Genomic DNA, 72089 nt, shown 5'->3' on the forward strand with positions numbered 1-72089 from the left:
ATTTTTCTCCCAAACGAAGGACACTAGAATGAAAATTTTAAAGCCTCCTGTTAGTGCTATATCTACACGGTATAGCCCTGACTTTTCCAATGCGTAGCTCTTTGCAAAAGAGAGATATTGGCAAGGAAAAGCTGTCTTGTACCTTTGCATTTTTCTCGCAAACGAAGGACACTAGAAAGAAAATTTTAAAGCCTCCTGTTAGGCCATCATCTACACGGCATAGCCCTGAAATTTCCAATGCGCAGCTCTTTGCAAAAGAGAGATATTGGCAAGGAAAACCTGTCTTGTACCTTTGCATTTTTCTCCCAAACGAAGGACACTAGAAAGAAAATTTTAAAGCCTCCTGTTAGGCCATCATCTACACGGCATAGCCCTGAATTTTCCAATGCGCAGCTCTTTGCAAAAGAGAGATATTGGCAAGGAAAAGCTGTCTTGTACCTTTGCATTTTTCTCCCAAACGAAGGACACTAGAAAGAAAATTTTAAAGCCTCCTGTTAGACCATCATCTACACGGCATAGCCCTGAATTTTCCAATGCGCAGCTCTTTGCAAAAGAGAGATATTGGCAAGGAAAAGCTGTCTTGTACCTTTGCATTTTTCTCCCAAACGAAGGACACTAGAAAGAAAATTTTAAAGCCTCCTGTTAGGCCATCATCTACACGGCATAGCCCTGAATTTTCCAATGCGCAGCTCTTTGCAAAAGAGAGATATTGGCAAGGAAAAGCTGTCTTGTACCATTGGATTTTTCTCCCAAACGAAGGACACTAGAATGAAAATTTTAAAGCCTCCTGTTAGTGCTATATCTACACGGTATAGCCCTGAATTTTCCAAAGCGTAGCTCTTTGCAAAAGAGAGATATTGGCAAGTAAAAGCTGTCTTGTACCTTTGCATTTTTCTCGCAAACGAAGGACACTAGAAAGAAAATTTTAAAGCCTCCTGTTAGGCCATCATCTACACGGCATAGCCCTGAATTTTCCAATGCGCAGCTCTTTGCAAAAGAGAGATATTGGCAAGGAAAAGCTGTCTTGTACCTTTGCATTTTTCTCCCAAACGAAGGACACTAGAAAGAAAATTTTAAAGCCTCCTGTTAGGCCATCATCTACACGGCATAGCCCTGAATTTTCCAATGCGCAGCTCTTTGCAAAAGAGAGATATTGGCAAGGAAAAGCTGTCTTGTACCTTTGCATTTTTCTCCCAAACGAAGGACACTAGAAAGAAAATTTTAAAGCCTCCTGTTAGGCCATCATCTACACGGCATAGCCCTGAATTTTCCAATGCGCAGCTCTTTGCAAAAGAGAGATATTGGCAAGGAAAAGCTGTCTTGTACCATTGGATTTTTCTCCCAAACGAAGGACACTAGAATGAAAATTTTAAAGCCTCCTGTTAGTGCTATATCTACACGGTATAGCCCAGAATTTTCCAATGCGTAGCTCTTTGCAAAAGAGAGATATTGGCAAGGAAAAGCTGTCTTGTACCTTTGCATTTTTCTCGCAAACGAAGGACACTAGAAAGAAAATTTTAAAGCCTCCTGTTAGGCCATCATCTACACGGCATAGCCCTGAATTTTCCAATGCGCAGCTCTTTGCAAAAGAGAGATATTGGCAAGGAAAAGCTGTCTTGTACCTTTGCATTTTTCTCCCAAACGAAGGACACTAGAAAGAAAATTTTAAAGCCTCCTGTTAGGCCATCATCTACACGGCATAGCCCTGAATTTTCCAATGCGCAGCTCTTTGCAAAAGAGAGATATTGGCAAGGAAAAGCTGTCTTGTACCTTTGCATTTTTCTCCCAAACGAAGGACACTAGAAAGAAAATGTTAAAGCCTCCTGTTAGGCCATCATCTACACGGCATAGCCCTGAATTTTCCAATGCGCAGCTCTTTGCAAAAGAGAGATATTGGCAAGGAAAAGCTGTCTTGTACCTTTGCATTTTTCTCCCAAACGAAGGACACTAGAAAGAAAATTTTAAAGCCTCCTGTTAGGCCATCATCTACACGGCATAGCCCTGAATTTTCCAATGCGCAGCTCTTTGCAAAAGAGAGATATTGGCAAGGAAAAGCTGTCTTGTACCTTTGCATTTTTCTCGCAAACGAAGGACACTAGAAAGAAAATTTTAAAGCCTCCTGTTAGGCCATCATCTACACGGCATAGCCCTGAATTTTCCAATGCGCAGCTCTTTGCAAAAGAGAGATATTGGCAAGGAAAAGCTGTCTTGTACCTTTGCATTTTTCTCCCAAACGAAGGACACTAGAAAGAAAATTTTAAAGCCTCCTGTTAGGCCATCATCTACACGGCATAGCCCTGAATTTTCCAATGCGCAGCTCTTTGCAAAAGAGAGATATTGGCAAGGAAAAGCTGTCTTGTACCATTGGATTTTTCTCCCAAACGAAGGACACTAGAATGAAAATTTTAAAGCCTCCTGTTAGTGCTATATATACTAGAGATGAGCGCCTGAAATTTTTCGTGTTTTGTGTTTTGGTTTTGGGTTCGGTTCCGCGGCCGTGTTTTGGGTTCGACCGCGTTTTGGCAAAACCTCACCGAATTTTTTTTGTCGGATTCGGGTGTGTTTTGGATTCGGGTGTTTTTTTCAAAAAACCCTAAAAAACAGCTTAAATCATAGAATTTGGGGGTCATTTTGATCCCATATTATTATTAACCTCAAAAACCATAATTTCCACTCATTTTCAGTCTATTCTGAATACCTCACACCTCACAATATTATTTTTAGTCCTAAAATTTGCACCGAGGTCGCTGGATGACTAAGCTAAGCGACCCTAGTGGCCGACACAAACACCTGGCCCTTCTAGGAGTGGCACTGCAGTGTCACGCAGGATGGCCCTTCCAAAAAACACTCCCCAAACAGCACATGACGCAAAGAAAAAAAGAGGTGCAATGAGGTAGCTGTGTGACTAAGCTCAGCGACCCAAGTGCCCGACACAAACACCTGGCCCATCTAGGAGTGGCACTGCAGTGTCACGCAGGATGTCCCTTCCAAAAAACCCTCCCCAAACAGCACATGACGCAAAGAAAAAAAGAGGCGCAATGAGGTAGCTGTGTGAGTAAGATTAGCGACCCTAGTGGCCGACACAAACACCGGGCCCATCTAGGAGTGGCACTGCAGTGTCACGCAGGATGTCCCTTCCAAAAAACCCTCCCCAAACAGCACATGACGCAAAGAAAAATAAAAGAAAAAAGAGGTGCAAGATGGAATTGTCCTTGGGCCCTCCCACCCACCCTTATGTTGTATAAACAGGACATGCACACTTTAACCAACCCATCATTTCAGTGACAGGGTCTGCCACACGACTGTGACTGATATGACGGGTTGGTTTGGACCCCCACCAAAAAAGAAGCAATTAATCTCTCCTTGCACAAACTGGCTCTACAGAGGCAAGATGTCCACCTCATCATCATCCTCCGATATATCACCGTGTACATCCCCCTCCTCACAGATTATCAATTCGTCCCCACTGGAATCCACCATCTCAGCTCCCTGTGTACTTTGTGGAGGCAATTGCTGCTGGTCAATGTCTCCGCGGAGGAATTGATTATAATTCATTTTAATGAACATCATCTTCTCCACATTTTCTGGATGTAACCTCGTACGCCGATTGCTGACAAGGTGAGCGGCGGCACTAAACACTCTTTCGGAGTACACACTTGTGGGAGGGCAACTTAGGTAGAATAAAGCCAGTTTGTGCAAGGGCCTCCAAATTGCCTCTTTTTCCTGCCAGTATAAGTACGGACTGTGTGACGTGCCTACTTGGATGCGGTCACTCATATAATCCTCCACCATTCTTTCAATGTTGAGAGAATCATATGCAGTGACAGTAGACGACATGTCCGTAATCGTTGTCAGGTCCTTCAGTCCGGACCAGATGTCAGCATCAGCAGTCGCTCCAGACTGCCCTGCATCACCGCCAGCGGGTGGGCTCGGAATTCTGAGCCTTTTCCTCGCACCCCCAGTTGCGGGAGAATGTGAAGGAGGAGATGTTGACAGGTCGCGTTCCGCTTGACTTGACAATTTTGTCACCAGCAGGTCTTTGCACCCCAGCAGACTTGTGTCTGCCGGAAAGAGAGATCCAAGGTAGGTTTTAAATCTAGGATCGAGCACGGTGGCCAAAATGTAGTGCTCTGATTTCAACAGATTGACCACCCGTGAATCCTTGTTAAGCGAATTAAGGGCTGCATCCACAAGTCCCACATGCCTAGCGGAATCGCTCCCTTTTAGCTCCTTCTTCAATGCCTCCAGCTTCTTCTGCAAAAGCCTGATGAGGGGAATGACCTGACTCAGGCTGGCAGTGTCTGAACTGACTTCACGTGTGGCAAGTTCAAAGGGCATCAGAACCTTGCACAACGTTGAAATCATTCTCCACTGCACTTGAGACAGGTGCATTCCACCTCCTATATCGTGCTCAATTGTATAGGCTTGAATGGCCTTTTGCTGCTCCTCCAACCTCTGAAGCATATAGAGGGTTGAATTCCACCTCGTTACCACTTCTTGCTTCAGATGATGGCAGGGCAGGTTCAGTAGTTTTTGGTGGTGCTCCAGTCTTCTGTACGTGGTGCCTGTACGCCGAAAGTGTCCCGCAATTCTTCTGGCCACCGACAGCATCTCTTGCACGCCCCTGTCGTTTTTTAAAAAATTCTGCACCACCAAATTCAAGGTATGTGCAAAACATGGGACGTGCTGGAATTTGCCCATATTTAATGCACACACAATATTGCTGGCGTTGTCCGATGCCACAAATCCACAGGAGAGTCCAATTGGGGTAAGCCATTCTGCGATGATCTTCCTCAGTTGCCGTAAGAGGTTTTCAGCTGTGTGCGTATTCTGGAAAGCGGTGATACAAAGCGTAGCCTGCCTAGGAAAGAGTTGGCATTTGCGAGATGCTGCTACTGGTGCCGCCGCTGCTGTTCTTGCGGCGGGAGTCCATACACCTACCCAGTGGGCTGTCACAGTCATATAGTCCTGACCCTGCCCTGCTCCACTTGTCCACATGTCCGTGGTTAAGTGGACATTGGGTACAACTGCATTTTTTAGGACACTGGTGAGTCTTTTTCTGACGTCCGTGTACATTCTCGGTATCGCCTGCCTACAGAAGTGGAACCTAGATGGTATTTGGTAACGGGGGCACACTGCCTCAATAAATTGTCTAGTTCCCTGTGAACTAACGGCGGATACCGGACGCACGTCTAACACCAACATAGTTGTCAAGGACTCAGTTATCCGCTTTGCAACAGGATGACTGCTGTGATATTTCATCTTCCTCGCAAAGGACTGTTGGACAGTCAATTGCTTACTGGAAGTAGTACAAGTGGGCTTACGACTTCCCCTCTGGGATGACCATCGACTCCCAGCAGCAACAACAGCAGCGCCAGCAGCAGTAGGCGTTACACGCAAGGATGCATCGGAGGAATCCCAGGCAGGAGAGGACTCGTCAGAATTGCCAGTGACATGGCCTGCAGGACTATTGGCATTCCTGGGGAAGGAGGAAATTGACACTGAGGGAGTTGGTGGGGTGGTTTGTGTGAGCTTGGTTACAAGAGGAAGGGATTTACTGGTCAGTGGACTGCTTCCGCTGTCGGCCCAAGTTTTTGAACTTGTCACTGACTTATTATGAATGCGCTGCAGGTGACGTATAAGGGAGGATGTTCCGAGGTGGTTAACGTCCTTACCCCTACTTATTACAGCTTGACAAAGGGAACACACGGCTTGACACCTGTTGTCCGCATTTCTGGTGAAATACTTCCACATCGAAGAGCTGATTTTTTTGGTATTTTCACCAGGCATGTCAACGGCCCTATTCCTCCCACGGACAACAGGTGTCTCCCCGGGTGCCTGACTTAAACAAACCACCTCACCATCAGAATCCTCCTGGTCAATTTCCTCCCCAGCGCCAGCAACACCCATATCCTCCTCATCCTGGTGTACTTCAACACTGACATCTTCAATCTGACTATCAGGAACTGGACTGCGGGTGCTCCTTCCAGCACTTGCAGGGGGCGTGCAAATGGTGGAAGGCGCATGCTCTTCACGTCCAGTGTTGGGAAGGTCAGGCATCGCAACCGACACAATTGGACTCTCCTTGTGGATTTGGGATTTCGAAGAACGCACAGTTCTTTGCGGTGTTACTGCTTTTGCCAGCTTGAGTCTTTTCATTTTTCTAGCGAGAGGCTGAGTGCCTCCATCCTCATGTGAAGCTGAACCACTAGCCATGAACATAGGCCAGGGCCTCAGCCGTTCCTTGCCACTCCGTGTGGTAAATGGCATATTGGCAAGTTTACGCTTCTCCTCCGACAATTTTATTTTAGGTTTTGGAGTCCTTTTTTTACTGATATTTGGTGTTTTGGATTTGACATGCTCTGTACTATGACATTGGGCATCGGCCTTGGCAGACGACGTTGCTGGCATTTCATCGTCTCGGCCATGACTAGTGGCAGCAGCTTCAGCACGAGGTGGAAGTGGATCTTGATCTTTCCCTAATTTTGGAACCTCAACATTTTTGTTCTCCATATTTTAATAGGCACAACTAAAAGGCACCTCAGGTAAACAATGGAGATGGATGGATACTAGTATACAATTATGGATGGACTGCCGAGTGCCGACACAGAGGTAGCTACAGCCGTGGACTACCGTACTGTACTGTGTCTGCTGCTAATATAGACTGGTTGATAAAGAGATGTAGTAGTAGTATGTATGTATAAAGAAGAAAGAAAAAAAAACCACGGGTAGGTGGTATACAATTATGGACGGACTGCCGAGTGCGAACACAGAGGTAGCTACAGCCGTGGACTACCGTACTGTACTGTGTCTGCTGCTAATATAGACTGGTTGATAAAGAGATGTAGTAGTAGTATGTATGTATAAAGAAGAAAGAAAAAAAAACCACGGGTAGGTGGTATACAATTATGGACGGACTGCCCAGTGCCGACACAGAGGTAGCTACAGCCGTGGACTACCGTACTGTACTGTGTCTGCTGCTAATATAGACTGGTTGATAAAGAGATGTAGTAGTAGTATGTATGTATAAAGAAGAAAGAAATTTAAACCACGGGTAGGTGGTATACAATTATGGACGGACTGCCGAGTGCCGACACAGAGGTAGCTACAGCCGTGGACTACCGTACTGTACTGTGTCTGCTGCTAATATAGACTGGTTGATAAAGAGATGTAGTAGTAGTATGTATGTATAAAGAAGAAAGAAAAAAAAACCACGGGTAGGTGGTATACAATTATGGACGGACTGCCCAGTGCTGACACAGAGGTAGCTACAGCCGTGGACTACCGTACTGTACTGTGTCTGCTGCTAATATAGACTGGTTGATAAAGAGATGTAGTAGTAGTATGTATGTATAAAGAAGAAAGAAAAAAAAACCACGGGTAGGTGGTATACAATTATGGACGGACTGCCGAATGCCGACACAGAGGTAGCTACAGCCGTGGACTACCGTACTGTACTGTGTCTGCTGCTAATATAGACTGGTTGATAAAGAGATGTAGTAGTAGTATGTATGTATAAAGAAGAAAGAAAAAAAAAACCACGGGTAGGTGGTATACAATTATGGACGGACTGCCCAGTGCCGACACAGAGGTAGCTACAGCCGTGGACTACCGTACTGTACTGTGTCTGCTGCTAATATAGACTGGTTGATAAAGAGATGTAGTAGTAGTATGTATGTATAAAGAAGAAAGAAAAAAAAACCACGGGTAGGTGGTATACAATTATGGACGGACTGCCCAGTGCCGACACAGAGGTAGCTACAGCCGTGGACTACCGTACTGTACTGTGTCTGCTGCTAATATAGACTGGTTGATAAAGAGATGTAGTAGTAGTAGTATGTATGTTTAATATAAAGAAGAAAGAAAAAAAAAACCACGGGTAGGTGGTATACAATTATGGACGGACTGCCCAGTGCCGACACTGAGGTAGCTACAGCCGTGGACTACCGTACTGTACTGTGTCTGCTGCTAATATAAACTGGTTGATAAAGAGATGTAGTAGTAGTATGTATGTATAAAGAAGAAAGAAAAAAAAACCACGGGTAGGTGGTATACAATTATGGACGGAATGCCCAGTGCCGACACAGAGGTAGCTACAGCCGTGGACTACCGTACTGTACTGTGTCTGCTGCTAATATAGACTGGTTGATAAAGAGATGTAGTAGTAGTATGTATGTATAAAGAAGAAAGAAAAAAAAACCACGGGTAGGTGGTATACAATTATGGACGGACTGCCGAGTGCCGACACAGAGGTAGCTACAGCCGTGAACTACCGTACTGTGTCTGCTGCGACTGGATGATAAATAATTATATAAAAAATATATATATATCACTACTGCAGCCGGACAGGTATATATTATATAATGACGGACCTGCTGGACACTGTCTGTCAGCAGAATGAGTTTTTTATAGAATAAAAAAAAAAAACACCACACAAGTGAAGTCACACGACGAGTGTTTAACTTTTTCAGGCAATCACAATATAGTATACTATACTACTAACTATACTGGTGGTCAGTGTGGTCAGGTGGTCACTGGTCAGTCACACTGGCAGTGGCACTCCTGCAGCAAAAGTGTGCACTGTTTAATTTTAATAATAATATGTACTCCTGGCTCCTGCTATAACCTATAACTGGCACTGCAGTGCTCCCCAGTCTCCCCCACAATTATAAGATGTGTGAGCTGAGCACAGTCAGATACGAGTGTTTAACTTTTTCAGGCAATCACAATATAGTATACTATACTACTAACTATACTGGTGGTCAGTGTGGTCAGGTCACTGGTCAGTCACACTGGCAGTGGCACTCCTGCAGCAAAAGTGTGCACTGTTTAATTTTAATAATAATATGTACTCCTGGCTCCTGCTATAACCTATAACTGGCACTGCAGTGCTCCCCAGTCTCCCCCACAATTATAAGATGTGTGAGCTGAGCACAGTCAGATATATACATAGATGATGCAGCACACTGGGCTGAGCAGTGCACACAGATATGGTATGTGACTGAGTCACTGTGTATCGTTTTTTTCAGGCAGAGAACGGATATATTAAATAAAACTGCACTGTCTGGTGGTCACTGTGGTCAGTCACTAGTAAACTCTGCACTCTCTACAGTTCTACAGTACTCCTAAGCTCCAGTAAATCAGGTCAATCTCTCTCTCTCTTCTAATCTAAATGGAGAGGACGCCAGCCACGTCCTCTCCCTATCAATCTCAATGCACGTGTGAAAATGGCGGCGACGCGCGGCTCCTTATATAGAATCCGAGTCTCGCGAGAATCCGACAGCGTCATGATGACGTTCGGGCGCGCTCGGGTTAACCGAGCAAGGCGGGAAGATCCGAGTCGTTCGGACCCGTGAAAAAAAACATGAAGTTCGTGCGGGTTCGGATTCAGAGAAACCGAACCCGCTCATCTCTAATATCTACACGGTATAGCCCTGAATTTTCCAATGCGTAGCTCTTTGCAAAAGAGAGATATTGGCAAGGAAAAGCTGTCTTGTACCTTTGCATTTTTCTCGCAAACGAAGGACACTAGAAAGAAAATTTTAAAGCCTCCTGTTAGGCCATCATTTACACGGCATAGCCCTGAATTTTCCAATGCGCAGCTCTTTGCAAAAGAGAGATATTGGCAAGGAAAAGCTGTCTTGTACCTTTGCATTTTTCTCCCAAACGAAGGACACTAGAAAGAAAATTTTAAAGCCTCCTGTTAGGCCATCATCTACATTGCTGTACTCTGCTGCACATGTAAGTGCAAGAGATCCTGAAGCACTCACTCATCATGGGAAAGTACCAATGTGTTTCTTCGTTGGTTGATGGAAGAAACATTTTACAAAAACTCTCCAGATTATTGACTTTTTAAAGTTTTTCTAGGAAACGTTTTAGATGAATGCTTATTAGCCTTTGTCAGTATGGACTTTTGCAAAGTGTCTCTGTGGCGCAATCAGTTAGTGTGCACGGCTATTAACCAAAAGGTTGGTGGTTCAATCCCACCCAGGGACGTAATTGACCTTGTTATCAGATTTTGGTGATCTTTAAGTAGACAAGTCAAAATTTCAAACGCCCTGTTCTGGTGTAGGGTACCTGGCCTTCTCTGATGTAATCAGAGTTAGATTTGATTCAGTGATTTTATAAAAACAGCTAGGAAGCACAATTTAGCAGTGGGTTGCAGAGAAAAAGAAATATGCTGGCAAAAAAAATCCAATTGAGTGATTAAACAGCTCTTAATTTTCTGGCTTTATTTTTATGCTAACAAATTTGTTCTCTGAAAAGTGTCCACAAAGCCAAGTCTCTGATTAACACCTTTGTAAGGATGGTTTTTCACCTATTATAAAATTAAACTTGCTTCATTGGAAAGGCAGCAAGATGCATCCTCATTTCAATGTCTACTGAAATAATACAGGTTGACACCAGGAAACATTAACGCCACTGCATCCTTGCTGCTTTCTCATGTGGAAGTCTGTTTAATGTGAAAACAAGGTGATATCTAATTAGCACACAGGTAAGGAATTAAGAAAATCTTTATTTAAGGGTGAAAATGTTTCTCACAAAATCGTTGCCCCAATGCATCATTGAAATTCAAGCTGGAAAGATGATTTTAATATATCACTTGTACATTTTGTATTGCTCTTCTGGTGACAATGTAGTTTGTTTTTGTCAATTACCATTTTAATAATAGGGTAAAGAAAATTAAGTGGATTTTTAAAAGAAAACAATACTTTCAATATACTATTAAAACAAATTAAAATGGTAAAAGTTATTGTACTTTAATGAAAAATAAAAGAGCAAAAATATCAATCCCAGTTTTGGATTACTTTAATTAACAAAAAAAATGCATATAGCAGAGGATAGTTTTAATCTGCCTACCTCTGGGTTATGGGCCCAGCATGCTTCCATTGCAGTACTCTGCTGCACATGTAAGTGCAAGAGATCCTGAAGCACTCACTCATCATGGGAAAGTACCAATGTGTTTCTTCGTTGGTGGATGGAAGAAACATCTTACAAAAACTCTCCAGATTATTGACTTTTTAAAGTTTTTCTAGGAAACGTTTTAGATGAATGCTTATTAGCCTTTGTCAGTATGTACTTTTGCAAAGTGTCTCTGAGGCGCAATCAGTTAGTGTGTACGGCTATAAACCAAAAGGTTGGTGGTTCAATCCCACCCAGGGACGTAATTGACCTTGTTATCAGATTTTGGTGATCTTTAAGTAGACAAGTCAAAATTTCAAACCCCCTCTTATGGTGTAGGGTACCTGGCCTTCTCTGATGTAATCAGAGTTAGATTTGATTCAGTGATTTTATAAAAACAGCTAGGAAGCACAATTTAGCAGTGAGTTGCAGAGAAAAAGAAATATGCTGGCAAAAAAATCCAATTGAGTGATTAAACAGCTCTTAATTTTCTGGCTTTATTTTTATGCTAACAAATTTGTTCTCTGAAAAGTGTCGACAAAGCCAAGTCTCTGATTAACACCTTTGTAGGGATGGTTTTTCACCTATTACTAAATTAAACTTGCTTCATTGGAAAGGCAGCAAGATGCATCCTCATTTCAATGTCTACTGAAATAATACGGGTTGATACCAGGAAACATTAATGCCACTGCATCCTTGCTGATTTCTCATGTGGAAGTCTGTTTAATGTGAAAACAAGGTGATATCTAATTAGCACACAGGTAAGGAATTAAGAAAATCTTTATTTAAGGGTGAAGATGTTTCTCACAAAATCGTTGCCCCAATGCATCATTGAAATTCAAGCTGGAAAGATGATTTTAATATATCACTTGTACATTTTGTATTGCTCTTCTGGTGACAATGTAGTTTGTTTTTGTCAATTACCATTTTAATAATAGGGTAAAGAAAATTAAGTGGCTTTTTAAAAGAAAACAATACTTTCAATATACTATTAAAACAAATTAAAATGGTAAAAGTTATTGTACTTTAATGAAAAATAAAAGAGCAAAAATATCAATCCCAGTTTTGGATTACTTTAATTAACAAAAAAAAATGCATATAGCAGAGGATAGTTTTAATCTGCCTACCTCTGGGTTATGGGCCCAGCATGCTTCCATTGCAGTACTCTGCTGCACATGTAAGTGCAAGAGATCCTGAAGCACTCACTCATCATGGGAAAGTACCAATGTGTTTCTTCGTTGGTGGATGGAAGAAACATCTTACAAAAACTCTCCAGATTACTGACTTTTTAAAGTTTTTCTAGGAAACGTTTTAGATGAATGCTTATTAGCCTTTGTCAGTATCCACTTTTGCAAAGTGTCTCTGTGGTGCAATCAGTTAGTGTGTTTGGCTACTAACCAAAAGGTTGGTGGTTCAATCCCACCCAGGGATGTAAGTGACCTTGTGATCAGGTTTTGGTGATCTTTAAGTGGACAAGTCAAAATTTCAAACCCCCTGTTATGATGTAAGGTACCTGGCCTTCTCTGATGTAATCAGAGTTAGATTTGATTAAGTGATTTTATAAAAAACAGCTAGGAAGCACAATTTAGCAGTGGGTTGCAGAGAAAAAAAATATGCTGGCAGAAAAATCCAATTGAGTGATTAAACAGCTCTTCATTTTCTGGCTTTATTTTTATGCTAACAAATTTGTTCTCTGAAAAGTGTCCACAAAGCCAAGTCTCTGATGAACACCTATGTAAGGATGGTTTTTCACCTATTACTAAATTAAACTTGCTTCATTGGAAAGGCAGCAAGATGCATCCTCATTTCAATGTCTACTGAAATAATACAGGTTGACACCAGGAAACATTAACGCCACTGCATCCTTGCTGCTTTCTCATGTAGAAGTCTGTTTAATGTGAAAACAAGGTGATATCTAATTAGCACACAGGTAAGGAATTAAGAAAATCTTTATTTAAGGGTGAAGATGTTTCTCACAAAATCGTTGCCCCAATGCATCATTGAAATTCAAGCTGGAAAGATGATTTTAATATATCACTTGTACATTTTGTATTGCTCTTCTGGTGACAATGTAGTTTGTTTTTGTCAATTACCATTTTAATAATAGGGTAAAGAAAATTAAGTGGATTTTTGAAAGAAAACAATACTGTCAATATACTATTAAAACAAATTAAAATGGTAAAAGTTATTGTACTTTAAGTAAACATAAAATAGCTAACATATCAATCCCAGTTTTGGATTACTTTAATTAACAAAAAAAATGCATATAGCAGAGGATAGTTTCAATCTGCCTACCTCTGGGTAATGGGCCCAGCATGCTTCCATTGCAGTACTCTGCTGCACATGTAAGTGCAAGAGATCCTGAAGCACTCACTCATCATGGGAAAGTACCAATGTGTTTCTTCGTTGGTTGATTTAAGAAAATTCTTACAAAAACTCTCCAGATTATTGACTTTTTAAAGTTTTTCTAGGAAACGTTCTAGATGAATGCTTATGAGCCTTTGTCAGGATGTACTTTTTGCAAAGTGTCTCTGTGGCGCAATCGGTTAGTGTGTCTGGCTACTAACCAAAAGGTTGGTGGTTCAATCCCACCCAGGGACATAATTGACCTTGTGATCAGGTTTTGGTGATCTTTAAGTAGACAAGTCAAAATTTCAAACCCCATTTTATGGTGTAGGGTACCTGGCCTTCTCTGATGTAATCAGAGTTAGATTTGATTCAGTGATTTTATAAAAAACAGCTAGGAAGCACAATTTAGCAATGGGTTGCAGAGAAAAAAAATATGCTGGCAGAAAAATCCAATTGAGTGATTAAACAGCTCTTCATTTTCTGCCTTTATTTTTATGCTAACACATTTGTTCTCTAAAAGTGTCCACAAAGCCAAGTCTCTGATTAACACCTTTGTAGGGATGGTTTTTCACCTATAACTAAATTAAACTTGCTTCATTGGAAAGGCAGCAAGATGCATCCTCATTTCAATGTCTACTGAAATAATACAGGTTGACACCAGGAAACATAAAACGCCACTGCATCCTTGCTGCTTTCTCATGTAGAAGTCTGTTTAATGTGAAAACAAGGTGATATCTAATTAGCACACAGGTAAGGAATTAAGAAAATCTTTATTTAAGGGTGAAGATGTTTCTCACAAAATCGTTGTTCCAATGCATCATTGAAATTCAAGCTGGAAAGATGATTTTAATATATCACTTGTACATTTTGTATTGCTCTTCTGGTGACAATGTAGTTTGTTTTTGTCAATTACCCTTTTAATAATAGGGTAAAGAAAATTAAGTGGATTTTTTAAAGAAAACTATACTGTCAATACACTATTAAAACAAATTAAAATGGTAAAAGTTATTGTACTTTAAGTAAAAATAAAAGAGCTAAAATATCAATCCCAGTGTTGGATTACTTTAATAAAAAAAATGCATATAGCAGAGGATAGTTTTAATCTGCCTACCTCTGGGTTATGGGCCCAGCATGCTTCCATTGCAGTACTCTGCTGCACATGTAAGTGCAAGAGATCCTGAAGCACTCACTCATCATGGGAAAGTACCAATGTGTTTCTTCATTGGTTGATGGAAGAAACATCTTACAAAAACTCTCCAGATTATTGACTTTTTAAAGTTTTTCTAGGAAACGTTCTAGATGAATGCTTATTAGCCTTTGTCAGTACCCACTTTTGCAAAGTGTCTCTGTGGTGCAATCAGTTAGTGTGTTTGGCTACTAACCAAAAGGTAGGTGGTTCAATCCCACCCAGGGACATAATTGACCTTGTTGTCAGATTTTGGTGATCTTTAAGTAGACAAGTCAAAATTTCAAACCCCCTCTTATGGTGTAGAGTACCTGGCCTTCTCTGATGTAATCAGAGTTAGATTTGATTCAGTGATTTTATAAAAACAGCTAGGAAGCACAATTTAGCAGTGAGTTGCAGAGAAAAAGAAATATGCTGGCAAAAAAATCCAATTGAGTGATTAAACAGCTCTTAATTTTCTGGCTTTATTTTTATGCTAACAAATTTGTTCTCTGAAAAGTGTCGACAAAGCCAAGTCTCTGATTAACACCTTTGTAGGGATGGTTTTTCACCTATTACTAAATTAAACTTGCTTCATTGGAAAGGCAGCAAGATGCATCCTCATTTCAATGTCTACTGAAATAATACGGGTTGATACCAGGAAACATTAATGCCACTGCATCCTTGCTGATTTCTCATGTGGAAGTCTGTTTAATGTGAAAACAAGGTGATATCTAATTAGCACACAGGTAAGGAATTAAGAAAATCTTTATTTAAGGGTGAAGATGTTTCTCACAAAATCGTTGCCCCAATGCATCATTGAAATTCAAGCTGGAAAGATGATTTTAATATATCACTTGTACATTTTGTACTGCTCTTCTGGTGACAATGTAGTTTGTTTTTGTCAATTACCATTTTAATAATAGGGTAAAGAAAATTAAGTGGCTTTTTAAAAGAAAACAATACTTTCAATATACTATTAAAACAAATTAAAATGGTAAAAGTTATTGTACTTTAATGAAAAATAAAAGAGCAAAAATATCAATCCCAGTTTTGGATTACTTTAATTAACAAAAAAAATGCATATAGCAGAGGATAGTTTTAATCTGCCTACCTCTGGGTTATGGGCCCAGCATGCTTCCATTGCAGTACTCTGCTGCACATGTAAGTGCAAGAGATCCTGAAGCACTCACTCATCATGGGAAAGTACCAATGTGTTTCTTCATTGGTGGATGGAAGAAACATCTTACAAAAACTCTCCAGATTACTGACTTTTTAAAGTTTTTCTAGGAAACGTTTTAGATGAATGCTTATTAGCCTTTGTCAGTATCCACTTTTGCAAAGTGTCTCTGTGGCGCAATCAGTTAGTGTGTTTGGCTACTAACCAAAAGGTTGGTGGTTCAATCCCACCCAGGGATGTAAGTGACCTTGTGATCAGGTTTTGGTGATCTTTAAGTGGACAAGTCAAAATTTCAAACCCCCTGTTATGATGTAGGGTACCTGGCCTTCTCTGATGTAATCAGAGTTAGATTTGATTAAGTGATTTTATAAAAAACAGCTAGGAAGCACAATTTAGCAGTGGGTTGCAGAGAAAAAAAATATGCTGGCAGAAAAATCCAATTGAGTGATTAAACAGCTCTTCATTTTCTGGCTTTATTTTTATGCTAACAAATTTGTTCTCTGAAAAGTGTCCACAAAGCCAAGTCTCTGATGAACACCTATGTAAGGATGGTTTTTCACCTATTACTAAATTAAACTTGCTTCATTGGAAAGGCAGCAAGATGCATCCTCATTTCAATGTCTACTGAAATAATACAGGTTGACACCAGGAAACATTAACGCCAATGCATCCTTGCTGCTTTCTCATGTGGAAGTCTGTTTAATGTGAAAACAAGGTGATATCTAATTAGCACACAGGTAAGGAATTAAGAAAATCTTTATTTAAGGGTGAAGATGTTTCTCACAAAATCGTTGCCCCAATGCATCATTGAAATTCAAGCTGGAAAGATGATTTTAATATATCACTTGTACATTTTGTATTGCTCTTCTGGTGACAATGTAGTTTGTTTTTGTCAATTACCATTTTAATAATAGGGTAAAGAAAATTAAGTGGATTTTTGAAAGAAAACAATACTGTCAATATACTATTAAAACAAATTAAAATGGTAAAAGTTATTGTACTTTAAGTAAACATAAAATAGCTAACATCAATCCCAGTTTTGGATTACTTTAATTAACAAAAAAAATGCATATAGCAGAGGATATTTTCAATCTGCCTACCTCTGGGTAATGGGCCCAGCATGCTTCCATTGCAGTACTCTGCTGCACATGTAAGTGCAAGAGATCCTGCAGCACTCACTCATCATGGGAAAGTACCAATGTGTTTCTTCGTTGGTTGATTTATGAAAATTCTTACAAAAACTCTCCAGATTATTGACTTTTTAAAGTTTTTCTAGGAAACGTTCTAGATGAATGCTTATTAGCCTTTGTCAGTATGTAATTTTTGCAAAGTGTCTCTGTGGCGCAATCGGTTAGTGTGTCTGGCTACTAACCAAAAGGTTGGTGGTTCAATCCCACCCAGGGACATAATTGACCTTGTGATCAGGTTTTGGTGATCTTTAAGTAGACAAGTCAAAATTTCAAACCCCATTTTATGGTGTAGGGTACCTGGCCTTCTCTGATGTAATCAGAGTTAGATTTGATTCAGTGATTTTATAAAAAACAGCTAGGAAGCACAATTTAGCAATGGATTGCAGAGAAAAAAAATATGCTGGCAGAAAAATCCAATTGAGTGATTAAACAGCTCTTCATTTTCTGGCTTTATTTTTATGCTAACAAATTTGTTCTCTAAAAGTGTCCACAAAGCCAAGTCTCTGATTAACACCTTTGTAGGGATGGTTTTTCACCTATAACTAAATTAAACTTGCTTCATTGGAAAGGCAGCAAGATGCATCCTCATTTCAATGTCTACTGAAATAATACAGGTTGACACCAGGAAACATTAACGCCACTGCATCCTTGCTGCTTTCTCATGTAGAAGTCTGTTTAATGTGAAAACAAGGTGATATCTAATTAGCACACAGGTAAGGAATTAAGAAAATCTTTATTTAAGGGTGAAGATGTTTCTCACAAAATTGTTGCCCCAATGCATCATTGAAATTCAAGCTGGAAAGATGATTTTAATATATCACTTGTACATTTTGTATTGCTCTTCTGGTGACAATGTAGTTTGTTTTTGTCAATTACCCTTTTAATAATAGGGTAAAGAAAATTAAGTGGATTTTTTTAAGAAAACTATAATGTCAATACACTATTAAAACAAATTAAAATGGTAAAAGTTATTGTACTTTAAGTAAAAATAAAAGAGCTAAAATATCAATCCCAGTTTTGGATTACTTTAATTAAAAAAAAATGCATATAGCAGAGGATAGTTTTAATCTGCCTACCTCTGGGTTATGGGCCCAGCATGCTTCCATTGCAGTACTCTGCTGCACATGTAAGTGCAAGAGATCCTGAAGCACTCACTCATCATGGGAAAGTACCAATGTGTTTCTTCGTTGGTTGATCTAAGAAACATCTTACAAAAACTCTCCAGATTATTGACTTTTTAAAGTTTTTCTAGGAAACGTTCTAGATGAATGCTTATTAGCCTTTGTCAGTATCCACTTTTGCAAAGTGTCTCTGTGGTGCAATCAGTTAGTGTGTTTGGCTACTAACCAAAAGGTTGGTGGTTCAATCCCACCCAGGGACATAATTGACCTTGTGATCAGGTTTTGGTGATCTTTAAGTAGACAAGTCAAAATTTCAAACCCCCTTTTATGTTGTAGGGTACCTGGCCTTCTCTGATGTAATCAGAGTTAGATTTGATTCAGTGATTTTATAAAAAACAGCTAGGAAGCACAATTTAGCAGTGGGTTGCAGAGAAAAAGAAATATGCTGGCAAAAAAAATCCAATTGAGTGATTAAACAGCTCTTAATTTTCTGGCTTTATTTTTATGCTAACAAATTTGTTCTCTGAAAAGTGTCCACAAAGCCAAGTCTCTGATTAACACCTTTGTATGGATGGTTTTTAACCTATTACTAAATTAAACTTGCTTCATTGGAAAGGCAGCAAGATGCATCCTCATTTCAATGTCTACTGAAATAATACAGGTTGACACCAGGAAACATTAACGCCACTGCATCCTTGCTGCTTTCTCATGTGGAAGTCTGTTTAATGTGAAAACAAGGTGATATCTAATTAGCACACAGGTAAGGAATTAAGAAAATCTTTATTTAAGGGTGAAAATGTTTCTCACAAAATCGTTGCCCCAATGCATCATTGAAATTCAAGCTGGAAAGATGATTTTAATATATCACTTGTACATTTTGTATTGCTCTTCTGGTGACAATGTAGTTTGTTTTTGTCAATTACCATTTTAATAATAGGGTAAAGAAAATTAAGTGGATTTTTGAAAGAAAACTATACTGTCAATATACTATTAAAACAAATTAAAATGGTAAAAGTTATTGTACTTTAAGTAAAAATAAAAGAGCAAAAATATCAATCCCAGTTTTGATTACTTAAATTAACAAAAAAAAATGCATATAGCAAAGGATAGTTTCAATCTGCCTACCTCTGGGTTATGGGCCCAGCATGCTTCCATTGCAGTACTCTGCTGCACATGTAAGTGCAAGAGATCCTGAAGCACTCACTCATCATGGGAAAGTACCAATGTGTTTCTTGGTTGGTTGATGGGAGAAACATCTTACAAAAACTCTCCAGATTATTGACTTTTTAAAGTTTTTCTAGGAAACGTTCTAGATGTATGCTTATTAGCCTTTGTCAGGATGTACTTTTTACAAAGTGTCTCTGTGGCGCAATCGGTTAGTGTGTCTGGCTACTAACCAAAAGGTTGGTGGTTCAATCCCACCCAGGGACGTAATTGACGTTGTTATCAGATTTTGGTGATCTTTAAGTAGACAAGTCAAAATTTCAAACCCCTGTTATGGTGTAGGGTACCTGGCCTTCTCTGATGTAATCAGAGTTAGATTTGATTCAGTGATTTTATAAAAACAGATAGGAAGCACAATTTAGCAGTGGGTTGCAGAGAAAAAGAAATATGCTGGCAAAAAAAATCCAATTGAGTGATTAAACAGCTCTTCATTTTCTGGCTTTATTTTTATGCTAACAAATTTGTTCTCTGAAAAGTGTCCACAAAGCCAAGTCTCTGATTAACACCTTTGTAGGGATCGTTTTTCACCTATTACTAAATTAAACTTGCTTCATTGGAAAGGCAGCAAGATGCATCCTCATTTCAATTTCTACTGAAATAATACAGGTTGACACCAGGAAACATTAACGCCACTGCATCCTTGCTGCTTTCTCATGTGGAAGTCTGTTTAATGTGAAAACAAGGTGATATCTAATTAGCACACAGGTAAGGAATTAAGAAAATCTTTATTTAAGGGTGAAGATGTTTCTCACAAAATCGTTGCCCCAATGCATCATTGAAATTCAAGCTGGAAAGATGATTTTAATATATCACTTGTACATTTTGTATTGCTCTTCTGGTGACAATGTAGTTTGTTTTTGTCAATTACCCTTTTAATAATAGGGTAAAGAAAATTAAGTGGATTTTTTAAAGAAAACTATACTGTCAATATACTATTCAAACAAATTAAAATGGTAAAAGTTATTGTACTTCAAGTAAAAATAAAAGAGCAAAAATATCAATCCCAGTTTTGATTACTTAAATTAACAAAAAAAAATGCATATAGCAAAGGATAGTTTCAATCTGCCTACCTCTGGGTTATGGGCCCAGCATGCTTCCATTGCAGTACTCTGCTGCACATGTAAGTGCAAGAGATCCTGAAGCACTCACTCATCATGGGAAAGTACCAATGTGTTTCTTCATTGGTTGATGGAAGAAACATCTTACAAAAACTCTCCAGATTATTGACTCTTTAAAGATTTTCTAGGATACGTTCTAGATGTATGCTTATTAGACTTTGTCAGTATGTACTTTTTGCAAAGTGTCTCTGTGGCGCAATCGGTTAGTATGTCCGGCTACTATCAAAAAGGTTGGTGGTTCAATCCCAACCAGGGACATAATTGACCTTGTTATCAGATTTTGGTGATCTTTAAGTAGACAAGTCAAAATTTCAAACCCCCTGTTATGGTGTAGGGTACCTGGCCTTCTCTGATGTAATCAGAGTTAGATTTGATTCAGTGATTTTATAAAAACAGCTAGGAAGCACAATTTAGCAGTGGGTTGCAGAGAAAAAGAAATATGCTGGCAAAAAAAATCCAATTGAGTGATTAAACAGCTCTTCATTTTCTGGCTTTATTTTTATGCTAACAAATTTGTTCTTTGAAAAGTGTCCACAAAGCCAAGTCTCTGATTAACACCTTTGTAGGGATGGTTTTTCACCTATTACTAAATTAAACTTGCTTCATTGGAAAGGCAGCAAGATGCATCCTCATTTCAATGTCTACTGAAATAATACAGGTTGACACCAGGAAACATTAACGCCACTGTATCCTTGCTGCTTTCTCATGTGGAAGTCTGTTTAATGTGAAAACAAGGTGATATCTAATTAGCACACAGGTAAGGAATTAAGAAAATCTTTATTTAAGGGTGAAGATGTTTCTCACAAAATCGTTGCCCCAATGCATCATTGAAATTCAAGCTGGAAAGATGATTTTAATATATCACTTGTACATTTTGTATTGCTCTTCTGGTGACAATGTAGTTTGTTTTTGTCAATTACCATTTTAATAATAGGGTAAAGAAAATTAAGTGGATTTTTGAAAGAAAACAATACTGTCAATATACTATTAAAACAAATTAAAATGGTAAAAGTTATTGTACTTTAAGTAAAAATAAAAGAGCCAAAATATCAATCCCAGTTTTGGATTACTTTAACAAAAAAAAATGCATATAGCAGAGGATAGTTTCAATCTGCCTACCGTTGGGTTATGGGCCCAGCATGCTTCCATTGCTGTACTCTGCTGCACATGTAAGTGCAAGAGATCCTGAAGCACTCACTCATCATGGGAAAGTACCAATGTGTTTCTTCGTTGGTTGATGGAAGAAACATCTTACAAAAACTCTCCAGATTATTGACTTTTTAAAGTTTTTCTAGGAAACGTTTTAGATGAATGCTTATTAGCCTTTGTCAGTATGGACTTTTGCAAAGTGTCTCTGTGGCGCAATCAGTTAGTGTGCATGGCTATTAACCAAAAGGTTGGTGGTTCAATCCCACCCAGGGACGTATTTGACCTTGTTATCAGATTTTGGTGATCTTTAAGTAGACAAGTCAAAATTTCAAACCCCCTGTTCTGGTGTAGGGTACGTGGCCTTCTCTGATGGAGTTAGATTTGATTCAGTGATTTTAGAAAAACAGCTAGGAAGCACAATTTAGCAGTGGGTTGCAGAGAAAAAGAAATATGCTGGCAAAAAAAATCCAATTGAGTGATTAAACAGCTCTTAATTTTCTGGCTTTATTTTTATGCTAACAAATTTGTTCTCTGAAAAGTGTCCACAAAGCCAAGTCTCTGATTAACACCTTTGTAAGGATGGTTTTTAACCTATTACTAAATTAAACTTGCTTCATTGGAAAGGCAGCAAGATGCATCCTCATTTCAATGTCTACTGAAATAATACAGGTTGACACCAGGAAACATTAACGCCACTGCATCCTTGCTGCTTTCTCATGTGGAAGTCTGTTTAATGTGAAAACAAGGTGATATCTAATTAGCACACAGGTAAGGAATTAAGAAAATCTTTATTTAAGGGTGAAGATGTTTCTCACAAAATCGTTGCCCCAATGCATCATTGAAATTCAAGCTGGAAAGATGATTTTAATATATCACTTGTACATTTTGTATTGCTCTTCTGGTGACAATGTAGTTTGTTTTTGTCAATTACCCTTTTAATAATAGGGTAAAGAAAATTAAGTGGATTTTTTAAAGAAAACTATAATGTCAATACACTATTAAAACAAATTAAAATGGTAAAAGTTATTGTACTTTAAGTAAAAATAAAAGAGCTAAAATATCAATCCCAGTTTTGGATTACTTTAATTAAAAAAAAATGCATATAGCAGAGGATAGTTTTAATCTGCCTACCTCTGGGTTATGGGCCCAGCATGCTTCCATTGCAGTACTCTGCTGCACATGTAAGTGCAAGAGATCCTGAAGCACTCACTCATCATGGGAAAGTACCAATGTGTTTCTTCGTTGGTTGATCTAAGAAACATCTTACAAAAACTCTCCAGATTATTGACTTTTTAAAGTTTTTCTAGGAAACGTTCTAGATGAATGCTTATTAGCCTTTGTCAGTATCCACTTTTGCAAAGTGTCTCTTTGGTGCAATCAGTTAGTGTGTTTGGCTACTAACCAAAAGGTTGGTGGTTCAATCCCACCCAGGGACATAATTGACCTTGTGATCAGGTTTTGGTGATCTTTAAGTAGACAAGTCAAAATTTCAAACCCCCTTTTATGTTGTAGGGTACCTGGCCTTCTCTGATGTAATCAGAGTTAGATTTGATTCAGTGATTTTATAAAAAACAGCTAGGAAGCACAATTTAGCAGTGGGTTGCAGAGAAAAAGAAATATGCTGGCAAAAAAAATCCAATTGAGTGATTAAACAGCTCTTAATTTTCTGGCTTTATTTTTACGCTAACAAATTTGTTCTCTGAAAAGTGTCCACAAAGCCAAGTCTCTGATTAACACCTTTGTATGGATGGTTTTTAACCTATTACTAAATTAAACTTGCTTCATTGGAAAGGCAGCAAGATGCATCCTCATTTCAATGTCTACTGAAATAATACAGGTTGACACCAGGAAACATTAACGCCACTGCATCCTTGCTGCTTTCTCATGTGGAAGTCTGTTTAATGTGAAAACAAGGTGATATCTAATTAGCACACAGGTAAGGAATTAAGAAAATCTTTATTTAAGGGTGAAAATGTTTCTCACAAAATCGTTGCCCCAATGCATCATTGAAATTCAAGCTGGAAAGATGATTTTAATATATCACTTGTACATTTTGTATTGCTCTTCTGGTGACAATGTAGTTTGTTTTTGTCAATTACCATTTTAATAATAGGGTAAAGAAAATTAAGTGGATTTTTGAAAGAAAACTATACTGTCAATATACTATTAAAACAAATTAAAATGGTAAAAGTTATTGTACTTTAAGTAAAAATAAAAGAGCAAAAATATCAATCCCAGTTTTGATTACTTAAATTAACAAAAAAAAATGCATATAGCAAAGGATAGTTTCAATCTGCCTACCTCTGGGTTATGGGCCCAGCATGCTTCCATTGCAGTACTCTGCTGCACATGTAAGTGCAAGAGATCCTGAAGCACTCACTCATCATGGGAAAGTACCAATGTGTTTCTTGGTTGGTTGATGGGAGAAACATCTTACAAAAACTCTCCAGATTATTGACTTTTTAAAGTTTTTCTAGGAAACGTTCTAGATGTATGCTTATTAGCCTTTGTCAGGATGTACTTTTTACAAAGTGTCTCTGTGGCGCAATCGGTTAGTGTGTCTGGCTACTAACCAAAAGGTTGGTGGTTCAATCCCACCCAGGGACGTAATTGACATTGTTATCAGATTTTGGTGATCTTTAAGTAGACAAGTCAAAATTTCAAACCCCCTGTTATGGTGTAGGGTACCTGGCCTTCTCTGATGTAATCAGAGTTAGATTTGATTCAGTGATTTTATAAAAACAGATAGGAAGCACAATTTAGCAGTGGGTTGCAGAGAAAAAGAAATATGCTGGCAAAAAAAATCCAATTGAGTGATTAAACAGCTCTTCATTTTCTGGCTTTATTTTTATGCTAACAAATTTGTTCTCTGAAAAGTGTCCACAAAGCCAAGTCTCTGATTAACACCTTTGTAGGGATCGTTTTTCACCTATTACTAAATTAAACTTGCTTCATTGGAAAGGCAGCAAGATGCATCCTCATTTCAATTTCTACTGAAATAATACAGGTTGACACCAGGAAACATTAACGCCACTGCATCCTTGCTGCTTTCTCATGTGGAAGTCTGTTTAATGTGAAAACAAGGTGATATCTAATTAGCACACAGGTAAGGAATTAAGAAAATCTTTATTTAAGGGTGAAGATGTTTCTCACAAAATCGTTGCCCCAATGCATCATTGAAATTCAAGCTGGAAAGATGATTTTAATATATCACTTGTACATTTTGTATTGCTCTTCTGGTGACAATGTAGTTTGTTTTTGTCAATTACCCTTTTAATAATAGGGTAAAGAAAATTAAGTGGATTTTTTAAAGAAAACTATACTGTCAATATACTATTCAAACAAATTAAAATGGTAAAAGTTATTGTACTTCAAGTAAAAATAAAAGCAAAAATATCAATCCCAGTTTTGATTACATAAATTAACAAAAAAAATGCATATAGCAAAGGATAGTTTCAATCTGCCTACCTCTGGGTTATGGGCCCAGCATGCTTCCATTGCAGTACTCTGCTGCACATGTAAGTGCAAGAGATCCTGAAGCACTCACTCATCATGGGAAAGTACCAATGTGTTTCTTCATTGGTTGATGGAAGAAACATCTTACAAAAACTCTCCAGATTATTGACTCTTTAAAGATTTTCTAGGATACGTTCTAGATGTATGCTTATTAGACTTTGTCAGTATGTACTTTTTGCAAAGTGTCTCTGTGGCGCAATCGGTTAGTATGTCCGGCTACTATCAAAAAGGTTGGTGGTTCAATCCCAACCAGGGACATAATTGACCTTGTTATCAGATTTTGGTGATCTTTAAGTAGACAAGTCAAAATTTCAAACCCCCTGTTATGGTGTAGGGTACCTGGCCTTCTCTGATGTAATCAGAGTTAGATTTGATTCAGTGATTTTAGAAAAACAGCTAGGAAGCACAATTTAGCAGTGGGTTGCAGAGAAAAAGAAATATGCTGGCAAAAAAATCCAATTGAGTGATTAAACAGCTCTTAATTTTCTGGCTTTATTTTTATGCTAACAAATTTGTTCTTTGAAAAGTGTCCACAAAGCCAAGTCTCTGATTAACACCTTTGTAGGGATGGTTTTTCACCTATTACTAAATTAAACTTGCTTCATTGGAAAGGCAGCAAGATGCATCCTCATTTCAATGTCTTCTGAAATAATACAGGTTGACACCAGGAAACATTAACGCCACTGTATCCTTGCTGCTTTCTCATGTGGAAGTCTGTTTAATGTGAAAACAAGGTGATATCTAATTAGCACACAGGTAAGGAATTAAGAAAATCTTTATTTAAGGGTGAAGATGTTTCTCACAAAATCGTTGCCCCAATGCATCATTGAAATTCAAGCTGGAAAGATGATTTTAATATATCACTTGTACATTTTGTATTGCTCTTCTGGTGACAATGTAGTTTGTTTTTGTCAATTACCATTTTAATAATAGGGTAAAGAAAATTAAGTGGATTTTTGAAAGAAAACAATACTGTCAATATACTATTAAAACAAATTAAAATGGTAAAAGTTATTGTACTTTAAGTAAAAATAAAAGAGCCAAAATATCAATCCCAGTTTTGGATTACTTTAACAAAAAAAAATGCATATAGCAGAGGATAGTTTCAATCTGCCTACCGTTGGGTTATGGGCCCAGCATGCTTCCATTGCTGTACTCTGCTGCACATGTAAGTGCAAGAGATCCTGAAGCACTCACTCATCATGGGAAAGTACCAATGTGTTTCTTCGTTGGTTGATGGAAGAAACATCTTACAAAAACTCTCCAGATTATTGACTTTTTAAAGTTTTTCTAGGAAACGTTTTAGATGAATGCTTATTAGCCTTTGTCAGTATGGACTTTTGCAAAGTGTCTCTGTGGCGCAATCAGTTAGTGTGCATGGCTATTAACCAAAAGGTTGGTGGTTCAATCCCACCCAGGGACATATTTGACCTTGTTATCAGATTTTGGTGATCTTTAAGTAGACAAGTCAAAATTTCAAACCCCCTGTTCTGGTGTAGGGTACGTGGCCTTCTCTGATGGAGTTAGATTTGATTCAGTGATTTTAGAAAAACAGCTAGGAAGCACAATTTAGCAGTGGGTTGCAGAGAAAAAGAAATATGCTGGCAAAAAAAATCCAATTGAGTGATTAAACAGCTCTTAATTTTCTGGCTTTATTTTTATGCTAACAAATTTGTTCTCTGAAAAGTGTCCACAAAGCCAAGTCTCTGATTAACACCTTTGTAAGGATGGTTTTTAACCTATTACTAAATTAAACTTGCTTCATTGGAAAGGCAGCAAGATGCATCCTCATTTCAATGTCTACTGAAATAATACAGGTTGACACCAGGAAACATTAACGCCACTGCATCCTTGCTGCTTTCTCATGTGGAAGTCTGTTTAATGTGAAAACAAGGTGATATCTAATTAGCACACAGGTAAGGAATTAAGAAAATCTTTATTTAAGGGTGAAGATGTTTCTCACAAAATCGTTGCCCCAATGCATCATTGAAATTCAAGCTGGAAAGATGATTTTAATATATCACTTGTACATTTTGTATTGCTCTTCTGGTGACAATGTAGTTTGTTTTTGTCAATTACCCTTTTAATAATAGGGTAAAGAAAATTAAGTGGATTTTTTAAAGAAAACTATAATGTCAATACACTATTAAAACAAATTAAAATGGTAAAAGTTATTGTACTTTAAGTAAAAATAAAAGAGCTAAAATATCAATCCCAGTTTTGGATTACTTTAATTAAAAAAAAATGCATATAGCAGAGGATAGTTTTAATCTGCCTACCTCTGGGTTATGGGCCCAGCATGCTTCCATTGCAGTACTCTGCTGCACATGTAAGTGCAAGAGATCCTGAAGCACTCACTCATCATGGGAAAGTACCAATGTGTTTCTTCGTTGGTTGATCTAAGAAACATCTTACAAAAACTCTCCAGATTATTGACTTTTTAAAGTTTTTCTAGGAAACGTTCTAGATGAATGCTTATTAGCCTTTGTCAGTATCCACTTTTGCAAAGTGTCTCTGTGGTGCAATCAGTTAGTGTGTTTGGCTACTAACCAAAAGGTTGGTGGTTCAATCCCACCCAGGGACATAATTGACCTTGTGATCAGGTTTTGGTGATCTTTAAGTAGACAAGTCAAAATTTCAAACCCCCTTTTATGTTGTAGGGTACCTGGCCTTCTCTGATGTAATCAGAGTTAGATTTGATTCAGTGATTTTATAAAAAACAGCTAGGAAGCACAATTTAGCAGTGGGTTGCAGAGAAAAAGAAATATGCTGGCAAAAAAAATCCAATTGAGTGATTAAACAGCTCTTAATTTTCTGGCTTTATTTTTATGCTAACAAATTTGTTCTCTGAAAAGTGTCCACAAAGCCAAGTCTCTGATTAACACCTTTGTATGGATGGTTTTTAACCTATTACTAAATTAAACTTGTTTCATTGGAAAGGCAGCAAGATGCATCCTCATTTCAATGTCTACTGAAATAATACAGGTTGACACCAGGAAACATTAACGCCACTGCATCCTTGCTGCTTTCTCATGTGGAAGTCTGTTTAATGTGAAAACAAGGTGATATCTAATTAGCACACAGGTAAGGAATTAAGAAAATCTTTATTTAAGGGTGAAAATGTTTCTCACAAAATCGTTGCCCCAATGCATCATTGAAATTCAAGCTGGAAAGATGATTTTAATATATCACTTGTACATTTTGTATTGCTCTTCTGGTGACAATGTAGTTTGTTTTTGTCAATTACCATTTTAATAATAGGGTAAAGAAAATTAAGTGGATTTTTGAAAGAAAACTATACTGTCAATATACTATTAAAACAAATTAAAATGGTAAAAGTTATTGTACTTTAAGTAAAAATAAAAGAGCAAAAATATCAATCCCAGTTTTGATTACTTAAATTAACAAAAAAAAATGCATATAGCAAAGGATAGTTTCAATCTGCCTACCTCTGGGTTATGGGCCCAGCATGCTTCCATTGCAGTACTCTGCTGCACATGTAAGTGCAAGAGATCCTGAAGCACTCACTCATCATGGGAAAGTACCAATGTGTTTCTTGGTTGGTTGATGGAAGAAACATCTTACAAAAACTCTCCAGATTATTGACTTTTTAAAGTTTTTCTAGGAAACGTTCTAGATGTATGCTTATTAGCCTTTGTCAGGATGTACTTTTTACAAAGTGTCTCTGTGGCGCAATCGGTTAGTGTGTTAGGCTACTAACCAAAAGGTTGGTGGTTCAATCCCACCCAGGGACGTAATTGACATTGTTATCAGATTTTGGTGATCTTTAAGTAGACAAGTCAAAATTTCAAACCCCCTGTTATGGTGTAGGGTACCTGGCCTTCTCTGATGTAATCAGAGTTAGATTTGATTCAGTGATTTTATAAAAACAGATAGGAAGCACAATTTAGCAGTGGGTTGCAGAGAAAAAGAAATATGCTGGCAAAAAAAATCCAATTGAGTGATTAAACAGCTCTTCATTTTCTGGCTTTATTTTTATGCTAACAAATTTGTTCTCTGAAAAGTGTCCACAAAGCCAAGTCTCTGATTAACACCTTTGTAGGGATCGTTTTTCACCTATTACTAAATTAAACTTGCTTCATTGGAAAGGCAGCAAGATGCATCCTCATTTCAATTTCTACTGAAATAATACAGGTTGACACCAGGAAACATTAACGCCACTGCATCCTTGCTGCTTTCTCATGTGGAAGTCTGTTTAATGTGAAAACAAGGTGATATCTAATTAGCACACAGGTAAGGAATTAAGAAAATCTTTATTTAAGGGTGAAGATGTTTCTCACAAAATCGTTGCCCCAATGCATCATTGAAATTCAAGCTGGAAAGATGATTTTAATATATCACTTGTACATTTTGTATTGCTCTTCTGGTGACAATGTAGTTTGTTTTTGTCAATTACCCTTTTAATAATAGGGTAAAGAAAATTAAGTGGATTTTTTAAAGAAAACTATACTGTCAATATACTATTCAAACAAATTAAAATGGTAAAAGTTATTGTACTTCAAGTAAAAATAAAAGCAAAAATATCAATCCCAGTTTTGATTACTTAAATTAACAAAAAAAATGCATATAGCAAAGGATAGTTTCAATCTGCCTACCTCTGGGTTATGGGCCCAGCATGCTTCCATTGCAGTACTCTGCTGCACATGTAAGTGCAAGAGATCCTGAAGCACTCACTCATCATGGGAAAGTACCAATGTGTTTCTTCATTGGTTGATGGAAGAAACATCTTACAAAAACTCTCCAGATTATTGACTCTTTAAAGATTTTCTAGGATACGTTCTAGATGTATGCTTATTAGACTTTGTCAGTATGTACTTTTTGCAAAGTGTCTCTGTGGCGCAATCGGTTAGTATGTCCGGCTACTATCAAAAAGGTTGGTGGTTCAATCCCAACCAGGGACATAATTGACCTTGTTATCAGATTTTGGTGATCTTTAAGTAGACAAGTCAAAATTTCAAACCCCCTGTTATGGTGTAGGGTACCTGGCCTTCTCTGATGTAATCAGAGTTAGATTTGATTCAGTGATTTTAGAAAAACAGCTAGGAAGCACAATTTAGCAGTGGGTTGCAGAGAAAAAGAAATATGCTGGCAAAAAAAATCCAATTGAGTGATTAAACAGCTCTTAATTTTCTGGCTTTATTTTTATGCTAACAAATTTGTTCTCTGAAAAGTGTCCACAAAGCCAAGTCTCTGATGAACACCTTTGTAAGGATGGTTTTTAACCTATTACTAAATTAAACTTGCTTCATTGGAAAGGCAGCAAGATGCATCCTCATTTCAATGTCTACTGAAATAATACAGGTTGACACCAGGAAACATTAACGCCACTGCATCCTTGCTGCTTTCTCATGTGGAAGTCTGTTTAATGTGAAAACAAGGTGATATCTAATTAGCACACAGGTAAGGAATTAAGAAAATCTTTATTTAAGGGTGAAAATGTTTCTCACAAAATCGTTGCCCCAATGCATCATTGAAATTCAAGCTGGAAAGATGATTTTAATATATCACTTGTACATTTTGTATTGCTCTTCTGGTGACAATGTAGTTTGTTTTTGTCAATTACCATTTTAATAATAGGGTAAAAAAAATTAAGTGGATTTTTGAAAGAAAACAATACTGTCAATATACTATTAAAACAAATTAAAATGGTAAAAGTTATTGTACTGTAAGTAAAAATAAAAGAGCCAACATATCAATCCCAGTTTTGGATTACTTTAATTAACAAAAAAAAATGCATATAGCAGAGGATAGTTTCAATCTGCCTACCGTTGGGTTATGGGCCCAGCATGCTTCCATTGCTGTACTCTGCTGCACATGTAAGTGCAAGAGATCCTGAAGCACTCACTCATCATGGGAAAGTACCAATGTGTTTCTTCGTTGGTTGATGGAAGAAACATCTTACAAAAACTCTCCAGATTATTGACTTTTTAAAGTTTTTCTAGGAAACGTTTTAGATGAATGCTTATTAGCCTTTGTCAGTATGGACTTTTGCAAAGTGTCTCTGTGGCGCAATCAGTTAGTGTGCATGGCTATTAACCAAAAGGTTGGTGGTTCAATCCCACCCAGGGACGTATTTGACCTTGTTATCAGATTTTGGTGATCTTTAAGTAGACAAGTCAAAATTTCAAACCCCCTGTTCTGGTGTAGGGTACGTGGCCTTCTCTGATGGAGTTAGATTTGATTCAGTGATTTTAGAAAAACAGCTAGGAAGCACAATTTAGCAGTGGGTTGCAGAGAAAAAGAAATATGCTGGCAAAAAAAATCCAATTGAGTGATTAAACAGCTCTTAATTTTCTGGCTTTATTTTTATGCTAACAAATTTGTTCTCTGAAAAGTGTCCACAAAGCCAAGTCTCTGATTAACACCTTTGTAAGGATGGTTTTTAACCTATTACTAAATTAAACTTGCTTCATTGGAAAGGCAGCAAGATGCATCCTCATTTCAATGTCTACTGAAATAATACAGGTTGACACCAGGAAACATTAACGCCACTGCATCCTTGCTGCTTTCTCATGTGGAAGTCTGTTTAATGTGAAAACAAGGTGATATCTAATTAGCACACAGGTAAGGAATTAAGAAAATCTTTATTTAAGGGTGAAAATGTTTCTCACAAAATCGTTGCCCCAATGCATCATTGAAATTCAAGCAGGAAAGATGATTTTAATATATCACTTGTACATTTTGTATTGCTCTTCTGGTGACAATGTAGTTTGTTTTTGTCAATTACCATTTTAATAATAGGGTAAAAAAAATTAAGTGGATTTTTGAAAGAAAACAATACTGTCAATATACTATTAAAACAAATTAAAATGGTAAAAGTTATTGTACTGTAAGTAAAAATAAAAGAGCTAAAATATCAATCCCAGTTTTGGATTACTTTAATTAAAAAAAAATACATATAGCAGAGGATAGTTTTAATCTGCCTACCTCTGGGTTATGGGCCCAGCATGCTTCCATTGCAGTACTCTGCTGCACATGTAAGTGCAAGCGATCCTGAAGCACTCACTCATCATGGGAAAGTACCAATGTGTTTCTTCGTTGGTTGATCTAAGAAACATCTTACAAAAACTCTCCAGATTATTGACTTTTTAAAGTTTTTCTAGGAAACGTTCTAGATGAATGCTTATTAGCCTTTGTCAGTATCCACTTTTGCAAAGTGTCTCTGTGGTGCAATCAGTTAGTGTGTTTGGCTACTAACCAAAAGGTTGGTGGTTCAATCCCACCCAGGGATGTAAGTGACCTTGTGGTCAGGTTTTGGTGATCTTTAAGTGGACAAGTCAAAATTTCAAACCCCCTCTTATGATGTAGGGTACCTGGCCTTCTCTGATGTAATCAGAGTTAGATTTGATTAAGTGATTTTATAAAAAACAGCTAGGAAGCACAATTTAGCAGTGGGTTGCAAAGAAAAAAAATATGCTGGCAGAAAAATCCAATTGAGTGATTAAACAGCTCTTCATTTTCTGGCTTTATTTTTATGCTAACAAATGTGTTCTCTGAAAAGTGTCCACAAAGCCAAGTCTCTGATGAACACCTTTGTAAGGATGGTTTTTCACCTATTACTAAATTAAACTTGCTTCATTGGAAAGGCAGCAAGATGCATCCTCATTTCAATGTCTACTGAAATAATACAGGTTGACACCAGGAAACATTAACGCCAATGCATCCTTGCTGCTTTCTCATGTGGAAGTCTGTTTAATGTGAAAACAAGGTGATATCTAATTAGCACACAGGTAAGGAATTAAGAAAATCTTTATTTAAGGGTGAAGATGTTTCTCACAAAATCGTTGCCCCAATGCATCATTGAAATTCAAGCTGGAAAGATGATTTTAATATATCACTTGTACATTTTGTATTGCTCTTCTGGTGACAATGTAGTTTGTTTTTGTCAATTACCCTTTTAATAATAGGGTAAAGAAAATTAAGTGGATTTTTTAAAGAAAACTATAATGTCAATACACTATTAAAACAAATTAAAATGGTAAAAGTTATTGTACTTTAAGTAAAAATAAAAGAGCTAAAATATCAATCCCAGTTTTGGATTACTTTAATTAAAAAAAAATGCATATAGCAGAGGATAGTTTTAATCTGCCTACCTCTGGGTTATGGGCCCAGCATGCTTCCATTGCAGTACTCTGCTGCACATGTAAGTGCAAGAGATCCTGAAGCACTCACTCATCATGGGAAAGTACCAATGTGTTTCTTCGTTGGTTGATCTAAGAAACATCTTACAAAAACTCTCCAGATTATTGACTTTTTAAAGTTTTTCTAGGAAACGTTCTAGATGAATGCTTATTAGCCTTTGTCAGTATCCACTTTTGCAAAGTGTCTCTTTGGTGCAATCAGTTAGTGTGTTTGGCTACTAACCAAAAGGTTGGTGGTTCAATCCCACCCAGGGACATAATTGACCTTGTGATCAGGTTTTGGTGATCTTTAAGTAGACAAGTCAAAATTTCAAACCCCCTTTTATGTTGTAGGGTACCTGGCCTTCTCTGATGTAATCAGAGTTAGATTTGATTCAGTGATTTTATAAAAAACAGCTAGGAAGCACAATTTAGCAGTGGGTTGCAGAGAAAAAGAAATATGCTGGCAAAAAAAATCCAATTGAGTGATTAAACAGCTCTTAATTTTCTGGCTTTATTTTTACGCTAACAAATTTGTTCTCTGAAAAGTGTCCACAAAGCCAAGTCTCTGATTAACACCTTTGTATGGATGGTTTTTAACCTATTACTAAATTAAACTTGCTTCATTGGAAAGGCAGCAAGATGCATCCTCATTTCAATGTCTACTGAAATAATACAGGTTGACACCAGGAAACATTAACGCCACTGCATCCTTGCTGCTTTCTCATGTGGAAGTCTGTTTAATGTGAAAACAAGGTGATATCTAATTAGCACACAGGTAAGGAATTAAGAAAATCTTTATTTAAGGGTGAAAATGTTTCTCACAAAATCGTTGCCCCAATGCATCATTGAAATTCAAGCTGGAAAGATGATTTTAATATATCACTTGTACATTTTGTATTGCTCTTCTGGTGACAATGTAGTTTGTTTTTGTCAATTACCATTTTAATAATAGGGTAAAGAAAATTAAGTGGATTTTTGAAAGAAAACTATACTGTCAATATACTATTAAAACAAATTAAAATGGTAAAAGTTATTGTACTTTAAGTAAAAATAAAAGAGCAAAAATATCAATCCCAGTTTTGATTACTTAAATTAACAAAAAAAAATGCATATAGCAAAGGATAGTTTCAATCTGCCTACCTCTGGGTTATGGGCCCAGCATGCTTCCATTGCAGTACTCTGCTGCACATGTAAGTGCAAGAGATCCTGAAGCACTCACTCATCATGGGAAAGTACCAATGTGTTTCTTGGTTGGTTGATGGGAGAAACATCTTACAAAAACTCTCCAGATTATTGACTTTTTAAAGTTTTTCTAGGAAACGTTCTAGATGTATGCTTATTAGCCTTTGTCAGGATGTACTTTTTACAAAGTGTCTCTGTGGCGCAATCGGTTAGTGTGTCTGGCTACTAACCAAAAGGTTGGTGGTTCAATCCCACCCAGGGACGTAATTGACATTGTTATCAGATTTTGGTGATCTTTAAGTAGACAAGTCAAAATTTCAAACCCCCTGTTATGGTGTAGGGTACCTGGCCTTCTCTGATGTAATCAGAGTTAGATTTGATTCAGTGATTTTATAAAAACAGATAGGAAGCACAATTTAGCAGTGGGTTGCAGAGAAAAAGAAATATGCTGGCAAAAAAAATCCAATTGAGTGATTAAACAGCTCTTCATTTTCTGGCTTTATTTTTATGCTAACAAATTTGTTCTCTGAAAAGTGTCCACAAAGCCAAGTCTCTGATTAACACCTTTGTAGGGATCGTTTTTCACCTATTACTAAATTAAACTTGCTTCATTGGAAAGGCAGCAAGATGCATCCTCATTTCAATTTCTACTGAAATAATACAGGTTGACACCAGGAAACATTAACGCCACTGCATCCTTGCTGCTTTCTCATGTGGAAGTCTGTTTAATGTGAAAACAAGGTGATATCTAATTAGCACACAGGTAAGGAATTAAGAAAATCTTTATTTAAGGGTGAAGATGTTTCTCACAAAATCGTTGCCCCAATGCATCATTGAAATTCAAGCTGGAAAGATGATTTTAATATATCACTTGTACATTTTGTATTGCTCTTCTGGTGACAATGTAGTTTGTTTTTGTCAATTACCCTTTTAATAATAGGGTAAAGAAAATTAAGTGGATTTTTTAAAGAAAACTATACTGTCAATATACTATTCAAACAAATTAAAATGGTAAAAGTTATTGTACTTCAAGTAAAAATAAAAGCAAAAATATCAATCCCAGTTTTGATTACATAAATTAACAAAAAAAATGCATATAGCAAAGGATAGTTTCAATCTGCCTACCTCTGGGTTATGGGCCCAGCATGCTTCCATTGCAGTACTCTGCTGCACATGTAAGTGCAAGAGATCCTGAAGCACTCACTCATCATGGGAAAGTACCAATGTGTTTCTTCATTGGTTGATGGAAGAAACATCTTACAAAAACTCTCCAGATTATTGACTCTTTAAAGATTTTCTAGGATACGTTCTAGATGTATGCTTATTAGACTTTGTCAGTATGTACTTTTTGCAAAGTGTCTCTGTGGCGCAATCGGTTAGTATGTCCGGCTACTATCAAAAAGGTTGGTGGTTCAATCCCAACCAGGGACATAATTGACCTTGTTATCAGATTTTGGTGATCTTTAAGTAGACAAGTCAAAATTTCAAACCCCCTGTTATGGTGTAGGGTACCTGGCCTTCTCTGATGTAATCAGAGTTAGATTTGATTCAGTGATTTTAGAAAAACAGCTAGGAAGCACAATTTAGCAGTGGGTTGCAGAGAAAAAGAAATATGCTGGCAAAAAAATCCAATTGAGTGATTAAACAGCTCTTAATTTTCTGGCTTTATTTTTATGCTAACAAATTTGTTCTTTGAAAAGTGTCCACAAAGCCAAGTCTCTGATTAACACCTTTGTAGGGATGGTTTTTCACCTATTACTAAATTAAACTTGCTTCATTGGAAAGGCAGCAAGATGCATCCTCATTTCAATGTCTTCTGAAATAATACAGGTTGACACCAGGAAACATTAACGCCACTGTATCCTTGCTGCTTTCTCATGTGGAAGTCTGTTTAATGTGAAAACAAGGTGATATCTAATTAGCACACAGGTAAGGAATTAAGAAAATCTTTATTTAAGGGTGAAGATGTTTCTCACAAAATCGTTGCCCCAATGCATCATTGAAATTCAAGCTGGAAAGATGATTTTAATATATCACTTGTACATTTTGTATTGCTCTTCTGGTGACAATGTAGTTTGTTTTTGTCAATTACCATTTTAATAATAGGGTAAAGAAAATTAAGTGGATTTTTGAAAGAAAACAATACTGTCAATATACTATTAAAACAAATTAAAATGGTAAAAGTTATTGTACTTTAAGTAAAAATAAAAGAGCCAAAATATCAATCCCAGTTTTGGATTACTTTAACAAAAAAAAATGCATATAGCAGAGGATAGTTTCAATCTGCCTACCGTTGGGTTATGGGCCCAGCATGCTTCCATTGCTGTACTCTGCTGCACATGTAAGTGCAAGAGATCCTGAAGCACTCACTCATCATGGGAAAGTACCAATGTGTTTCTTCGTTGGTTGATGGAAGAAACATCTTACAAAAACTCTCCAGATTATTGACTTTTTAAAGTTTTTCTAGGAAACGTTTTAGATGAATGCTTATTAGCCTTTGTCAGTATGGACTTTTGCAAAGTGTCTCTGTGGCGCAATCAGTTAGTGTGCATGGCTATTAACCAAAAGGTTGGTGGTTCAATCCCACCCAGGGACATATTTGACCTTGTTATCAGATTTTGGTGATCTTTAAGTAGACAAGTCAAAATTTCAAACCCCCTGTTCTGGTGTAGGGTACGTGGCCTTCTCTGATGGAGTTAGATTTGATTCAGTGATTTTAGAAAAACAGCTAGGAAGCACAATTTAGCAGTGGGTTGCAGAGAAAAAGAAATATGCTGGCAAAAAAAATCCAATTGAGTGATTAAACAGCTCTTAATTTTCTGGCTTTATTTTTATGCTAACAAATTTGTTCTCTGAAAAGTGTCCACAAAGCCAAGTCTCTGATTAACACCTTTGTAAGGATGGTTTTTAACCTATTACTAAATTAAACTTGCTTCATTGGAAAGGCAGCAAGATGCATCCTCATTTCAATGTCTACTGAAATAATACAGGTTGACACCAGGAAACATTAACGCCACTGCATCCTTGCTGCTTTCTCATGTGGAAGTCTGTTTAATGTGAAAACAAGGTGATATCTAATTAGCACACAGGTAAGGAATTAAGAAAATCTTTATTTAAGGGTGAAGATGTTTCTCACAAAATCGTTGCCCCAATGCATCATTGAAATTCAAGCTGGAAAGATGATTTTAATATATCACTTGTACATTTTGTATTGCTCTTCTGGTGACAATGTAGTTTGTTTTTGTCAATTACCCTTTTAATAATAGGGTAAAGAAAATTAAGTGGATTTTTTAAAGAAAACTATAATGTCAATACACTATTAAAACAAATTAAAATGGTAAAAGTTATTGTACTTTAAGTAAAAATAAAAGAGCTAAAATATCAATCCCAGTTTTGGATTACTTTAATTAAAAAAAAATGCATATAGCAGAGGATAGTTTTAATCTGCCTACCTCTGGGTTATGGGCCCAGCATGCTTCCATTGCAGTACTCTGCTGCACATGTAAGTGCAAGAGATCCTGAAGCACTCACTCATCATGGGAAAGTACCAATGTGTTTCTTCGTTGGTTGATCTAAGAAACATCTTACAAAAACTCTCCAGATTATTGACTTTTTAAAGTTTTTCTAGGAAACGTTCTAGATGAATGCTTATTAGCCTTTGTCAGTATCCACTTTTGCAAAGTGTCTCTGTGGTGCAATCAGTTAGTGTGTTTGGCTACTAACCAAAAGGTTGGTGGTTCAATCCCACCCAGGGACATAATTGACCTTGTGATCAGGTTTTGGTGATCTTTAAGTAGACAAGTCAAAATTTCAAACCCCCTTTTATGTTGTAGGGTACCTGGCCTTCTCTGATGTAATCAGAGTTAGATTTGATTCAGTGATTTTATAAAAAACAGCTAGGAAGCACAATTTAGCAGTGGGTTGCAGAGAAAAAGAAATATGCTGGCAAAAAAAATCCAATTGAGTGATTAAACAGCTCTTAATTTTCTGGCTTTATTTTTATGCTAACAAATTTGTTCTCTGAAAAGTGTCCACAAAGCCAAGTCTCTGATTAACACCTTTGTATGGATGGTTTTTAACCTATTACTAAATTAAACTTGCTTCATTGGAAAGGCAGCAAGATGCATCCTCATTTCAATGTCTACTGAAATAATACAGGTTGACACCAGGAAACATTAACGCCACTGCATCCTTGCTGCTTTCTCATGTGGAAGTCTGTTTAATGTGAAAACAAGGTGATATCTAATTAGCACACAGGTAAGGAATTAAGAAAATCTTTATTTAAGGGTGAAAATGTTTCTCACAAAATCGTTGCCCCAATGCATCATTGAAATTCAAGCTGGAAAGATGATTTTAATATATCACTTGTACATTTTGTATTGCTCTTCTGGTGACAATGTAGTTTGTTTTTGTCAATTACCATTTTAATAATAGGGTAAAGAAAATTAAGTGGATTTTTGAAAGAAAACTATACTGTCAATATACTATTAAAACAAATTAAAATGGTAAAAGTTATTGTACTTTAAGTAAAAATAAAAGAGCAAAAATATCAATCCCAGTTTTGATTACTTAAATTAACAAAAAAAAATGCATATAGCAAAGGATAGTTTCAATCTGCCTACCTCTGGGTTATGGGCCCAGCATGCTTCCATTGCAGTACTCTGCTGCACATGTAAGTGCAAGAGATCCTGAAGCACTCACTCATCATGGGAAAGTACCAATGTGTTTCTTGGTTGGTTGATGGAAGAAACATCTTACAAAAACTCTCCAGATTATTGACTTTTTAAAGTTTTTCTAGGAAACGTTCTAGATGTATGCTTATTAGCCTTTGTCAGGATGTACTTTTTACAAAGTGTCTCTGTGGCGCAATCGGTTAGTGTGTCTGGCTACTAACTAAAAGGTTGGTGGTTCAATCCCACCCAGGGACGTAATTGACATTGTTATCAGATTTTGGTGATCTTTAAGTAGACAAGTCAAAATTTCAAACCCCCTGTTATGGTGTAGGGTACCTGGCCTTCTCTGATGTAATCAGAGTTAGATTTGATTCAGTGATTTTATAAAAACAGATAGGAAGCACAATTTAGCAGTGGGTTGCAGAGAAAAAGAAATATGCTGGCAAAAAAAATCCAATTGAGTGATTAAACAGCTCTTCATTTTCTGGCTTTATTTTTATGCTAACAAATTTGTTCTCTGAAAAGTGTCCACAAAGCCAAGTCTCTGATTAACACCTTTGTAGGGATCGTTTTTCACCTATTACTAAATTAAACTTGCTTCATTGGAAAGGCAGCAAGATGCATCCTCATTTCAATTTCTACTGAAATAATACAGGTTGACACCAGGAAACATTAACGCCACTGCATCCTTGCTGCTTTCTCATGTGGAAGTCTGTTTAATGTGAAAACAAGGTGATATCTAATTAGCACACAGGTAAGGAATTAAGAAAATCTTTATTTAAGGGTGAAGATGTTTCTCACAAAATCGTTGCCCCAATGCATCATTGAAATTCAAGCTGGAAAGATGATTTTAATATATCACTTGTACATTTTGTATTGCTCTTCTGGTGACAATGTAGTTTGTTTTTGTCAATTACCCTTTTAATAATAGGGTAAAGAAAATTAAGTGGATTTTTTAAAGAAAACTATACTGTCAATATACTATTCAAACAAATTAAAATGGTAAAAGTTATTGTACTTCAAGTAAAAATAAAAGCAAAAATATCAATCCCAGTTTTGATTACTTAAATTAACAAAAAAAATGCATATAGCAAAGGATAGTTTCAATCTGCCTACCTCTGGGTTATGGGCCCAGCATGCTTCCATTGCAGTACTCTGCTGCACATGTAAGTGCAAGAGATCCTGAAGCACTCACTCATCATGGGAAAGTACCAATGTGTTTCTTCATTGGTTGATGGAAGAAACATCTTACAAAAACTCTCCAGATTATTGACTCTTTAAAGATTTTCTAGGATACGTTCTAGATGTATGCTTATTAGACTTTGTCAGTATGTACTTTTTGCAAAGTGTCTCTGTGGCGCAATCGGTTAGTATGTCCGGCTACTATCAAAAAGGTTGGTGGTTCAATCCCAACCAGGGACATAATTGACCTTGTTATCAGATTTTGGTGATCTTTAAGTAGACAAGTCAAAATTTCAAACCCCCTGTTATGGTGTAGGGTACCTGGCCTTCTCTGATGTAATCAGAGTTAGATTTGATTCAGTGATTTTAGAAAAACAGCTAGGAAGCACAATTTAGCAGTGGGTTGCAGAGAAAAAGAAATATGCTGGCAAAAAAAATCCAATTGAGTGATTAAACAGCTCTTAATTTTCTGGCTTTATTTTTATGCTAACAAATTTGTTCTCTGAAAAGTGTCCACAAAGCCAAGTCTCTGATGAACACCTTTGTAAGGATGGTTTTTAACCTATTACTAAATTAAACTTGCTTCATTGGAAAGGCAGCAAGATGCATCCTCATTTCAATGTCTACTGAAATAATACAGGTTGACACCAGGAAACATTAACGCCACTGCATCCTTGCTGCTTTCTCATGTGGAAGTCTGTTTAATGTGAAAACAAGGTGATATCTAATTAGCACACAGGTAAGGAATTAAGAAAATCTTTATTTAAGGGTGAAAATGTTTCTCACAAAATCGTTGCCCCAATGCATCATTGAAATTCAAGCTGGAAAGATGATTTTAATATATCACTTGTACATTTTGTATTGCTCTTCTGGTGACAATGTAGTTTGTTTTTGTCAATTACCATTTTAATAATAGGGTAAAAAAAATTAAGTGGATTTTTGAAAGAAAACAATACTGTCAATATACTATTAAAACAAATTAAAATGGTAAAAGTTATTGTACTGTAAGTAAAAATAAAAGAGCCAACATATCAATCCCAGTTTTGGATTACTTTAATTAACAAAAAAAAATGCATATAGCAGAGGATAGTTTCAATCTGCCTACCGTTGGGTTATGGGCCCAGCATGCTTCCATTGCTGTACTCTGCTGCACATGTAAGTGCAAGAGATCCTGAAGCACTCACTCATCATGGGAAAGTACCAATGTGTTTCTTCGTTGGTTGATGGAAGAAACATCTTACAAAAACTCTCCAGATTATTGACTTTTTAAAGTTTTTCTAGGAAACGTTTTAGATGAATGCTTATTAGCCTTTGTCAGTATGGACTTTTGCAAAGTGTCTCTGTGGCGCAATCAGTTAGTGTGCATGGCTATTAACCAAAAGGTTGGTGGTTCAATCCCACCCAGGGACGTATTTGACCTTGTTATCAGATTTTGGTGATCTTTAAGTAGACAAGTCAAAATTTCAAACCCCCTGTTCTGGTGTAGGGTACGTGGCCTTCTCTGATGGAGTTAGATTTGATTCAGTGATTTTAGAAAAACAGCTAGGAAGCACAATTTAGCAGTGGGTTGCAGAGAAAAAGAAATATGCTGGCAAAAAAAATCCAATTGAGTGATTAAACAGCTCTTAATTTTCTGGCTTTATTTTTATGCTAACAAATTTGTTCTCTGAAAAGTGTCCACAAAGCCAAGTCTCTGATTAACACCTTTGTAAGGATGGTTTTTAACCTATTACTAAATTAAACTTGCTTCATTGGAAAGGCAGCAAGATGCATCCTCATTTCAATGTCTACTGAAATAATACAGGTTGACACCAGGAAACATTAACGCCACTGCATCCTTGCTGCTTTCTCATGTGGAAGTCTGTTTAATGTGAAAACAAGGTGATATCTAATTAGCACACAGGTAAGGAATTAAGAAAATCTTTATTTAAGGGTGAAAATGTTTCTCACAAAATCGTTGCCCCAATGCATCATTGAAATTCAAGCAGGAAAGATGATTTTAATATATCACTTGTACATTTTGTATTGCTCTTCTGGTGACAATGTAGTTTGTTTTTGTCAATTACCATTTTAATAATAGGGTAAAAAAAATTAAGTGGATTTTTGAAAGAAAACAATACTGTCAATATACTATTAAAACAAATTAAAATGGTAAAAGTTATTGTACTGTAAGTAAAAATAAAAGAGCTAAAATATCAATCCCAGTTTTGGATTACTTTAATTAAAAAAAAATACATATAGCAGAGGATAGTTTTAATCTGCCTACCTCTGGGTTATGGGCCCAGCATGCTTCCATTGCAGTACTCTGCTGCACATGTAAGTGCAAGCGATCCTGAAGCACTCACTCATCATGGGAAAGTACCAATGTGTTTCTTCGTTGGTTGATCTAAGAAACATCTTACAAAAACTCTCCAGATTATTGACTTTTTAAAGTTTTTCTAGGAAACGTTCTAGATGAATGCTTATTAGCCTTTGTCAGTATCCACTTTTGCAAAGTGTCTCTGTGGTGCAATCAGTTAGTGTGTTTGGCTACTAACCAAAAGGTTGGTGGTTCAATCCCACCCAGGGATGTAAGTGACCTTGTGGTCAGGTTTTGGTGATCTTTAAGTGGACAAGTCAAAATTTCAAACCCCCTCTTATGATGTAGGGTACCTGGCCTTCTCTGATGTAATCAGAGTTAGATTTGATTAAGTGATTTTATAAAAAACAGCTAGGAAGCACAATTTAGCAGTGGGTTGCAAAGAAAAAAAATATGCTGGCAGAAAAATCCAATTGAGTGATTAAACAGCTCTTCATTTTCTGGCTTTATTTTTATGCTAACAAATGTGTTCTCTGAAAAGTGTCCACAAAGCCAAGTCTCTGATGAACACCTTTGTAAGGATGGTTTTTCACCTATTACTAAATTAAACTTGCTTCATTGGAAAGGCAGCAAGATGCATCCTCATTTCAATGTCTACTGAAATAATACAGGTTGACACCAGGAAACATTAACGCCAATGCATCCTTGCTGCTTTCTCATGTGGAAGTCTGTTTAATGTGAAAACAAGGTGATATCTAATTAGCACACAGGTAAGGAATTAAGAAAATCTTTATTTAAGGGTGAAGATGTTTCTCACAAAATCGTTGCCCCAATGCATCATTGAAATTCAAGCTGGAAAGATGATTTTAATATATCACTTGTACATTTTGTATTGCTCTTCTGGTGACAATGTAGTTTGTTTTTGTCAATTACCCTTTTAATAATAGGGTAAAGAAAATTAAGTGGATTTTTTAAAGAAAACTATAATGTCAATACACTATTAAAACAAATTAAAATGGTAAAAGTTATTGTACTTTAAGTAAAAATAAAAGAGCTAAAATATCAATCCCAGTTTTGGATTACTTTAATTAAAAAAAAATGCATATAGCAGAGGATAGTTTTAATCTGCCTACCTCTGGGTTATGGGCCCAGCATGCTTCCATTGCAGTACTCTGCTGCACATGTAAGTGCAAGAGATCCTGAAGCACTCACTCATCATGGGAAAGTACCAATGTGTTTCTTCGTTGGTTGATCTAAGAAACATCTTACAAAAACTCTCCAGATTATTGACTTTTTAAAGTTTTTCTAGGAAACGTTCTAGATGAATGCTTATTAGCCTTTGTCAGTATCCACTTTTGCAAAGTGTCTCTTTGGTGCAATCAGTTAGTGTGTTTGGCTACTAACCAAAAGGTTGGTGGTTCAATCCCACCCAGGGACATAATTGACCTTGTGATCAGGTTTTGGTGATCTTTAAGTAGACAAGTCAAAATTTCAAACCCCCTTTTATGTTGTAGGGTACCTGGCCTTCTCTGATGTAATCAGAGTTAGATTTGATTCAGTGATTTTATAAAAAACAGCTAGGAAGCACAATTTAGCAGTGGGTTGCAGAGAAAAAGAAATATGCTGGCAAAAAAAATCCAATTGAGTGATTAAACAGCTCTTAATTTTCTGGCTTTATTTTTACGCTAACAAATTTGTTCTCTGAAAAGTGTCCACAAAGCCAAGTCTCTGATTAACACCTTTGTATGGATGGTTTTTAACCTATTACTAAATTAAACTTGCTTCATTGGAAAGGCAGCAAGATGCATCCTCATTTCAATGTCTACTGAAATAATACAGGTTGACACCAGGAAACATTAACGCCACTGCATCCTTGCTGCTTTCTCATGTGGAAGTCTGTTTAATGTGAAAACAAGGTGATATCTAATTAGCACACAGGTAAGGAATTAAGAAAATCTTTATTTAAGGGTGAAAATGTTTCTCACAAAATCGTTGCCCCAATGCATCATTGAAATTCAAGCTGGAAAGATGATTTTAATATATCACTTGTACATTTTGTATTGCTCTTCTGGTGACAATGTAGTTTGTTTTTGTCAATTACCATTTTAATAATAGGGTAAAGAAAATTAAGTGGATTTTTGAAAGAAAACTATACTGTCAATATACTATTAAAACAAATTAAAATGGTAAAAGTTATTGTACTTTAAGTAAAAATAAAAGAGCAAAAATATCAATCCCAGTTTTGATTACTTAAATTAACAAAAAAAAATGCATATAGCAAAGGATAGTTTCAATCTGCCTACCTCTGGGTTATGGGCCCAGCATGCTTCCATTGCAGTACTCTGCTGCACATGTAAGTGCAAGAGATCCTGAAGCACTCACTCATCATGGGAAAGTACCAATGTGTTTCTTGGTTGGTTGATGGGAGAAACATCTTACAAAAACTCTCCAGATTATTGACTTTTTAAAGTTTTTCTAGGAAACGTTCTAGATGTATGCTTATTAGCCTTTGTCAGGATGTACTTTTTACAAAGTGTCTCTGTGGCGCAATCGGTTAGTGTGTCTGGCTACTAACCAAAAGGTTGGTGGTTCAATCCCACCCAGGGACGTAATTGACATTGTTATCAGATTTTGGTGATCTTTAAGTAGACAAGTCAAAATTTCAAACCCCCTGTTATGGTGTAGGGTACCTGGCCTTCTCTGATGTAATCAGAGTTAGATTTGATTCAGTGATTTTATAAAAACAGATAGGAAGCACAATTTAGCAGTGGGTTGCAGAGAAAAAGAAATATGCTGGCAAAAAAAATCCAATTGAGTGATTAAACAGCTCTTCATTTTCTGGCTTTATTTTTATGCTAACAAATTTGTTCTCTGAAAAGTGTCCACAAAGCCAAGTCTCTGATTAACACCTTTGTAGGGATCGTTTTTCACCTATTACTAAATTAAACTTGCTTCATTGGAAAGGCAGCAAGATGCATCCTCATTTCAATTTCTACTGAAATAATACAGGTTGACACCAGGAAACATTAACGCCACTGCATCCTTGCTGCTTTCTCATGTGGAAGTCTGTTTAATGTGAAAACAAGGTGATATCTAATTAGCACACAGGTAAGGAATTAAGAAAATCTTTATTTAAGGGTGAAAATGTTTCTCACAAAATCGTTGCCCCAATGCATCATTGAAATTCAAGCTGGAAAGATGATTTTAATATATCACTTGTACATTTTGTATTGCTCTTCTGGTGACAATGTAGTTTGTTTTTGTAAATTACCATTTTAATAATAGGGTAAAGAAAATTAAGTGGATTTTTGAAAGAAAACAATACTGTCAATATACTATTAAAACAAATTAAAATGGTAAAAGTTATTGTACTGTAAGTAAAAATAAAAGAGCCAACATATCAATCCCAGTTTTGGATTACTTTAATAAAAAAAAAAAATGCATATAGCAGAGGATAGTTTCAATCTGCCTACCTCTGGGTTATGTGCCCAGCATGCTTCCATTGCTGTACTCTGCTGCACATGTAAGTGCAATAGATCCTGAAGCACTCACTCATCCTGGGAAAGTACCAATGTGTTTCTTCGTTGGTTGATGGAAGAAACATCTTACAAAAACTCTCCAGATTATTGACTTTTTAAAGTTTTTCTAGGAAACGTTTTAGATGAATGCTTATTAGCCTTTGTCAGTATGTACTTTTGCAAAGTGTCTCTGTGGCGCAATCAGTTAGTGTGTATGGCTATTAACCAAAAGGTTGGTGGTTCAATCCCACCCAGGGATGTAATTGACCTTGTTATCAGATTTTGGTGATCTTTAAGTAGACAAGTCAAAATTTCAAACCCCCTCTTATGGTGTAGGGTACCTGGCCTTCTCTGATGTAATCAGAGTTAGATTTGATTCAGTGATTTTATAAAAACAGCTAGGAAGCACAATTTAGCAGTGGGTTGCAGAGAAAAAGAAATATGCTGGCAAAAAAATCCAATTGAGTGATTAAACAGCTCTTCATTTTCTGGCTTTATTTTTATGCTAACAAATTTGTTCTCTGAAAAGTGTCCACAAAGCCAAGTCTCTGATTAACACCTTTGTAAGGATGGTTTTTCACCTATTACTAAATTAAACTTGCTTCATTGGAAAGGCAGCAAGATGCATCCTCATTTCAATGTCTACTGAAATAATACAGGTTGACACCAGGAAACATTAACGCCACTGCATCCTTGCTGCTTTCTCATGTGGAAGTCTGTTTAATGTGAAAACAAGGTGATATCTAATTAGTACACAGGTAAGGAATTAAGAAAATCTTTATTTAAGGGTGAAAATGTTTCTCACAAAATCGTTGCCCCAATGCATCATTGAAATTCAAGCTGGAAAGATGATTTTAATATATCACTTGTACATTTTGTATTGCTCTTCTGGTGACAATGTAGTTTGTTTTTGTCAATTACCATTTTAATAATAGGGTAAAGAAAATTAAGTGGATTTTTAAAAGAAAACAATACTTTCAATATACTATTAAAACAAATTAAAATAGTAAAAGTTATTGTACTTTAATGAAAAATAAAAGAGCAAAAATATCAATCCCAGTTTTGATTACTTAAATTAACAAAAAAAATGCATATAGCAAAGGATAGTTTCAATCTGCCTACCTCTGGGTTATGGGCCCAGCATGCTTCCATTGCAGTACTCTGCTGCACATGTAAGTGCAAGAGATCCTGAAGCACTCACTCATCATGGGAAAGTACCAATGTGTTTCTTCGTTGGTGGATGGAAGAAACATCTTACAAAAACTCTCCAGATTATTGACTTTTTAAAGTTTTTCTAGGAAACGTTTTAGATGAATGCTTATTAGCCTTTGTCAGTATGTACTTTTGAAAAGTGTCTCTGTGGTGCAATCAGTTAGTGTGTATGGCTATAAACCAAAAGGTTGGTGGTTCAATCCCACCCAGGGACGTAATTGACCTTGTTATCAGATTTTGGTGATCTTTAAGTAGACAAGTCAAAATTTCAAACCCCCTCTTATGGTGTAGGGTACCTGGCCTTCTCTGATGTAATCAGAGTTAGATTTGATTCAGTGATTTTATAAAAACAGCTAGGAAGCACAATTTAGCAGTGGGTTGCAGAGAAAAAGAAATATGCTGGCAAAAAAATCCAATTGAGTGATTAAACAGCTCTTCATTTTCTGGCTTTATTTTTATGCTAACAAATTTGTTCTTTGAAAAGTGTCCACAAAGCCAAGTCTCTGATTAACACCTTTGTAGGGATGGTTTTTCACCTATTACTAAATTAAATTTGCTTCATTGGAAAGGCAGCAAGATGCATCCTCATTTCAATGTCTACTGAAATAATACGGGTTGACACAAGGAAACATTAACGCCACTGCATCCTTGCTGCTTTCTCATGTGGAAGTCTGTTTAATGTGAAAACAAGGTGATATCTAATTAGCACACAGGTAAGGAATTAAGAAAATCTTTATTTAAGGGTGAAGATGTTTCTCACAAAATCGTTGCCCCAATGCATCATTGAAATTCAAGCTGGAAAGATGATTTTAATATATCACTTGTACATTTTGTATTGCTCTTCTGGTGACAATGTAGTTTGTTTTTGTCAATTACCCTTTTAATAATAGGGTAAAGAAAATTAAGTGGATTTTTTAAAGAAAACTATACTGTCAATATACTATTAAAACAAATTAAAATGGTAAAAGTTATTGTACTTTAAGTAAAAATAAAAGAGCAAAAATATCAATCCCAGTTTTGATTTCTTAAATTAACAAAAAAAAATGCATATAGCAAAGGATAGTTTCAATCTGCCTACCTCTGGGTTATGGGCCCAACATGCTTCCATTGCAGTACTCTGCTGCACATGTAAGTGCAAGAGATCCTGAAGCACTCAGTCATCATGGGAAAGTACCAATGTGTTTCTTCGTTGGTTGATGGAAGAAACATCTTACAAAAACTCTCCAGATTATTGACTTTTTAAAGTTTTTCTAGGAAACGTTTTAGATGAATGCTTATTAGCCTTTGTCAGTATGGACTTTTGCAAAGTGTCTCTGTGGCGCAATCAGTTAGTGTGCACGGCTATTAACCAAAAGGTTGGTGGTTCAATCCCACCCAGGGATGTATTTGACCTTGTTATCAGATTTTGGTGATCTTTAAGTAGACAAGTCAAAATTTCAAACCCCCTCTTATGGTGTAGGGTACCTGGCCTTCTCTGATGTAATCAGAGTTAGATTTGATTCAGTGATTTTATAAAAACAGCTAGGAAGCACAATTTAGCAGTGGGTTGCAGAGAAAAAGAAATATGCTGGCAAAAAAATCCAATTGAGTGATTAAACAGCTCTTCATTTTCTGGCTTTATTTTTATGCTAACAAATTTGTTCTCTGAAAAGTGTCCACAAAGCCAAGTCTCTGATTAACACCTTTGTAAGGATGGTTTTTCACCTATTACTAAATTAAACTTGCTTCATTGGAAAGGCAGCAAGATGCATCCTCATTTCAATGTCTACTGAAATAATACAGGTTGACACCAGGAAACATTAACGCCACTGCATCCTTGCTGCTTTCTCATGTGGAAGTCTGTTTAATGTGAAAACAAGGTGATATCTAATTTGCACACAGGTAAGGAATTAAGAAAATCTTTATTTAAGGGTGAAAATGTTTCTCACAAAATCGTTGCCCCAATGCATCATTGAAATTCAAGCTGGAAAGATGATTTTAATATATCACTTGTACATTTTGTATTGCTCTTCTGATGACAATGTAGTTTGTTTTTGTCAATTACCATTTTAATAATAGGGTAAAGAAAATTAAGTGGATTTTTAAAAGAAAACAATACTTTCAATATACTATTAAAACAAATTAAAATGGTAAAAGTTATTGTACTTTAATGAAAAATAAAAGAGCAAAAATATCAATCCCAGTTTTGGATTACTTTAATTAACAAAAAAAAATGCATATAGCAGAGGATAGTTTTAATCTGCCTACCTCTGGGTTATGGGCCCAGCATGCTTCCATTGCAGTACTCTGCTGCACATGTAAGTGCAAGAGATCCTGAAGCACTCACTCATCATGGGAAAGTACCAATGTGTTTCTTCGTTGGTGGATGGAAGAAACATCTTACAAAAACTCTCCAGATTATTGACTTTTTAAAGTTTTTCTAGGAAACATTTTAGATGAATGCTTATTAGCCTTTGTCAGTATGTACTTTTGCAAAGTGTCTCTGTGGCGCAATCAGTTAGTGTGTACGGCTATAAACCAAAAGGTTGGTGGTTCAATCCCACCCAGGGACGTAATTGACCTTGTTATCAGATTTTGGTGATCTTTAAGTAGACAAGTCAAAATTTCAAACCCCCTCTTATGGTGTAGGGTACCTGGCCTTCTCTGATGTAATCAGAGTTAGATTTGATTCAGTGATTTTATAAAAACAGCTAGGAAGCACAATTTAGCAGTGGGTTGCAGAGAAAAAGAAATATGCTGGCAAAAAAAATCCAATTGAGTGATTAAACAGCTCTTAATTTTCTGGCTTTATTTTTATGCTAACAAATTTGTTCTTTGAAAAGTGTCCACAAAGCCAAGTCTCTGATTAACACCTTTGTAGGGATGGTTTTTAACCTATTACTAAATTAAATTTGCTTCATTGGAAAGGCAGCAAGATGCATCCTCATTTCAATGTCTACTGAAATAATACGGGTTGACACAAGGAAACATTAACGCCACTGCATCCTTGCTGCTTTCTCATGTGGAAGTCTGTTTAATGTGAAAACAAGGTGATATCTAATTAGCACACAGGTAAGGAATTAAGAAAATCTTTATTTAAGGGTGAAGATGTTTCTCACAAAATCGTTGCCCCAATGCATCATTGAAAGTCAAGCTGGAAAGATGATTTTAATATATCACTTGTACATTTTGTATTGCTCTTCTGGTGACAATGTAGTTTGTTTTTGTCAATTACCCTTTTAATAATAGGGTAAAGAAAATTAAGTGGATTTTTTAAAGAAAACTATACTGTCAATATACTATTAAAACAAATTAAAATGGTAAAAGTTATTGTACTTTAAGTAAAAATAAAAGAGCAAAAATATCAATCCCAGTTTTGATTACTTAAATTAACAAAAAAATATGCATATAGCAAAGGATAGTTTCATTCTGCCTACCTCTGGGTTATGGGCCCAGCATGCTTCCATTGCAGTACTCTGCTGCACATGTAAGTGCAAGAGATCCTGAAGCACTCAGTCATCATGGGAAAGTACCAATGTGTTTCTTCGTTGGTTGATGGAAGAAACATCTTACAAAAACTCTCCAGATTATTGACTTTTTAAAGTTTTTCTAGGAAACGTTTTAGATGAATGCTTATTAGCCTTTGTCAGTATGTACTTTTGCAAAGTGTCTCTGTGGCGCAATCAGTTAGTGTATATGGCTATTAACCAAAAGGTTGGTGGTTCAATCCCACCCAGGGACGTAATTGACCTTGTTATCAGATTTTGGTGATCTTTAAGTAGACAAGTCAAAATTTCAAACCCCCTCTTATGGTGTAGGGTACCTGGCCTTCTCTGATGTAATCAGAGTTAGATTTGATTCAGTGATTTTATAAAAACAGCTAGGAAGCACAATTTAGCAGTGGGTTGCAGAGAAAAAGAAATATGCTGGCAAAAAAATCCAATTGAGTGATTAAACAGCTCTTCATTTTCTGGCTTTATTTTTATGCTAACAAATTTGTTCTCTGAAAAGTGTCCACAAAGCCAAGTCTCTGATTAACACCTTTGTAAGGATGGTTTTTCACCTATTACTAAATTAAACTTGCTTCATTGGAAAGGCAGCAAGATGCATCCTCATTTCAATGTCTACTGAAATAATACAGGTTGACACCAGGAAACATTAACGCCACTGCATCCTTGCTGCTTTCTCATGTGGAAGTCTGTTTAATGTGAAAACAAGGTGATATCTAATTAGCACACAGGTAAGGAATTAAGAAAATCTTTATTTAAGGGTGAAAATGTTTCTCACAAAATCGTTGCCCCAATGCATCATTGAAATTCAAGCTGGAAAGATGATTTTAATATATCACTTGTACATTTTGTATTGCTCTTCTGATGACAATGTAGTTTGTTTTTGTCAATTACCATTTTAATAATAGGGTAAAGAAAATTAAGTGGATTTTTAAAAGAAAACAATACTTTCAATATACTATTAAAACAAATTAAAATGGTAAAAGTTATTGTACTTTAATGAAAAATAAAAGAGCAAAAATATCAATCCCAGTTTTGGATTACTTTAATTAACAAAAAAAATGCATATAGCAGAGGATAGTTTTAATCTGCCTACCTCAGGGTTATGGGCCCAGCATGCTTCCATTGCAGTACTCTGCTGCACATGTAAGTGCAAGAGATCCTGAAGCACTCACTCATCATGGGAAAGTACCAATGTGTTTCTTCGTTGGTGGATGGAAGAAACATCTTACAAAAACTCTCCAGATTATTGACTTTTTAAAGTTTTTCTAGGAAACGTTTTAGATGAATGCTTATTAGCCTTTGTCAGTATGTACTTTTGCAAAGTGTCTCTGTGGCGCAATCAGTTAGTGTGTACGGCTATAAACCAAAAGGTTGGTGGTTCAATCCCACCCAGGGACGTAATTGACCTTGTTATCAGATTTTGGTGATCTTTAAGTAGACAAGTCAAAATTTCAAACCCCCTCTTATGGTGTAGGGTACCTGGCCTTCTCTGATGTAATCAGAGTTAGATTTGATTCAGTGATTTTATAAAAACAGCTAGGAAGCACAATTTAGCAGTGGGTTGCAGAGAAAAAGAAATATGCTGGCAAAAAAATCCAATTGAGTGATTAAACAGCTCTTAATTTTCTGGATTTATTTTTATGCTAACAAATTTGTTCTTTGAAAAGTGTCCACAAAGCCAAGTCTCTGATTAACACCTTTGTAGGGATGGTTTTTAACCTATTACTAAATTAAATTTGCTTCATTGGAAAGGCAGCAAGATGCATCCTCATTTCAATGTCTACTGAAATAATACGGGTTGACACAAGGAAACATTAACGCCACTGCATCCTTGCTGCTTTCTCATGTGGAAGTCTGTTTAATGTGAAAACAAGGTGATATCTAATTAGCACACAGGTAAGGAATTAAGAAAATCTTTATTTAAGGGTGAAGATGTTTCTCACAAAATCGTTGCCCCAATGCATCATTGAAATTCAAGCTGGAAAGATGATTTTAATTTATCACTTGTACATTTTGTATTGCTCTTCTGGTGACAATGTAGTTTGTTTTTGTCAATTACCCTTTTAATAATAGGGTAAAGAAAATTAAGTGGATTTTTTAAAGAAAACTATACTGTCAATATACTATTAAAACAAATTAAAATGGTAAAAGTTATTGTACTTTAAGTAAAAATAAAAGAGCAAAAATATCAATCCCAGTTTTGATTACTTAAATTAACAAAAAAAAATGCATATAGCAAAGGATAGTTTCAATCTGCCTACCTCTGGGTTATGGGCCCAGCATGCTTCCATTGCAGTACTCTGCTGCACATGTAAGTGCAAGAGATCCTGAAGCACTCAGTCATCATGGGAAAGTACCAATGTGTTTCTTCGTTGGTTGATGGAAGAAACATCTTACAAAAACTCTCCAGATTATTGACTTTTTAAAGTTTTTCTAGGAAACGTTTTAGATGAATGCTTATTAGCCTTTGTCAGTATGTACTTTCGCTAAGTGTCTCTGTGGCGCAATCAGTTAGTGTATATGGCTATTAACCAAAACGTTGGTGGTTCAATCCCACCCAGGGACGTAATTGACCTTGTTATCAGATTTTGGTGATCTTTAAGTAGACAAGTCAAAATTTCAAACCCCCTCTTATGGTGTAGGGTACCTGGCCTTCTCTGATGTAATCAGAGTTAGATTTGATTCAGTGATTTTATAAAAACAGCTAGGAAGCACAATTTAGCAGTGGGTTGCAGAGAAAAAGAAATATGCTGGCAAAAAAATCCAATTGAGTGATTAAACAGCTCTTCATTTTCTGGCTTTATTTTTATGCTAACAAATTTGTTCTCTGAAAAGTGTCCACAAAGCCAAGTCTCTGATTAACACCTTTGTAGGGATGGTTTTTCACCTATTACAAAATTAAATTTGCTTCATTGGAAAGGCAGCAAGATGCATCCTCATTGCAATGTCTACTGAAATAATACGGGTTGACACAAGGAAACATTAACGCCACTGCATCCTTGCTGCTTTCTCATGTGGAAGTCTGTTTAATGTGAAAACAAGGTGATATCTAATTAGCACACAGGTAAGGAATTAAGAAAATCTTTATTTAAGGGTGAAAATGTTTCTCACAAAATCGTTGCCCCAATGCATCATTGAAATTCAAGCTGAAAAGATGATTTTAATATATCACTTGTACATTTTGTATTGCTCTTCTGATGACAATGTAGTTTGTTTTTGTCAATTACCATTTTAATAATAGGGTAAAGAAAATTAAGTGGATTTTTAAAAGAAAACAATACTTTCAATATACTATTAAAACAAATCAAAATGGTAAAAGTTATTGTACTTTAATGAAAAATAAAAGAGCAAAAATATCAATCCCAGTTTTGGATTACTTTAATTAACAAAAAAAATGCATATAGCAGAGGATAGTTTTAATCTGCCTACCTCTGGGTTATGGGCCCAGCATGCTTCCATTGCAGTACTCTGCTGCACATGTAAGTGCAAGAGATCCTGAAGCACTCACTCATCATGGGAAAGTACCAATGTGTTTCTTCGTTGGTGGATGGAAGAAACATCTTACAAAAACTCTCCAGATTATTGACTTTTTAAAGTTTTTCTAGGAAACGTTTTAGATGAATGCTTATTAGCCTTTGTCAGTATGTACTTTTGCAAAGTGTCTCTGTGGCGCAATCAGTTAGTGTGTACGGCTATAAACCAAAAGGTTGGTGGTTCAATCCTACCCAGGGACGTAATTGACCTTGTTATCAGATTTTGGTGATCTTTAAGTAGACAAGTCAAAATTTCAAACCCCCTCTTATGGTGTAGGGTACCTGGCCTTCTCTGATGTAATCAGAGTTAGATTTGATTCAGTGATTTTATAAAAACAGCTAGGAAGCACAATTTAGCAGTGGGTTGCAGAGAAAAAGAAATATGCTGGCAAAAAAAAATCCAATTGAGTGATTAAACAGCTCTTAATTTTCTGGCTTTATTTTTATGCTAACAAATTTGTTCTTTGAAAAGTGTCCACAAAGCCAAGTCTCTGATTAACACCTTTGTAGGGATGGTTTTTAACCTATTACTAAATTAAATTTGCTTCATTGGAAAGGCAGCAAGATGCATCCTCATTTCAATGTCTACTGAAATAATACGGGTTGACACAAGGAAACATTAACGCCACTGCATCCTTGCTGCTTTCTCATGTGGAAGTCTGTTTAATGTGAAAACAAGGTGATATCTAATTAGCACACAGGTAAGGAATTAAGAAAATATTTATTTAAGGGTGAAGATGTTTCTCACAAAATCGTTGCCCCAATGCATCATTGAAAGTCAAGCTGGAAAGATGATTTTAATATATCACTTGTACATTTTGTATTGCTCTTCTGGTGACAATGTAGTTTGTTTTTGTCAATTACCCTTTTAATAATAGGGTAAAGAAAATTAAGTGGATTTTTTAAAGAAAACTATACTGTCAATATACTATTAAAACAAATTAAAATGGTAAAAGTTATTGTACTTTAAGTAAAAATAAAAGAGCAAAAATATCAATCCCAGTTTTGATTACTTAAATTAACAAAAAAATATGCATATAGCAAAGGATAGTTTCATTCTGCCTACCTCTGGGTTATGGGCCCAGCATGCTTCCATTGCAGTACTCTGCTGCACATGTAAGTGCAAGAGATCCTGAAGCACTCAGTCATCATGGGAAAGTACCAATGTGTTTCTTCGTTGGTTGATGGAAGAAACATCTTACAAAAACTCTCCAGATTATTGACTTTTTAAAGTTTTTCTAGGAAACGTTTTAGATGAATGCTTATTAGCCTTTGTCAGTATGTACTTTTGCAAAGTGTCTCTGTGGCGCAATCAGTTAGTGTATATGGCTATTAACCAAAAGGTTGGTGGTTCAATCCCACCCAGGGACGTAATTGACCTTGTTATCAGATTTTGGTGATCTTTAAGTAGACAAGTCAAAATTTCAAACCCCCTCTTATGGTGTAGGGTACCTGGCCTTCTCTGATGTAATCAGAGTTAGATTTGATTCAGTGATTTTATAAAAACAGCTAGGAAGCACAATTTAGCAGTGGGTTGCAGAGAAAAAGAAATATGCTGGCAAAAAAATCCAATTGAGTGATTAAACAGCTCTTCATTTTCTGGCTTTATTTTTATGCTAACAAATTTGTTCTCTGAAAAGTGTCCACAAAGCCAAGTCTCTGATTAACACCTTTGTAAGGATGGTTTTTCACCTATTACTAAATTAAACTTGCTTCATTGGAAAGGCAGCAAGATGCATCCTCATTTCAATGTCTACTGAAATAATACAGGTTGACACCAGGAAACATTAACGCCACTGCATCCTTGCTGCTTTCTCATGTGGAAGTCTGTTTAATGTGAAAACAAGGTGATATCTAATTAGCACACAGGTAAGGAATTAAGAAAATCTTTATTTAAGGGTGAAAATGTTTCTCACAAAATCGTTGCCCCAATGCATCATTGAAATTCAAGCTGGAAAGATGATTTTAATATATCACTTGTACATTTTGTATTGCTCTTCTGATGACAATGTAGTTTGTTTTTGTCAATTACCATTTTAATAATAGGGTAAAGAAAATTAAGTGGATTTTTAAAAGAAAACAATACTTTCAATATACTATTAAAACAAATTAAAATGGTAAAAGTTATTGTACTTTAATGAAAAATAAAAGAGCAAAAATATCAATCCCAGTTTTGGATTACTTTAATTAACAAAAAAAATGCATATAGCAGAGGATAGTTTTAATCTGCCTACCTCTGGGTTATGGGCCCAGCATGCTTCCATTGCAGTACTCTGCTGCACATGTAAGTGCAAGAGATCCTGAAGCACTCACTCGTCATGGGAAAGTACCAATGTGTTTCTTCGTTGGTGGATGGAAGAAACATCTTACAAAAACTCTCCAGATTATTGACTTTTTAAAGTTTTTCTAGGAAACGTTTTAGATGAATGCTTATTAGCCTTTGTCAGTATGTACTTTTGCAAAGTGTCTCTGTGGCGCAATCAGTTAGTGTGTACGGCTATAAACCAAAAGGTTGGTGGTTCAATCCCACCCAGGGACGTAATTGACCTTGTTATCAGATTTTGGTGATCTTTAAGTAGACAAGTCAAAATTTCAAACCCCCTCTTATGGTGTAGGGTACCTGGCCTTCTCTGATGTAATCAGAGTTAGATTTGATTCAGTGATTTTATAAAAACAGCTAGGAAGCACAATTTAGCAGTGGGTTGCAGAGAAAAAGAAATATGCTGGCAAAAAAATCCAATTGAGTGATTAAACAGCTCTTAATTTTCTGGATTTATTTTTATGCTAACAAATTTGTTCTTTGAAAAGTGTCCACAAAGCCAAGTCTCTGATTAACACCTTTGTAGGGATGGTTTTTAACCTATTACTAAATTAAATTTGCTTCATTGGAAAGGCAGCAAGATGCATCCTCATTTCAATGTCTACTGAAATAATACGGGTTGACACAAGGAAACATTAACGCCACTGCATCCTTGCTGCTTTCTCATGTGGAAGTCTGTTTAATGTGAAAACAAGGTGATATCTAATTAGCACACAGGTAAGGAATTAAGAAAATCTTTATTTAAGGGTGAAGATGTTTCTCACAAAATCGTTGCCCCAATGCATCATTGAAATTCAAGCTGGAAAGATGATTTTAATTTATCACTTGTACATTTTGTATTGCTCTTCTGGTGACAATGTAGTTTGTTTTTGTCAATTACCCTTTTAATAATAGGGTAAAGAAAATTAAGTGGATTTTTTAAAGAAAACTATACTGTCAATATACTATTAAAACAAATTAAAATGGTAAAAGTTATTGTACTTTAAGTAAAAATAAAAGAGCAAAAATATCAATCCCAGTTTTGATTACTTAAATTAACAAAAAAAAATGCATATAGCAAAGGATAGTTTCAATCTGCCTACCTCTGGGTTATGGGCCCAGCATGCTTCCATTGCAGTACTCTGCTGCACATGTAAGTGCAAGAGATCCTGAAGCACTCAGTCATCATGGGAAAGTACCAATGTGTTTCTTCGTTGGTTGATGGAAGAAACATCTTACAAAAACTCTCCAGATTATTGACTTTTTAAAGTTTTTCTAGGAAACGTTTTAGATGAATGCTTATTAGCCTTTGTCAGTATGTACTTTTGCTAAGTGTCTCTGTGGCGCAATCAGTTAGTGTGCACGGCTATTAACCAAAAGGTTGGTGGTTCAATCCCACCCAGGGACGTAATTGACCTTGTTATCAGATTTTGGTGATCTTTAAGTAGACAAGTCAAAATTTCAAACCCCCTCTTATGGTGTAGGGTACCTGGCCTTCTCTGATGTAATCAGAGTTAGATTTGATTCAGTGATTTTATAAAAACAGCTAGGAAGCACAATTTAGCAGTGGGTTGCAGAGAAAAAGAAATATGCTGGCAAAAAAATCCAATTGAGTGATTAAACAGCTCTTCATTTTCTGGCTTTATTTTTATGCTAACAAATTTGTTCTCTGAAAAGTGTCCACAAAGCCAAGTCTCTGATTAACACCTTTGTAAGGATGGTTTTTCACCTATTACTAAATTAAACTTGCTTCATTGGAAAGGCAGCAAGATGCATCCTCATTTCAATGTCTACTGAAATAATACAGGTTGACACCAGGAAACATTAACGCCACTGCATCCTTGCTGCTTTCTCATGTGGAAGTCTGTTTAATGTGAAAACAAGGTGATATCTAATTAGCACACAGGTAAGGAATTAAGAAAATCTTTATTTAAGGGTGAAAATGTTTCTCACAAAATCGTTGCCCCAATGCATCATTGAAATTCAAGCTGGAAAGATGATTTTAATATATCACTTGTACATTTTGTATTGCTCTTCTGATGACAATGTAGTTTGTTTTTGTCAATTACCATTTTAATAATAGGGTAAAGAAAATTAAGTGGATTTTTAAAAGAAAACAATACTTTCAATATACTATTAAAACAAATTAAAATGGTAAAAGTTATTGTACTTTAATGAAAAATAAAAGAGCAAAAATATCAATCCCAGTTTTGGATTACTTTAATTAACAAAAAAAATGCATATAGCAGAGGATAGTTTTAATCTGCCTACCTCTGGGTTATGGGCCCAGCATGCTTCCATTGCAGTACTCTGCTGCACATGTAAGTGCAAGAGATCCTGAAGCACTCACTCGTCATGGGAAAGTACCAATGTGTTTCTTCGTTGGTGGATGGAAGAAACATCTTACAAAAACTCTCCAGATTATTGACTTTTTAAAGTTTTTCTAGGAAACGTTTTAGATGAATGCTTATTAGCCTTTGTCAGTATGTACTTTTGCAAAGTGTCTCTGTGGCGCAATCAGTTAGTGTGTACGGCTATAAACCAAAAGGTTGGTGGTTCAATCCCACCCAGGGACGTAATTGACCTTGTTATCAGATTTTGGTGATCTTTAAGTAGACAAGTCAAAATTTCAAACCCCCTCTTATGGTGTAGGGTACCTGGCCTTCTCTGATGTAATCAGAGTTAGATTTGATTCAGTGATTTTATAAAAACAGCTAGGAAGCACAATTTAGCAGTGGGTTGCAGAGAAAAAGAAATATGCTGGCAAAAAAAATCCAATTGAGTGATTAAACAGCTCTTAATTTTCTGGCTTTATTTTTATGCTAACAAATTTGTTCTTTGAAAAGTGTCCACAAAGCCAAGTCTCTGATTAACACCTTTGTAGGGATGGTTTTTAACCTATTACTAAATTAAATTTGCTTCATTGGAAAGGCAGCAAGATGCATCCTCATTTCAATGTCTACTGAAATAATACGGGTTGACACAAGGAAACATTAACGCCACTGCATCCTTGCTGCTTTCTCATGTGGAAGTCTGTTTAATGTGAAAACAAGGTGATATCTAATTAGCACACAGGTAAGGAATTAAGAAAATCTTTATTTAAGGGTGAAGATGTTTCTCACAAAATCGTTGCCCCAATGCATCATTGAAAGTCAAGCTGGAAAGATGATTTTAATATATCACTTGTACATTTTGTATTGCTCTTCTGGTGACAATGTAGTTTGTTTTTGTCAATTACCCTTTTAATAATAGGGTAAAGAAAATTTAGAGGATTTTTTAAAGAAAACTATACTGTCAATATACTATTAAAACAAATTAAAATGGTAAAAGTTATTGTACTTTAAGTAAAAATAAAAGAGCAAAAATATCAATCCCAGTTTTGATTACTTAAATTAACAAAAAAATATGCATATAGCAAAGGATAGTTTCATTCTGCCTACCTCTGGGTTATGGGCCCAGCATGCTTCCATTGCAGTACTCTGCTGCACATGTAAGTGCAAGAGATCCTGAAGCACTCAATCATCATGGGAAAGTACCAATGTGTTTCTTCGTTGGTTGATGGAAGAAACATCTTACAAAAACTCTCCAGATTATTGACTTTTTAAAGTTTTTCTAGGAAACGTTTTAGATGAATGCTTATTAGCCTTTGTCAGTATGTACTTTTGCAAAGTGTCTCTGTGGCGCAATCAGTTAGTGTATATGGCTATTAACCAAAAGGTTGGTGGTTCAATCCCACCCAGGGACGTAATTGACCTTGTTATCAGATTTTGGTGATCTTTAAGTAGACAAGTCAAAATTTCAAACCCCCTCTTATGGTGTAGGGTACCTGGCCTTCTCTGATGTAATCAGAGTTAGATTTGATTCAGTGATTTTATAAAAACAGCTAGGAAGCACAATTTAGCAGTGGGTTGCAGAGAAAAAGAAATATGCTGGCAAAAAAATCCAATTGAGTAATTAAACAGCTCTTAATTTTCTGGCTTTATTTTTATGCTAACAAATTTGTTCTTTGAAAAGTGTCCACAAAGCCAAGTCTCTGATTAACACCTTTGTAGGGATGGTTTTTCACCTATTACTAAATTAAATTTGCTTCATTGGAAAGGCAGCAAGATGCATCCTCATTTCAATGTCTACTGAAATAATACGGGTTGACACAAGGAAACATTAACGCCACTGCATCCTTGCTGCTTTCTCATGTAGAAGTCTGTTTAATGTGAAAACAAGGTGATATCTAATTAGCACACAGGTAAGGAATTAAGAAAATCTTTATTTAAGGGTGAAGATGTTTCTCACAAAATCGTTGCCCCAATGCATCATTGAAATTCAAGCTGGAAAGATGATTTTAATATATCACTTGTACATTTTGTATTGCTCTTCTGGTGACAATGTAGTTTGTTTTTGTCAATTACCATTTTAATAATAGGGTAAAGAAAATTAAGTGGATTTTTGAAAGAAAACAATACTGTCAATATACTATTAAAACAAATTAAAATGGTAAAAGTTATTGTACTTTAAGTAAAAATAAAAGAGCCAAAATATCAATCCCAGTTTTGGATTACTTTAATTAACAAAAAAAAATGCATATAGCAGAGGATAGTTTCAATCTGCCTACCGCTGGGTTATGGGCCCAGCATGCTTCCATTGCTGTACTCTGCTGCACATGTAAGTGCAAGAGATCCTGAAGCACTCACTCATCATGGGAAAGTACCAATGTGTTTCTCGTTGGTTGATGGAAGAAACATTTTACAAAAACTCTCCAGATTATTGACTTTTTAAAGTTTTTCTAGGAAACGTTCTAGATGTATGCTTATTAGCCTTTGTCAGTATGTCCTTTTTGCGAAGTGTCTCTGTGGTGCAATCGGTTAGTGTGTCCGGCTACTAACCAAAAGGTTGGTGGTTCAATCCCACCCAGGGACGTAATTGACCTTGTTATCAGATTTTGGTGATCTTTAAGTAGACAAGTCAAAATTTCAAACCCCCTGTTATGGTGTAGGGTACCTGGCCTTTTCTGATGTAATCAGAGTTAGATTTGATTCAGTGATTTAATAAAAACAGCTAGGAAGCACAATTTAGCAGTGGGTTGCAGAGAAAAAGAAATATGCTGGCAAAAAAAATCCAATTGAGTGATTAAACAGCTCCTTATTTTCTGGCTTTATTTTTATGCTAACAAATTTGTTCTCTGAAAAGTGTCCACAAAGCCAAGTCTCTGATTAACACCTTTGTAGGGATGGTTTTTCACCTATTACTAAATTAAATTTGCTTCATTGGAAAGGCAGCAAGATGCATCCTCATTGCAATGTCTACTGAAATAATACGGGTTGACACAAGGAAACATTAACGCCACTGCATCCTTGCTGCTTTCTCATGTGGAAGTCTGTTTAATGTGAAAACAAGGTGATATCTAATTAGCACACAGGTAAGGAATTAAGAAAATCTTTATTTAAGGGTGAAAATGTTTCTCACAAAATCGTTGCCCCAATGCATCATTGAAATTCAAGCTGAAAAGATGATTTTAATATATCACTTGTACATTTTGTATTGCTCTTCTGATGACAATGTAGTTTGTTTTTGTCAATTACCATTTTAATAATAGGGTAAAGAAAATTAAGTGGATTTTTAAAAGAAAACAATACTTTCAATATACTATTAAAACAAATCAAAATGGTAAAAGTTATTGTACTTTAATGAAAAATAAAAGAGCAAAAATATCAATCCCAGTTTTGGATTACTTTAATTAACAAAAAAAATGCATATAGCAGAGGATAGTTTTAATCTGCCTACCTCTGGGTTATGGGCCCAGCATGCTTCCATTGCAGTACTCTGCTGCACATGTAAGTGCAAGAGATCCTGAAGCACTCACTCATCATGGGAAAGTACCAATGTGTTTCTTCGTTGGTGGATGGAAGAAACATCTTACAAAAACTCTCCAGATTATTGACTTTTTAAAGTTTTTCTAGGAAACGTTTTAGATGAATGCTTATTAGCCTTTGTCAGTATGTACTTTTGCAAAGTGTCTCTGTGGCGCAATCAGTTAGTGTGTACGGCTATAAACCAAAAGGTTGGTGGTTCAATCCTACCCAGGGACGTAATTGACCTTGTTATCAGATTTTGGTGATCTTTAAGTAGACAAGTCAAAATTTCAAACCCCCTCTTATGGTGTAGGGTACCTGGCCTTCTCTGATGTAATCAGAGTTAGATTTGATTCAGTGATTTTATAAAAACAGCTAGGAAGCACAATTTAGCAGTGGGTTGCAGAGAAAAAGAAATATGCTGGCAAAAAAAATCCAATTGAGTGATTAAACAGCTCTTAATTTTCTGGCTTTATTTTTATGCTAACAAATTTGTTCTTTGAAAAGTGTCCACAAAGCCAAGTCTCTGATTAACACCTTTGTAGGGATGGTTTTTAACCTATTACTAAATTAAATTTGCTTCATTGGAAAGGCAGCAAGATGCATCCTCATTTCAATGTCTACTGAAATAATACGGGTTGACACAAGGAAACATTAACGCCACTGCATCCTTGCTGCTTTCTCATGTGGAAGTCTGTTTAATGTGAAAACAAGGTGATATCTAATTAGCACACAGGTAAGGAATTAAGAAAATATTTATTTAAGGGTGAAGATGTTTCTCACAAAATCGTTGCCCCAATGCATCATTGAAAGTCAAGCTGGAAAGATGATTTTAATATATCACTTGTACATTTTGTATTGCTCTTCTGGTGACAATGTAGTTTGTTTTTGTCAATTACCCTTTTAATAATAGGGTAAAGAAAATTAAGTGGATTTTTTAAAGAAAACTATACTGTCAATATACTATTAAAACAAATTAAAATGGTAAAAGTTATTGTACTTTAAGTAAAAATAAAAGAGCAAAAATATCAATCCCAGTTTTGATTACTTAAATTAACAAAAAAATATGCATATAGCAAAGGATAGTTTCATTCTGCCTACCTCTGGGTTATGGGCCCAGCATGCTTCCATTGCAGTACTCTGCTGCACATGTAAGTGCAAGAGATCCTGAAGCACTCAGTCATCATGGGAAAGTACCAATGTGTTTCTTCGTTGGTTGATGGAAGAAACATCTTACAAAAACTCTCCAGATTATTGACTTTTTAAAGTTTTTCTAGGAAACGTTTTAGATGAATGCTTATTAGCCTTTGTCAGTATGTACTTTTGCAAAGTGTCTCTGTGGCGCAATCAGTTAGTGTATATGGCTATTAACCAAAAGGTTGGTGGTTCAATCACACCCAGGGACGTAATTGACCTTGTTATCAGATTTTGGTGATCTTTAAGTAGACAAGTCAAAATTTCAAACCCCCTCTTATGGTGTAGGGTACCTGGCCTTCTCTGATGTAATCAGAGTTAGATTTGATTCAGTGATTTTATAAAAACAGCTAGGAAGCACAATTTAGCAGTGGGTTGCAGAGAAAAAGAAATATGCTGGCAAAAAAATCCAATTGAGTGATTAAACAGCTCTTCATTTTCTGGCTTTATTTTTATGCTAACAAATTTGTTCTCTGAAAAGTGTCCACAAAGCCAAGTCTCTGATTAACACCTTTGTAAGGATGGTTTTTCACCTATTACTAAATTAAACTTGCTTCATTGGAAAGGCAGCAAGATGCATCCTCATTTCAATGTCTACTGAAATAATACAGGTTGACACCAGGAAACATTAACGCCACTGCATCCTTGCTGCTTTCTCATGTGGAAGTCTGTTTAATGTGAAAACAAGGTGATATCTAATTAGCACACAGGTAAGGAATTAAGAAAATCTTTATTTAAGGGTGAAAATGTTTCTCACAAAATCGTTGCCCCAATGCATCATTGAAATTCAAGCTGGAAAGATGATTTTAATATATCACTTGTACATTTTGTATTGCTCTTCTGATGACAATGTAGTTTGTTTTTGTCAATTACCATTTTAATAATAGGGTAAAGAAAATTAAGTGGATTTTTAAAAGAAAACAATACTTTCAATATACTATTAAAACAAATTAAAATGGTAAAAGTTATTGTACTTTAATGAAAAATAAAAGAGCAAAAATATCAATCCCAGTTTTGGATTACTTTAATTAACAAAAAAAATGCATATAGCAGAGGATAGTTTTAATCTGCCTACCTCTGGGTTATGGGCCCAGCATGCTTCCATTGCAGTACTCTGCTGCACATGTAAGTGCAAGAGATCCTGAAGCACTCACTCGTCATGGGAAAGTACCAATGTGTTTCTTCGTTGGTGGATGGAAGAAACATCTTACAAAAACTCTCCAGATTATTGACTTTTTAAAGTTTTTCTAGGAAACGTTTTAGATGAATGCTTATTAGCCTTTGTCAGTATGTACTTTTGCAAAGTGTCTCTGTGGCGCAATCAGTTAGTGTGTACGGCTATAAACCAAAAGGTTGGTGGTTCAATCCCACCCAGGGACGTAATTGACCTTGTTATCAGATTTTGGTGATCTTTAAGTAGACAAGTCAAAATTTCAAACCCCCTCTTATGGTGTAGGGTACCTGGCCTTCTCTGATGTAATCAGAGTTAGATTTGATTCAGTGATTTTATAAAAACAGCTAGGAAGCACAATTTAGCAGTGGGTTGCAGAGAAAAAGAAATATGCTGGCAAAAAAAATCCAATTGAGTGATTAAACAGCTCTTAATTTTCTGGCTTTATTTTTATGCTAACAAATTTGTTCTTTGAAAAGTGTCCACAAAGCCAAGTCTCTGATTAACACCTTTGTAGGGATGGTTTTTAACCTATTACTAAATTAAATTTGCTTCATTGGAAAGGCAGCAAGATGCATCCTCATTTCAATGTCTACTGAAATAATACGGGTTGACACAAGGAAACATTAACGCCACTGCATCCTTGCTGCTTTCTCATGTGGAAGTCTGTTTAATGTGAAAACAAGGTGATATCTAATTAGCACACAGGTAAGGAATTAAGAAAATCTTTATTTAAGGGTGAAGATGTTTCTCACAAAATCGTTGCCCCAATGCATCATTGAAAGTCAAGCTGGAAAGATGATTTTAATATATCACTTGTACATTTTGTATTGCTCTTCTGGTGACAATGTAGTTTGTTTTTGTCAATTACCCTTTTAATAATAGGGTAAAGAAAATTAAGAGGATTTTTTAAAGAAAACTATACTGTCAATATACTATTAAAACAAATTAAAATGGTAAAAGTTATTGTACTTTAAGTAAAAATAAAAGAGCAAAAATATCAATCCCAGTTTTGATTACTTAAATTAACAAAAAAATATGCATATAGCAAAGGATAGTTTCATTCTGCCTACCTCTGGGTTATGGGCCCAGCATGCTTCCATTGCAGTACTCTGCTGCACATGTAAGTGCAAGAGATCCTGAAGCACTCAATCATCATGGGAAAGTACCAATGTGTTTCTTCGTTGGTTGATGGAAGAAACATCTTACAAAAACTCTCCAGATTATTGACTTTTTAAAGTTTTTCTAGGAAACGTTTTAGATGAATGCTTATTAGCCTTTGTCAGTATGTACTTTTGCAAAGTGTCTCTGTGGCGCAATCAGTTAGTGTATATGGCTATTAACCAAAAGGTTGGTGGTTCAATCCCACCCAGGGACGTAATTGACCTTGTTATCAGATTTTGGTGATCTTTAAGTAGACAAGTCAAAATTTCAAACCCCCTCTTATGGTGTAGGGTACCTGGCCTTCTCTGATGTAATCAGAGTTAGATTTGATTCAGTGATTTTATAAAAACAGCTAGGAAGCACAATTTAGCAGTGGGTTGCAGAGAAAAAGAAATATGCTGGCAAAAAAATCCAATTGAGTGATTAAACAGCTCTTCATTTTCTGGCTTTATTTTTATGCTAACAAATTTGTTCTCTGAAAAGTGTCCACAAAGCCAAGTCTCTGATTAACACCTTTGTAAGGATGGTTTTTCACCTATTACTAAATTAAACTTGCTTCATTGGAAAGGCAGCAAGATGCATCCTCATTTCAATGTCTACTGAAATAATACAGGTTGACACCAGGAAACATTAACGCCACTGCATCCTTGCTGCTTTCTCATGTGGAAGTCTGTTTAATGAGAAAACAAGGTGATATCTAATTAGCACACAGGTAAGGAATTAAGAAAATCTTTATTTAAGGGTGAAAATGTTTCTCACAAAATCGTTGCCCCAATGCATCATTGAAATTCAAGCTGGAAAGATGATTTTAATATATCACTTGTACATTTTGTATTGCTCTTCTGATGACAATGTAGTTTGTTTTTGTCAATTACCATTTTAATAATAGGGTAAAGAAAATTAAGTGGATTTTTAAAAGAAAACAATACTTTCAATATACTATTAAAACAAATTAAAATGGTAAAAGTTATTGTACTTTAATGAAAAATAAAAGAGCAAAAATATCAATCCCAGTTTTGGATTACTTTAATTAACAAAAAAAATGCATATAGCAGAGGATAGTTTTAATCTGCCTACCTCTGGGTTATGGGCCCAGCATGCTTCCATTGCAGTACTCTGCTGCACATGTAAGTGCAAGAGATCCTGAAGCACTCACTCATCATGGGAAAGTACCAATGTGTTTCTTCGTTGGTGGATGGAAGAAACATCTTACAAAAACTCTCCAGATTATTGACTTTTTAAAGTTTTTCTAGGAAACGTTTTAGATGAATGCTTATTAGCCTTTGTCAGTATGTACTTTTGCAAAGTGTCTCTGTGGCGCAATCAGTTAGTGTGTACGGCTATAAACCAAAAGGTTGGTGGTTCAATCCCACCCAGGGACGTAATTGACCTTGTTATCAGATTTTGGTGATCTTTAAGTAGACAAGTCAAAATTTCAAACCCCCTCTTATGGTGTAGGGTACCTGGCCTTCTCTGATGTAATCAGAGTTAGATTTGATTCAGTGATTTTATAAAAACAGCTAGGAAGCACAATTTAGCAGTGGGTTGCAGAGAAAAAGAAATATGCTGGCAAAAAAAATCCAATTGAGTGATTAAACAGCTCTTAATTTTCTGGATTTATTTTTATGCTAACAAATTTGTTCTTTGAAAAGTGTCCACAAAGCCAAGTCTCTGATTAACACCTTTGTAGGGATGGTTTTTAACCTATTACTAAATTAAATTTGCTTCATTGGAAAGGCAGCAAGATGCATCCTCATTTCAATGTCTACTGAAATAATACGGGTTGACACAAGGAAACATTAACGCCACTGCATCCTTGCTGCTTTCTCATGTGGAAGTCTGTTTAATGTGAAAACAAGGTGATATCTAATTAGCACACAGGTAAGGAATTAAGAAAATCTTTATTTAAGGGTGAAGATGTTTCTCACAAAATCGTTGCCCCAATGCATCATTGAAAGTCAAGCTGGAAAGATGATTTTAATATATCACTTGTACATTTTGTATTGCTCTTCTGGTGACAATGTAGTTTGTTTTTGTCAATTACCCTTTTAATAATAGGGTAAAGAAAATTAAGTGGATTTTTTAAAGAAAACTATACTGTCAATATACTATTAAAACAAATTAAAATGGTAAAAGTTATTGTACTTTAAGTAAAAATAAAAGAGCAAAAATATCAATCCCAGTTTTGATTACTTAAATTAACAAAAAAATATGCATATAGCAAAGGATAGTTTCATTCTGCCTACCTCTGGGTTATGGGCCCAGCATGCTTCCATTGCAGTACTCTGCTGCACATGTAAGTGCAAGAGATCCTGAAGCACTCAGTCATCATGGGAAAGTACCAATGTGTTTCTTCGTTGGTTGATGGAAGAAACATCTTACAAAAACTCTCCAGATTATTGACTTTTTAAAGTTTTTCTAGGAAACGTTTTAGATGAATGCTTATTAGCCTTTGTCAGTATGTACTTTTGCAAAGTGTCTCTGTGGCGCAATCAGTTAGTGTATATGGCTATTAACCAAAAGGTTGGTGGTTCAATCCCACCCAGGGACGTAATTGACCTTGTTATCAGATTTTGGTGATCTTTAAGTAGACAAGTCAAAATTTCAAACCCCCTCTTATGGTGTAGGGTACCTGGCCTTCTCTGATGTAATCAGAGTTAGATTTGATTCAGTGATTTTATAAAAACAGCTAGGAAGCACAGTTTAGCAGTGGGTTGCAGAGAAAAAGAAATATGCTGGCAAAAAAATCCAATTGAGTGATTAAACAGCTCTTCATTTTCTGGCTTTATTTTTATGCTAACAAATTTGTTCTCTGAAAAGTGTCCACAAAGCCAAGTCTCTGATTAACACCTTTGTAAGGATGGTTTTTCACCTATTACTAAATTAAACTTGCTTCATTGGAAAGGCAGCAAGATGCATCCTCATTTCAATGTCTACTGAAATAATACAGGTTGACACCAGGAAACATTAACGCCACTGCATCCTTGCTGCTTTCTCATGTGGAAGTCTGTTTAATGTGAAAACAAGGTGATATCTAATTAGCACACAGGTAAGGAATTAAGAAAATCTTTATTTAAGGGTGAAAATGTTTCTCACAAAATCGTTGCCCCAATGCATCATTGAAATTCAAGCTGGAAAGATGATTTTAATATATCACTTGTACATTTTGTATTGCTCTTCTGATGACAATGTAGTTTGTTTTTGTCAATTACCATTTTAATAATAGGGTAAAGAAAATTAAGTGGATTTTTAAAAGAAAACAATACTTTCAATATACTATTAAAACAAATTAAAATGGTAAAAGTTATTGTACTTTAATGAAAAATAAAAGAGCAAAAATATCAATCCCAGTTTTGGATTACTTTAATTAACAAAAAAAATGCATATAGCAGAGGATAGTTTTAATCTGCCTACCTCTGGGTTATGGGCCCAGCATGCTTCCATTGCAGTACTCTGCTGCACATGTAAGTGCAAGAGATCCTGAAGCACTCACTCATCATGGGAAAGTACCAATGTGTTTCTTCGTTGGTGGATGGAAGAAACATCTTACAAAAACTCTCCAGATTATTGACTTTTTAAAGTTTTTCTAGGAAACGTTTTAGATGAATGCTTATTAGCCTTTGTCAGTATGTACTTTTGCAAAGTGTCTCTGTGGCGCAATCAGTTAGTGTGTACGGCTATAAACCAAAAGGTTGGTGGTTCAATCCCACCCAGGGACGTAATTGACCTTGTTATCAGATTTTGGTGATCTTTAAGTAGACAAGTCAAAATTTCAAACCCCCTCTTATGGTGTAGGGTACCTGGCCTTCTCTGATGTAATCAGAGTTAGATTTGATTCAGTGATTTTATAAAAACAGCTAGGAAGCACAATTTAGCAGTGGGTTGCAGAGAAAAAGAAATATGCTGGCAAAAAAAATCCAATTGAGTGATTAAACAGCTCTTAATTTTCTGGATTTATTTTTATGCTAACAAATTTGTTCTTTGAAAAGTGTCCACAAAGCCAAGTCTCTGATTAACACCTTTGTAGGGATGGTTTTTAACCTATTACTAAATTAAATTTGCTTCATTGGAAAGGCAGCAAGATGCATCCTCATTTCAATGTCTACTGAAATAATACGGGTTGACACAAGGAAACATTAACGCCACTGCATCCTTGCTGCTTTCTCATGTGGAAGTCTGTTTAATGTGAAAACAAGGTGATATCTAATTAGCACACAGGTAAGGAATTAAGAAAATCTTTATTTAAGGGTGAAGATGTTTCTCACAAAATCGTTGCCCCAATGCATCATTGAAAGTCAAGCTGGAAAGATGATTTTAATATATCACTTGTACATTTTGTATTGCTCTTCTGGTGACAATGTAGTTTGTTTTTGTCAATTACCCTTTTAATAATAGGGTAAAGAAAATTAAGTGGATTTTTTAAAGAAAACTATACTGTCAATATACTATTAAAACAAATTAAAATGGTAAAAGTTATTGTACTTTAAGTAAAAATAAAAGAGCAAAAATATCAATCCCAGTTTTGATTACTTAAATTAACAAAAAAATATGCATATAGCAAAGGATAGTTTCATTCTGCCTACCTCTGGGTTATGGGCCCAGCATGCTTCCATTGCAGTACTCTGCTGCACATGTAAGTGCAAGAGATCCTGAAGCACTCAGTCATCATGGGAAAGTACCAATGTGTTTCTTCGTTGGTTGATGGAAGAAACATCTTACAAAAACTCTCCAGATTATTGACTTTTTAAAGTTTTTCTAGGAAACGTTTTAGATGAATGCTTATTAGCCTTTGTCAGTATGTACTTTTGCAAAGTGTCTCTGTGGCGCAATCAGTTAGTGTATATGGCTATTAACCAAAAGGTTGGTGGTTCAATCCCACCCAGGGACGTAATTGACCTTGTTATCAGATTTTGGTGATCTTTAAGTAGACAAGTCAAAATTTCAAACCCCCTCTTATGGTGTAGGGTACCTGGCCTTCTCTGATGTAATCAGAGTTAGATTTGATTCAGTGATTTTATAAAAACAGCTAGGAAGCACAGTTTAGCAGTGGGTTGCAGAGAAAAAGAAATATGCTGGCAAAAAAATCCAATTGAGTGATTAAACAGCTCTTCATTTTCTGGCTTTATTTTTATGCTAACAAATTTGTTCTCTGAAAAGTGTCCACAAAGCCAAGTCTCTGATTAACACCTTTGTAAGGATGGTTTTTCACCTATTACTAAATTAAACTTGCTTCATTGGAAAGGCAGCAAGATGCATCCTCATTTCAATGTCTACTGAAATAATACAGGTTGACACCAGGAAACATTAACGCCACTGCATCCTTGCTGCTTTCTCATGTGGAAGTCTGTTTAATGTGAAAACAAGGTGATATCTAATTAGCACACAGGTAAGGAATTAAGAAAATCTTTATTTAAGGGTGAAAATGTTTCTCACAAAATCGTTGCCCCAATGCATCATTGAAATTCAAGCTGGAAAGATGATTTTAATATATCACTTGTACATTTTGTATTGCTCTTCTGATGACAATGTAGTTTGTTTTTGTCAATTACCATTTTAATAATAGGGTAAAGAAAATTAAGTGGATTTTTAAAAGAAAACAATACTTTCAATATACTATTAAAACAAATTAAAATGGTAAAAGTTATTGTACTTTAATGAAAAATAAAAGAGCAAAAATATCAATCCCAGTTTTGGATTACTTTAATTAACAAAAAAAATGCATATAGCAGAGGATAGTTTTAATCTGCCTACCTCTGGGTTATGGGCCCAGCATGCTTCCATTGCAGTACTCTGCTGCACATGTAAGTGCAAGAGATCCTGAAGCACTCACTCGTCATGGGAAAGTACCAATGTGTTTCTTCGTTGGTGGATGGAAGAAACATCTTACAAAAACTCTCCAGATTATTGACTTTTTAAAGTTTTTCTAGGAAACGTTTTAGATGAATGCTTATTAGCCTTTGTCAGTATGTACTTTTGCAAAGTGTCTCTGTGGCGCAATCAGTTAGTGTGTACGGCTATAAACCAAAAGGTTGGTGGTTCAATCCCACCCAGGGACGTAATTGACCTTGTTATCAGATTTTGGTGATCTTTAAGTAGACAAGTCAAAATTTCAAACCCCCTCTTATGGTGTAGGGTACCTGGCCTTCTCTGATGTAATCAGAGTTAGATTTGATTCAGTGATTTTATAAAAACAGCTAGGAAGCACAATTTAGCAGTGGGTTGCAGAGAAAAAGAAATATGCTGGCAAAAAAAATCCAATTGAGTGAT

General features: G+C 36.1%; 12 non-coding genes across 12 annotated transcripts; all 12 read left to right on the forward strand.

Moving 5' to 3' along the window:
* The first annotated feature begins 13429 nt into the window (after nucleotides 1–13429).
* TRNAS-ACU (transfer RNA serine (anticodon ACU)) lies at nucleotides 13430–13503 on the forward strand. Its single transcript has one exon. It is a non-coding gene; the product is annotated as a tRNA-Ser (tRNA).
* Nucleotides 13504–15761: 2258 nt separating this feature from the next.
* TRNAS-ACU (transfer RNA serine (anticodon ACU)) lies at nucleotides 15762–15835 on the forward strand. The gene has a single exon. It is a non-coding gene; the product is annotated as a tRNA-Ser (tRNA).
* Nucleotides 15836–16928: 1093 nt separating this feature from the next.
* On the forward strand, nucleotides 16929–17002 carry TRNAS-ACU (transfer RNA serine (anticodon ACU)). The gene has a single exon. It is a non-coding gene; the product is annotated as a tRNA-Ser (tRNA).
* Nucleotides 17003–18093: 1091 nt separating this feature from the next.
* Nucleotides 18094–18167, forward strand: TRNAS-ACU (transfer RNA serine (anticodon ACU)). Its single transcript has one exon. It is a non-coding gene; the product is annotated as a tRNA-Ser (tRNA).
* A 1097-nt stretch (nucleotides 18168–19264) lies between these two features.
* On the forward strand, nucleotides 19265–19338 carry TRNAS-ACU (transfer RNA serine (anticodon ACU)). The gene has a single exon. It is a non-coding gene; the product is annotated as a tRNA-Ser (tRNA).
* A 4593-nt stretch (nucleotides 19339–23931) lies between these two features.
* On the forward strand, nucleotides 23932–24005 carry TRNAS-ACU (transfer RNA serine (anticodon ACU)). The gene has a single exon. It is a non-coding gene; the product is annotated as a tRNA-Ser (tRNA).
* A 3419-nt stretch (nucleotides 24006–27424) lies between these two features.
* Nucleotides 27425–27498, forward strand: TRNAS-ACU (transfer RNA serine (anticodon ACU)). Its single transcript has one exon. It is a non-coding gene; the product is annotated as a tRNA-Ser (tRNA).
* A 1097-nt stretch (nucleotides 27499–28595) lies between these two features.
* Nucleotides 28596–28669, forward strand: TRNAS-ACU (transfer RNA serine (anticodon ACU)). The gene has a single exon. It is a non-coding gene; the product is annotated as a tRNA-Ser (tRNA).
* Nucleotides 28670–34430: 5761 nt separating this feature from the next.
* Nucleotides 34431–34504, forward strand: TRNAS-ACU (transfer RNA serine (anticodon ACU)). The gene has a single exon. It is a non-coding gene; the product is annotated as a tRNA-Ser (tRNA).
* Nucleotides 34505–37923: 3419 nt separating this feature from the next.
* TRNAS-ACU (transfer RNA serine (anticodon ACU)) lies at nucleotides 37924–37997 on the forward strand. Its single transcript has one exon. It is a non-coding gene; the product is annotated as a tRNA-Ser (tRNA).
* Nucleotides 37998–39094: 1097 nt separating this feature from the next.
* On the forward strand, nucleotides 39095–39168 carry TRNAS-ACU (transfer RNA serine (anticodon ACU)). The gene has a single exon. It is a non-coding gene; the product is annotated as a tRNA-Ser (tRNA).
* A 5761-nt stretch (nucleotides 39169–44929) lies between these two features.
* TRNAS-ACU (transfer RNA serine (anticodon ACU)) lies at nucleotides 44930–45003 on the forward strand. The gene has a single exon. It is a non-coding gene; the product is annotated as a tRNA-Ser (tRNA).
* The last annotated feature ends 27086 nt before the right edge of the window (nucleotides 45004–72089 follow it).

The sequence above is a fragment of the Pseudophryne corroboree genome, unplaced genomic scaffold (assembly GCF_028390025.1).
Source record: "Pseudophryne corroboree isolate aPseCor3 unplaced genomic scaffold, aPseCor3.hap2 scaffold_910, whole genome shotgun sequence".
Taxonomy (NCBI): Eukaryota; Metazoa; Chordata; class Amphibia; order Anura; family Myobatrachidae; genus Pseudophryne; species Pseudophryne corroboree.